Here is a 50,637-nt window from a genome sequence, read left to right on the forward strand (position 1 = left end):
TCCTGCTGGGTTTCTTTTTTAGCCTCTTCACCCCCTTTGCTTTCGCTGTGGTGTAAACAAAATAAAGAAACAAAAAAGACTTTTCCTCTCTCTGTTAAATCCTAGCTCACGTTTGCAGTCCAACACCAGCTCTGGCAGGATACACATTTCAAATCTGACATATTGTAATCATAAAAACAGAAAATAAAATCATTTTTCCTACCTTTTGTTGTCTGTTCATTTTTCAAATGGTTGTCTTTTGATCAGGCTTTCCCTTCTTTCTTCGTGCTAACCATCCATCTTCCATCTCTGTCCTCCCCTTCTGTTTCCCTTTCCTCCCCCAGAGGTCTGGCATCTTTCCTTTTTTTCATTTCCATCCCCCCGCAGCTGCAGCGATGGACCCCCACCATCCACAGATCCACCATCTCTCCTTTTCTCAACTATCCTTTCATCCAGCATCTCTCTTCTGTGTCCCTGTCCCTATTCTCCTTTCCAGTACTGTCCCTTTCCTATGCTCCCTCCATACCCAGCATCTTATCTCTCCCCATATCCAGCTTCTTTCTCTCTTCCTTACCTCTTGTATCCCCTTCCCCAGGTTCAGGCTTTCTCCTACTATCGCTCCTGCCATCCTGCACCCTGGCCATCTACTTTGGAGCAGTATCTGTCCCTCTTGTAACCTTCCCCTTGTAGTCTTGCATTTCTTTCTCCCTCTCTCCCCATTAGTCCAGCACCTCTCCTCTGCTTTCCTCCCCCTCTTTTTGGTTTGGTCTCTCTCTTCCCTTCACTTTACCCCAGGTTTGGCATCTCCCCTCCCCTCTCTTACTCCTTCCTCCTCCCCCTCTACACAGGCCTGCCTCCCTGCCCTGAAGGCCTGCTCCCCACCACAAAGACCTGTTCCCCCCACGAAGGCCTGCTTCCTCCAGGAAGGCACTTTCTTTCTTCCTCCCTGCGCGAAGGCCTGCTCCCTCCACGAAGGTCTACTCCCCCCTGCCACGAAGGCACATTTTCTGCTTTTGCTGCGAAGGCCTGCTCCCCCCACCCTCGCGAACGAACGCTTGCTCCCCCTGCAGCCTGCACCTTCCCCACTCTTACCTCCTTAACGCTAATAGGGCAGTCTGCAAGCTTGCTGATAAGATAAGAATTGCCGCTGCTGGGTCAGACTAGTGGTCCATCATGCCCAGCAGTCGGCTCACACGGCGGCCCTCCGGTCAAAGACCAGCAACCTATCTGACCATTTAACCCTACTCTCTGTTTTCTACGTATCTTTTAAGCAGATCTTAATCCATAATAGAACATTACCTCCTATCCCATAACTTTTTTTAAATTTCCTCAGAAGTCTTAGAAACATGATGACAGATAATGGCCCATGCAGTCTGCCCATCCGCAGTAACCATTATCTCTTTCTCTCTTTGAGAGATTCTCACGTGCCTATCCCAGGCCCTTTTGAATTCAGACACAGTCTCTGTCTCCACCATCTCTTTCAAGAGACTATGGAGACAGTAAGGCAATAATGCACCTATAAGGCCCAAGGCAGCTAGTTAACCCCATCCTAAGGCCCAGGCTCCCGTAATAAGGCAGCAGCACGGCTATAGAGCCCAGTACTGACTGGTGGTAACTCTCTGCAGTCTCAGCACGTCTTCAGGGCTGACTGCTCCCCGCCTGTGCTGCAGCTCCTCAGTCCGTGGCGGTGGCGGGTTCCCGGAGGCCTGTGGCCTCCAGCTCCTGGCCAGAGAGTCGGCAGTACTGGGAGACGAGCAGCATATCCTCCAGGCCTGAACCTGCCTTCCGGGTCTTCTTTCAGCAGGGGTAGCTTTCCAGGGCTTGGGCTCAGCAGAGAGGATGCTCTCCCGCTATAACACTGTGCCCTCTGTTATAGCGATCCCTGCAGCTGCCCGTGGTTCTCAGCGGCACGTTCTCTCTGCCACAATCCTGCTCCTGACGTCAGAGCAGGGGCAGGATCGTAGCAGAAAGGACGTGCCGCTGAGGACCACGGGCAGCTGCAGGGATCGCTATAACACCAGTGAGCCTGCAAGCTGCCCTATTAGCCTATAGGAGGTAAGAGCGGGGAAGCTGGGGGAGGCAAGAGTGGCCAAGCTGGGGGAGGCCTTTCTAATCTAATACAATAAAACGCTAAGCGCGCATACGCACTCATACCCCGTGCTTCCCTGATCCCTGATCTGTCGTGCTGTGCAAGCAAGAGTGCGCATGTGCGCTTACTATGTCGTCGGCTGCCATGAGGAGGGCTTCGAGGGAGCCGTGTGTGAGCGGAGGGCAGACGCCGGCCCAGGACGGTCTGCAGAGAGACGACTTGCTCCAGCTCGCGCCACCTTCAAAATTAAAAATAAGCGGCCCCATACCGCCTCCCTGCTCGCGCAGACCTCCATCAACGAAAAACGGCACTACCATTTGAAGTTTATTTTTAAAAGTTTAAAGTCGCTGCGGTGGCTCCTCTCATGAGCCGCACCTGCGTCGGAGAAGGCTTTGGACGCAGGCAGCGATCGTGAGAGGAGCCGCCGTGGCAACTTCAAACTTAAAAATAAACTTCAAATGGTAGTGCCGTTTTTCCATTTCCGGCTGTGCCCTCTCTTATTAACTCAGCGCTCCGTGCAGGCTCCTCTCTCGCGGTCTTGCCGGCTCAGGCTCCCTTGCATGCAGGCGGAGGTCGAGAGAGGCTCTCTGGCTTTCTGGCTCTCAATCCACCACCCTGGTCCAGCGTCCCACCCGGTCCTACCTTTAAAATTTATCTTCGGCAGCGGCAGTCAGGCCGGAAAAAGGAAGTCACATCAGGAGGGGTGCGGGGTGTGGGATGCAGCACAGGGAACTTTACCAATGGGTGCAACTGGGTGGGCCTTGAGGCGGCTGTCGGCGGAGGGAACCTCTGATCAGGGGCAGAGCAAGGTAAGTGTATCATAGGGATAAGAAGGAGGAGGGGGGAAGAAAAAGGAAGGGAGGCCTACTGCTGAACAGGGGGAGCAGGAAAGAGGTGCTGCTGAACAGGGAGAAGGGCTGCTGCTGGATAAGGAGAGCAGTGAAGGGGTGGTGGACACAGGGGAGGTAAAAGGAAAGGAGACTGGACAGGGGAAGCAGAGAAGGGGTGGTGGTGGACAGCCAAGGAAAAAGAAAGACAAAAATACAGAAAGCGACTAAGGAGAGAGAGAGAAAGAAAGAAAGACAGACACACATATATTCTAGCACCCATTAATGTAACGGGCTATAAGACTAGTTTATCTATAATTTTTTGGTCACTTTGAGAGGTGGAATTCAATCTATGTTGGTAACTTATCTGAGCGATAAGAATAGCCTTACTGGGTCAGACCAATGGTCCATCAAGTCCAGTAGCCCATTCTCACGGTGGCCAATCCAGATCACTAGTACCTGGCCAAAACCCAAGGAGTAGCACCTATCTTCCTAATTACCAATCCAGGGCAAGCAGTGGCTTCCCCAGGTCTTTCTCAATAACAGACTATGAAAAACATTTCCTCCTATTGGTTTTAAAAGTATTTCCCTGTAACTTCATCGAGTGTCCCCTAGTCTTTGTCATTTTTGACAGAGTGAAAAATCGATCCACTTGTGCCCGTTCTACTCCACTCAGGATTTTGTAGACTTCAATCCTATCTCCCCTCACCCGTCTCTTTTCCAAGCAGTTTGTACTATATTTGCAATGACTAAATAAATCATATAAAAAAGGAATGGCACCATGTCCTTTGTCATACTGTACATGGTTTGCCACATTTTTAAAAATGAAATTAATGTACTCAATCAAAGAGTTTATTTTCAAGGTCATTTATTATTTAGGAGTGTGTTGGTATTTAAGCTATGATTTTACATTAAAGTTTCTAAAGCCAAAAAACAAAAAAATATCTGAAAAAAACAACAACCCCAGAACATTTCATATCAAATAAAGACTTTTGCACTGCATTGAACATTGGCTTTCTCAGATATCCTTTCTGCCATTGGTGGACATAAAACTTTCTATCATACTCACTGCATTAATGTAGTTTCTTCCTTCTGCATTCCTAAGTGTAAGATTAAGAGATCCTTTCGACTGAACCTTTTCCCACATTCCACACATAGAAAAGGCGTTTCTCCTGTGTGAATTCCTTCCTCCCAAAAGCTTTATTACATTCAGTACATGGACACGGTCTCTCTCCAGGATGGGTTTTATGATGTTTCAAGAGCTCGCATTTCGCAATAAAACCTTTTCCACACTCTGTGCACTGAAATGGTTTCTCGCCTGGGTGTATTCTTAAGGTATCTTTACGATAGAAGCATTTCCCACATTCAGTGCATGGAAAAGGCATCCAAGGTCTTTCTGGGTTAATGGACCCAGCCGCTGTTGGAGAATTCCTACTTGACTGCATTGGGAAGACCTAGAAGAACTTTCTGTTGTGTGAGATTTCAGGGGTCGTATCAGGGAATCCTTTCAGGTGAAATATTTCTTACACTTAGTACTTGGAAGAAGGGCCGCTTCTGTGTGTGTTTTCCGATGGCGTCCTAGATGCCTCTTCCACATTCTGAGCACAAAAGGGGTTCTTTGATGCGGCAGTAAATCAGATTGCTTTTGAACACTTCTCCCACCGACATCACACACAAGAGATTTCTTCCCTTCCTCCTTTATCTGGTGGTGTCGATCGGTCATTATTATTTTCAGGGGATAGCTCTGTGCTCGGGTATCTCCGGTGGCATTTAAAAGTATTCTGGAAGGGGGTCTCTGGTGCTTGGGGGATGTTTGTGAACTCCCCATCTTTCATGGAGTGAATCCCCTACAGGGTCTTTCGGCTTCTTCTCCTAGTTTCTCCTCTCAGTCCTTTGGGAAATATCGACCTGGCTTGAGTACGGTTTCCATTTCAAAAGCTGTTCTTCCCTCTTCTCCTTTTTCAGTCTCATCTCATTAGCTGCTGGATATAAAAAGAAATATGAACCATGTATTAGTGACCAAGAATCAAACTGTCAGAAGAAGGTGAAAGCCTGTCTCTTTTCCTAAGCCTCTAATGGCTTTGGCAACTGACCAGCCAGTCACACTCCATCGAGACAACCTAGATGCGCATAGAACTTACCCCAAATTTACTTACCCACTTTATTTCGCCCAGTGCCTTTGTCTCAACCATCATATCTGTCCCTGTGTCCCATCTGCTGCCCTTTAAGATACTGCATTGCGGAGTAAGAACTGACTGAAAACAGAGATTCATACAAGCCTTGAAGCAGGGACTTATTTGCCTCAAGTCGCGAGTTGTGTAGAAGGAATCCTCGACATTTCTCTCTCTCTCTCTCTCTCTCTTGGCTCTGCTTCACTGGGCTGTGGAGGGCGGTCCACCCCGATTGCCGTCTTGGTAGGGGTGGGGCATCCGGCCTCCTCTCTCCCCGTGCCTAGGAGTGACATCAGAGGGCGAGCCCACGCAGGTTGGAGGTTGCTGTTACTAAGGTACGGGGAACGGAAAGCAACACGCGCTCGGTAATACCGAGGTGGGGGACTGAGAAGGGGGCGCCACGAACCCTCACTACACCTCTGGGCCCCATGTTGATCCTGAGGGCTCTATCGGGTGCCGGCCGTGTTCCCCCTCCCCACTAACGTGGTGTCTCAGCCTCTGACTGGCAGCCTGAAGACAGAAGCTTTTGGATTATGTCCACGTGCTTGCCCAAGGCAGATTCCCCAGCTGAAGCAGGCTTAGCAGCAGCACAAATATGAGTAAGCTCCGTTGAAGTCCGGGAGACATTGGGGAGGGCAGAGGTCCTTTAAGTGCAGTTTTAGAGGTTTCTGGGGCCAGGATTTGGAGGAGGCTATAGTCAGAAGGATGTTGGGCTGTATCGAGAGAGGCATATCAAGCAGAAGAAAGGAGTGTTAATGTTGTTGACGAGGTCCCGACTTTTGGAGGTTGTATCTTGTATGGACATCAAAAGATTTGAGGCGGTTCAGAGGAGTGTGACAAAAACGATATGGGGTTTGTGCCAAAAGATGTACGACCTCAATATAGTTCCCCTAGACTGGATATGACGGACGTTTAAATATTTAAAAGGTATTGTAATCTTTTCCAAAATGAGGAGGCAGCAGAACTAGAGGTCACGAGCAGAGGTTGCAGGGTGGGGTGTCTTAGGAGCAATGCTGGGAAATACTTTTTCCACAGACATGGGGATTCCTGGATTTCCCCCCCCAAAAAACTCACAACAACTCACTTCCAAAAGGGACGAATACCAAAAATCAAAAAATGGAAGTGACACTACTTGTTTTAAAGCCAAGGTGAGTCAAAACGGCAACTCAAGCCTATCTCTTTAAGTGCTCAGTCGAAATGATGGAGCATCTGAAGTAATCACCTCAAATCACGGTGTGTACAAATTCATCATCCAAAAGATCACTGTGTAAATTCAAAACGTGAAAACTTATCTGAGAAGAGCAGGGTAGGGCTCAGAAACACGTTCTGTGGTTCTAACGCAGCAGATTTCACCCCTGAGCCCAGGCGAAACACGTTAGAACCCAGAACGTGTTTCTGAGCCCTACCCAGCTCTTCTCAGATAAGTTTTCACGTTTTGAATTTACACAGTGATTTCTTTGATGATGAATTTGTGCACCGTGTCTCACATCCAATGATTTGAGGTGATTACTTCAGATGCTCCATCATTTCGACTGAGCACTTAAAGAGATAGGCTTGAGTTGCCGTTTTGACTCACCTTGGCTTTAAAACAAGTAGTGTCACTTCCATTTTCTGTGTTTTGACAAAAAAATGGTGACAGAATTCAAGAACGCAGGGGATAAACCCAGAAGATGGAATCTGACGAAGCAACACATAAATGACCTCCTAGCTGGAGTGAGCTTTGACAGCAGCTTCAGATACTTTTACAGACTGGACAGTGGCGTACTAAGGGTGAAAGGCGCCCGGGGAAGTGGTGCCCCCTCCACGGCCATCTTCTCCCCCCCTGGAATGCACATCCCCCTTCCCCATACCATTTTTACTTCTCCTGTGCGAGCACCATGTCCACGTTGGTGTCGACTCACCCTTTGACGTCACTTCCTAGAAACCGGTCCCGGAAGCGATGTCAGAGCGCACCCACGCTGACGCGGGCAGCAAACATAAGGTATGGGGAAAGCAAGAGAGGGGCCAGAGAGGAGGAGGGGGCCGTGCCCAAGGCGGACCGCTTCTCCCGCTCCCCTCTGGGGAGTGTGGTGCAGTGGTTAAAGCTACAGCCTCAGCTCCCTGAGGTTGTGGGTTCAAACCCACACTGCTCCTTATGACCCTGGGCAAGTCACTTAATCCCCCCATTGCCCAAGGTACATTAGATAGCTTGTGAGCCCACTGGGGCAAATGGAAATATACCTAAGTACATGAATGTAAATTATTTAGGCTATAAAAACTGTAATAAAATAAATGAATAAATGGCAAAAAAAAAAACCCAGATCAGGCTGAACACTGCCGTGGGCTTCAACCACAAATCCAGTAACTGGGAAGTAGGAGCAATCTGAGCAGACAGGAAAAGGTCAGCTAGACCAGTGTTTTTCAACCGCTGTTCCGCGGCACACTAGTGTGCCGCGAGATGTTGCCTGGTGTGCCGTACGGTCAGGGCCGCCATCAGGGCAGTACCACCAGTCTAGGGAGAGGGGCGGTCCGCCCCACGTGGACAGGAGAGAGCTGGACGGGGGACCCGCGGAGTTCAATACATCTCGAGCCGCGAGGCTCGTCTTCTGTTCCTGCCTGCCCTGCAGCTAACATATAGCTGATCGCAAGCGTTCCTCGATGTCAACGCTGACGTCGGAGGGAGGGCTTAAGCAAAGCCTGCCCTCTGACGTCAGCGCTGACGTCGGAGAATACTTCCGTTTGGCTATTTGTGCGCGGCAGGGCAGGCAGGAAGCAGAAGACAAGCCTCGCGGCTTGAGCTTCGTTTTGCTGAGAAAGTTGCAAAGAACACACGGAACACAAAAGGGGGGAGGGAGTGCGTTTTGGACACAAGGCATGAACTTGGGAGAGAGGAAGGGAGGGAAAGAGATGCTGAGGTGGGGGAGGGAATGGGTTTTTGGACACAGAAGGTATGGACTTGGGAGAGAGGAAGGGAGGGAAAGAGATGCTGAGGTGGGGGAGGGAATGCGTTTTTGGACACAGAAGAAATGGACTTGGGAGAGAGGAAGGGAGGGAGAGAGGAAGGGAGGGAAAGAGATGCTGAGGTGGAGGAGGGAATGCGTTTTTGGACACAGAAGAAATGGACTTGGGAGAGAGGAAGGGAGGGAAAGAGATGCTGAGGTGGGGGAGGGAGTGCGTTTTTGGACACAGAAGAAATGGACTTGGGAGAGAGGAAGGGAGGGAAAGAGATGCTGAGGTGGGGGAGGGAATGAGTGTTTGGACACAGAAGGCATGGACTTTGGAGAGAGGAAGGGAGGGAAAGAGATGGTTGTGTACACGGGGAATAGAAGAAAGGAGAATTTTTGGTCATAGGGAGGGAGTGAGGTACAGATAGTGGCATACCAGGGTGGGGGTGGGGGGTGGTCTGTTGTCCCTAGGCCGGCAAACTGCGGCTCTTTAGCCACTTGAGTGCCACCGCCGCCAACGGTGTTGTTGGCGGTGGCAGCATTATAAAATACTTTCTTTGTGTTTATTTGATTCCTATTCAAGAGAATTACTTTATATATAGTCAATATAGGCACAGAGTTAAATTTTTTAACATTTTCTAATGGTGGTGTGCCTCGTGATTTTTTTCATGAAACAAGTGTGCCTTTGCCCAAAAAAGGTTGAAAAACACTGAGCTAGACAGTTCTTTACAGGCTCAGAGAGGCAAGCAGCGACTGAGGCAGTGATGGGATTCTTATTCCCCCCCCCCCCCACACACACACATTTCTGCTTCTAAGAGTGGAAAGAGCTTCCGAGACTGGGTAATCGAGACCCGGAAACCTGCAACAAGCACAATCCCAGCTGCAGAAACCCTGAGAGAACAGCTTCAAAGACTGGCCAAAAATTCAGAGGCAAAATCCTGTCTGCAGCAGCAGAGTCTTAACTATGATCCACCCCTGCAAGGATTATTTCCCAGCACTAGAATCACTGAAATATGTACAAACCTTAGGATATGAGTGCAAATAAAACCCCACAGTCTGCTAAAAATGTAATCCTTACCTAGAGACCTCAGGAGCTCATAATTCTCCTTCATCACCTCCCGGTGAAGCTCCTTCTGCCTTTCATCTAAATACGCCCACTCCTCTTGGGAGAAAGAGACAGAGATGCCCTCCAACTTCACCCGCATCTGAAACACAAACCAGAAACACACACAATGTTTTACATCAGATAATCAACCTATGCTCCTGGAGACAGTATCCTAAATTCAGAAGGAGAATGAGGAAGAAGAGCTTTGAGAATAGATTGAGCAATGCCAGGAAGCAGAAAGTGAGATTGTCCTAAAGCAGGAGGAGAATGAGGAAGAAGAGCCTGGGGAGTGGAGGGAGCAATGCCAGGAAGCAGAAAGTGAGATTGTCCTAAAGCAGGAGGAGAATGAGGAAGAAGAGCCTGGGGAGTGGAGGGAGCAATGCCAGGAGGCAGAAAGTGAGATTGTCCTAAAGCAGGAGGAGAATGAGGAAGAAGAGCCTGGGGAGTGGATGGAGCAGTGCAAGGAAGCTTAAAGTGAGAGGGTCCTAAAGCAGGAGGAGAATGAGGAAGAAGAGCCTTGGGGAGTGGAGGGAGCAGTGCCAGGAAGCAGAAAGTGAGATTGTCCTAAAGCAGGAGGAGGAGAAAGAAGAGCCTGGGGAGTGGAGGAAGGAGAAAGTGAGATTGTCCTAAAGCAGGAGGAGAATGAGGAAGAAGAGCCTGGGGAGTGGAGGGAGCAGTGCCAGGAAGCAGAAAGTGAGATTGTCCTAAAGTAGGAGGAGAATGAGGAAGAAGAGCCTGGGGAGTGGAGGGAGCAGTGCCAGGAAGCAGAAAGTGAGACTGTCCTAAAGCAGGAGGAGAATGAGGAAGAAGAGCCTGGGGAGTGGAGGGAGCAGTGGCAGGCTCAGTTTCTCTTTTACCTGCTGAGCCATCCCCCAGCTCTTCTCCACAGCACCAGCTTCAGCCTTTCCTTTCTCCCACTTTGCTGCAATCCCTGAGGGTAGATTTTGGTGCTGGAGAGCAGAGAGGAGGAGTACAGGACAATCAAGCCATTATGACATCACTGATATGGTTGGTTCTTATTGGTGGAATGAGGCTTTATGACATCACAATCTCAGCTCTGCTTCCCAAAGACTGAAACTTCACACTACTACTATGAATTATTTCTATAGTGCTACCAGACTTAACGCAGTCACAAAGAAGACAGTCCCTGCTCCAAAGAGCTTACAATCTAAACAGACAAACAGGATGTCTTGATGCAGTTAAGGGGAATGGGCTGGACTGGAGGTCTGATGAGTAGGGTTATGGATTGAAAGCTATATCAAAATGGTGGGTTTTCAGTCTGCTTTTAAACAAGGGAAGGAGCTTGACGGACAAACGGGCAATTTATTCCAGGCATAGGGGGCAGCTAGATGAAAGGAACGAAGTCTGGAATTGGCAGTGGAGGAGAAGGGCAACGCTAAGAGCGACTTATCTGAGAAAAGGCGTTCTCTGGGAGGTATATAAGGAGAAAGAAGCGAGGAGAGATATTGAGGGGTAGCAGAATGAACCCACTTGTAGGTCAGCAATAAGATCTTGAACTGTATGCGGTGACAGTGACTTAAGGAGAGGGGTGACATGAGCGTAGCGAGGTTGGTAGAAGATGAGTCTCGCAGCAGAGTTTTGCACAGATTACAAGGGGGAGAGGCGACACTAAGGGATACGAGTTAGGAGTAGATTGCAGTAATCTAAGCATGAGGTTACGAGAGCTTGGACAAGGGTCTGGGTAGTGTGCTCAGAGAGGAAGGGGCCAATTGTGGTGATATTGAGGAGATGGAAGCGACAGCAGATTGTTGGATATACGTAAAAAATGAGAGGTCAGAATCGAAGATGACTCCAAGGTTGTGAGCAGAGGAAAATGGAGCAATGACAGTATGGAGAAAGGAGGAGGAGGAGGAGCAGCTCAGTCTTGGATATATTTCGTTTCAGATGACGGCAGCAATGTCAGCCAAACAAGCCGAGACTTTTTCTTGGACTTTAGGTGAAATTTCAGGTGTAGAGAGGTAGAGCTGGGAGTCATAATAATAATAACAGTTTATATACCACAGGACCATGAAGTTCTATGCGGTTTACAATGCTTAGAAATGTTACAGATTGAATGAGCAAAGTACAGATTTAGCGACAGGTGGTTCTTGCGCTCGGTTGTTAAGGACTAAGATTGAATAGGTTGGTCTCCTAAGTATTTCAGGAACAGATGTGTTTTCAGGCGTTTCCTGAATTCTCCATAGGTAGTAGGCACAAGCAGTTCAAGGTCTTTACCCCATAATGCTGCTTGATGTGCGAGAAGATGTTGGTGATGACTTTTAAATTTACAACCTCTAACCGGTGGAGAAACGAAGTTCAGGTGTGAGCTTCGCTTGTGTCTGTTGGTTGAGAAAGAGAAAAGGTCTGTTATGTATTTAGGGGCTAAGCCATAGAGTGCCTTGAAGCAAAAACAACCAAACTTGAATTTCACACGTGCCTCCATCGGTAGCCAGTGTAAAAGTCGATAGGAAGGTGTCACATGATCAAACATCTTCAGTCCACAGAGTAGTCTAACCGCTGTATTTTGAACTAGTTGCAATCGTCGCATGTACTTCTGGGGGAGTGCCAAGTAGGCGATGTTACAATAATCGAGTTGACTGAGAATAAGGGATTGTACTAGAATTCAAAATGATGAAGCATCGAAGTAAGCTCTGATGGACCGAAGTTTCCAGAGGGTGTGAAAGATTTTTCTGATCTGTGTCTGTTCTTAGGCATAAGGGCTTTGTTTGAAACTCTAAAACCAAATATGTTGATCAGTTTCTGTCCTTGAGAGCCGCAGACAAACTTAGGAACAAGGTTACATAGAAACATGAGGGCAGATAAAGGCCAAATGGTGCACCCCAGGGTTCTGTCTTAGGACCTCTTCTCTTCTCTAGGTGCCCTGATCTCCTCCCATGGCTTTCAGTATCACCTCTATGCTGATGACTCCCAGTTCTACCTCTCTACACCTGAAATTTCACCTAAAGTCCAAGAAAAAGTCTCGGCTTGTTTGGCTGTCTTTGCTGCCGTCATCTGAAACAAAATATATCCAAGACTGAGCTGCTCCTCTTTCCTCCTAAACCCTCTGCTCCTCCTCCTCCTCCTTTCTCCATACTGTCATTGTTCCAGTTTCCTCTGCTCACAACCTTGGAGTCATCTTCGATTCTGACCTCTCATTTAAAAAAAAAAAAAATTGTAAAGAACCAGCAACATCAATAACCAACTATAGACCTGTAGCATCTATTCCATTTATGGTAAAAATCATGGAAGGACTGGTACACACCCAACTAATGGAATACCTTGACCAATTCTCCCTCCTGCACGAAACTCAATCTGGTTTTAGGCCTCTATTTAGCACTGAAACGGTAATTGCGGCCATTCTGGACAATTTGCGCTACTTGTACAGTAAGGGCCTCAATGCCCTAATCATGCAATTTGACATGAGTTCCGCCTTCGACTTGATGGACCATGGAAAACTGTTACAATGCCTAGACGCAATCGGAATCAGAGTAGAAGTACTGAACTGGTTTCGAGGTTTCCTTATATCACGCACATACCAAGTCCGTTTCAATCACGATCTCTCAGATACATGGAGCAATCCATCTGGCGTGCCACAAGGATCACCGCTATCCCCTTTGCTCTTCAATGTTTACATGTCCTCATTGGGTGCACAACTATCCCGGCTGGGGATAAAACTATTTAGTTACGCTGACGACTTCATGATAATCATCCCATTCACCAACTCTGTCTCAGAAGTCACCCCCAAAGCAACAGAAGTATTAAATCGGATGGAGCAATGGATGACCGAATTTAGACTAAAACTAAACTCAGAGAAAACAAAATTTTTCATAGCAGCGCCATACCCACTTGACACTAAAGCACCAATGTGTATCAACAGCCTTAGTTATCCAATTCAACCCACTATGAAGATATTGGGTGTAACACTGGACCAAAACCTGACCATGAAAGACCAGGTAGACAAGGAAACATGCTTAGGCCAATCCTATAACATCACATTGGGAAGAATAACCGGAATCACATTTACCGGATGCTAGGGTCCACCTTGGGGATTAGCACCCAAGAAAAGGATCTGGGTGTCATCATAGACAATACGATGAAATCTTCCGCCCAATGTGTGGCAGCGGCCAAAAAAGCAAACAGGATGATAGGAATTATTAAAAAAGGGATGGTTAATAAAACTAAGAATGTCATAATGCCCCTGTATTGCTCCATGGTGTGACCTCATCTGGAGTATTGCGTTCAGTTCTGGTCTCCTAATCTCAAGATATAGTGACGCTAGAAAAGGTTCAAAGAAGAGCGACCAAGATGGTAAAGGGGATGGAATTCCTCTCGTATGAGGAAAGACTAAAACGGTTAGGACTCTTCAACTTGGAAAAGAGACGGATGAGGAGAGATATGATTGAAGTCTACAGAATCCTGAGTGGAGTAGAACGGGTGCAAGTGGATCGATTCTTCACACCGTCAAAAATGACAAAGACTAGGGGACACTCGATGAAGTTACAGGGAAATACTTTTAAAACCAATAGGAGGAAATATTTGTTCACTCAGAGAATAGTAAAGCTCTGGAACGCATTGCCAGAAGTTGTGGTAAGAGTGGATAGCGTAGCTGGTTTTAAGAAAGGTTTGGACAGTTTCCTGGAGGAAAAGTTAAAGTCTGTTATTGAGAAAGACACGGGGCAAGCCACTGCTTGTTCTGTCTGACCCAGTAAGGCTTTTATTATGTTCTTTCGATATATTAAGGGGAAACAACCCGTGAAGGAAGCGGTTGGGCCGTTGGATGACCATGAAATGAAGGGAGTGCTAAAGGAGGACAAAGCAATCGCCGACCAACTAAACACATTTTTTGTGTCTGTATTTACTGAAGAGGATATACACAGCATACACTGGAAATGAAGACGGGGTTGACGGTCAGTCTAGAAGAGGTATGCAGGTAGATTGATAAGCTTAAGAGCGATAAATCCCTGGGACCGGATGGCATCCATCCGAGGGTCATCAAGGAACTGAAAAGGACTATAGCTGAACTGCTTCAACTAATAGCCAATCTGTCGATCAAATCGGGAAAGATTCCGGAAGACTGGAAGGTGGCAAATGTTACACCGATCTTCAAAAAAGGTTCGAGGGGAGATTCGGGAAACTACAGAGCGATGAGTCTGACCTCAGTATCGGGAAAGATGGTAGAGGCACTGATAAAGGACCGCATCATTGATCACCTTGACGGACACGGCCCCAGCACTGAACCTTGAGGGACTCCGCTACTTACCTTTCCTTTCTCCAAGCGACTTTCATTAACCACCACCCTCTGGCTTCTGTCTGTCAACCAGTTTCTAATCCAGTTCTCCACTTTGGGTCCTAACTTCAGCCCTTCAAGTTTGTTCAACAGCCTCCTATGTGGAACTGTATCAAAGGCTTTGCTGAAATCCAAGTAAATTACATCTAGCATATGTCCTCGATCCAGCTCTCTGGTCACCCAATCAAAAAATTCAATCAGGTTCGTTTGGCACGATTTACCTTTTGTAAAGCCATGTTGCCTCGGATCCTGTAACCCATTAGATTCAAGGAAGTACACTATCCTTTCTTTCAGCAACACTTCCATTATTTTTCCAACAACTGAAGTGAGGCTCACCGGCCTGTAGTTTCCTGCTTCATCCCTGTGACCACTTTTATGAATAGGGACCACATCCGCTCTCCTCCAATCCTCAGGAATCACTCCCGTCTCCAGAGATTTGTTGAACAAGTCTTTAATAGGACTCGCCAGAACCTCTCTGAGCTCCCTTAGTATCCTGGGATGGATCCCGTCTGGTCCCATCGCTTTGTCCACCTTCAGTTTTTCAAGTTGCTCATAAACACCCTCCTCCGTGAACGGCACAGAATCTACTCCATTTTCTCGTGTAACTTTGCCAGACAATCTCGATCCTTCTCCAGGTTTTTCTTCCATTAACACAGAACAGAAGTATTTGTTTAACACGTTTGCTTTTTCCTCATCACTCTCCACATATCGGTTCCCAGCATCTTTTAGTTTAGCAATTCCATATTTCATCTTCCTCCTTTCACTGACATATCTGAAAAAATTTTTGTCTCCTTTTTTTACATTTTTAGCCATTTGCTCTTTCGCCGGATGTATCTCTCTCTTGGCTTCTTTCAGTTTCACCCGGTAGTCCTTTCTGCACTCCTCTTCTTGGGTTTGTTTATATTTGACGAACGCCAACTCTTTCGCCTTTATTTTCTCTGCCACTAGTTTAGAGAACCATATTGGTTTCCTTTTTGTCTTGAAAGGAAACTCTGCAATGAGAGGGCATAGGATGAAGTTAAGAGGTGATAGGTTCCGGAGTAATCTGAGGAAATAAACTTTTATAGAAAGGGTGGTAGATGCATGGAACAGTCTCCAGGAAGAGGTGGTGGAGACAGAGACTGTGTCTGAATTCAAGAAGGCCTGGGATAGGAACATGGGATTTCTCGGAGAGAGAAAGAGATAATGGTTACTGCGGTTGGGCCATTTGGCCTTTATCTGCCGTCATATTTCTATTAGGCACGTGGGATCTCTCGGAGAGAGAAAGAGATAATGGTTACTGCGGATGGGCAGCCTAGATGGGCCATTTGGCCTTTATGTGCCGTCATGTTTCTGTTTCTATAAATGAATGTCAAGAAATGTCATGTAGGAAGATATTTATTTATCGGTTCTCCTTCAGCCTGTCACTTAAAAATTAGCAAAAGCCTTTTGTTACATAGAGCATTTTGGACCCCAGTTAGATTACAAAAGTTGGATAGCTCTAAGTCTAATAGATGCTGGCATTGTAATCTGGAAGCAGGGACTTTGGATCATTTATTATACTTTTGTCCCTGTATCATGGCCTTTTGGAAATCAATTTGGTCACAAATTAATTCCTTATTAGAAAACCATGTAACTCTATCATATGATACAATCCTATTTGGGAATGAGAATAAAAAGTCAAATTTCATCAAATAATAATAAACTTTTATTAATAATGACAGGAGTTGCCATTCAACATAGCACCAGAAATTGGAAAAATTACACAAGACTTAATTACACTTTCTGGTGGAATTCGTTATGCCATATATACAAAAGGGGAATTATAATAACTTTAAGAAGATTTGGGGGCCATTGACAACTTATTGTAATGATTAGACGCCATTGAAAGTATAATTATAATTAGGGGAGGGGGGTGGTATATACCTATAAAATAGATTTAATCAATATCTATGAATATTGCACATGTATGTTAATTCTTGATTATAATATCTGTGAAAAGGGTGGTTGGGGAGGGAGATAATTTATATATTTAAGATGCTAATAGAAAGAATTTCAAGTGATGTGCATGATTCAATTGATGTAATATTCTGTACTTGATGGAAGATGAAAAATGAATAAAGAATTGGAAAAAAAAATTAGCAAAAGCCACTGCTCTAGATAGTCCAGTAAAAAAGGTATCACCTGATTTTGCATAAGAAAATATAAATAAAAAAAGATGTGAAAAGAAAGCAAGGAACAAATGTGAAGCAACATCCAGCCAGATGTGACAGCAGCTGCTTGTGTCTAGGATAAAAAAGCAAGATGTTGCTTCCTCTCTCAGGCCTCCATGACTGCAAAGTGCTAGGAAGTGACTCAATGATATAAAATAACAGCAAAGGGAGACTCCACCCCTTCCACTGATTGGTCACCAGACTCTGCTGGGAGGGGACAGGAAGACAAGATCCCGCCCTTCTAACACCCATTGGCTCAGTCTCTTCCTACTGGCTAAAGCTGCTCCCAGGGAGGAAGACAAAGCACAGCTCATTGGCATGGAAGAAAGAAGGAAGATGGCTGCTAAGGAGGTAGGAGAGAGACAGGCAGGTGGGCAAGCAGAAGAAGAAAGGAGACTGGCACTGCTCTCTCCATTCCCCAGGCTGTCCTTCCTCATTCTCCTCCTGATTTAGGACAATCTCACTTTCTTTTTCCCGGCACTGCTCCCTCCGCTCCCCAAGCTCTTCTTCCTCATTCTCCTGCTTTAGGATAATCTCACTTTCTGCTCCCTAGCACAGCTCCCTCCACTCCCCAGGCTCTTCTTCCTCATTCTCCTCCTGCTTTAGGATAATCTCACTTTCTGCTTCCTGGCACTGCTCCCTCCACTCCCCAGGCTCTTCTTCCTCATTCTCCTCCTGCTTTAGGACAATCTCACTTTCTGCTTCCTGGCACTGCTCCATCCACTCTCCAGGCTCTTCTTCCTCATTCTCCTCCTGCTTTAGGACAATCTCACTTTCTGCTTCCTGGCACTGCTCCATCCACTCTCCAGGCTCTTCTTCCTCATTCTCTTCCTGCTTTAGGACAATCTCACTTTCTGCTTCCTGACACTGCTCCATCCACTCCCCAGGCTCTTCTTCCTCATTCTCCTCCTGCTTTAGGACAATCTCACTTTCTGCTTCCTGGCACTGCTCCCTCCACTCCCCAGGCTCTTCTTCCTCATTCTCCTCCTGCTTTAGGACAATCTCACTTTCTGCTTCCTGGCACTGCTCCCTCCACTCCCCAGGCTCTTCTTCCTCATTCTCCTCCTGTTTTAGGGCAATCTCACTTTCTGCTTCCTGGCACTGCTCCCTCCACTCCCCAGGCTCTTCTTCCTCATTCTCCTCCTCCTTTAGCACAATCTCACTTTCTGCTTCCTGGCACTGCTCCCTCCACTCCCTAGGCTCTTCTTCCTCATTCTCCTCCTGCTTTAGGATAATCGCACTTTCTGCTCCCTAGCACTGCTCCCTCCACTCCCCAGGCTCTTCTTCCTCATTCTCCTGCATTACGACAATCTCACTTTCTGCTCCCTAGCACTGCTCCCTCCACTCCCCAGGCTCTTCTTCCTCATTCTCCTCCTGCTTTAGGATAATCTCACTTTCTGCTTCCTGGCACTGCTCCCTCCACTCCCTAGGCTCTTCTTCCTCATTCTTCTCCTGCTTTAGGATAATCTCACTTTCTGCTCCCTAGCACTGCTCCCTCCACTCCCCAGGCTCTTCTTCCTCATTCTCCTGCATTACGACAATCTCACTTTCTGCTCCCTAGCACTGCTCCCTCCACTCCCCAGGCTCTTCTTCCTCATTCTCCTCCTGCTTTAGGACAATCTCACTTTCTGCTCCCTAGCACTGCTCCCTCCACTCCCCAGGCTCTTCTTCCTCATTCTCCTGCATTACGACAATCTCACTTTCTGCTCCCTAGCACTGCTCCCTCCACTCCCCAGGCTCTTCTTCCTCATTCTCCTCCTGCTTTAGGACAATCTCACTTTCTGCTTCCTGGCTCTTCTTCCTCATTCTCCTCCTGTTTTAGGACAGTCTCACTTTCTGCTTCCTGGCTTTGCTCCCTCCACTCCCCAGGCTCTTCTTCCTCATTCTCCTCCTGCTTTAGGACAGACTCACTTTCTGCTTCCTGGCACTGCTCCCTCCATTCCCCAGGCTCTTCTTCCTCATTCTCCTCCTGCTTTAGGACTATCTCACTTTCTGCTTCCTGGGACTGCTCCCTCCACTCCCCAGGCTCTTCTTCCTCATTCTCCTCCTGCTTTAGGACAATCTCACTTTCTGCTTCCTGGCACTGCTCCATCCACTCCCCAGGCTCTTCTTCCTCATTCTCCTCCTGCTTTAGGACAATCTCACATTCTGCTTCCTCCTCTCCCCAGGCTCTTATTCATTCTCCACCTGCTTTAGGACAGTCTCACTTTCTGCTTCCTGGCACTGCTCCCTCCATTCCCCAGGCTCTTCTTCCTCATTCTCCTCCTGCTTTAGGACAATCTCACTTTCTGCTTCCTGGCACTGCTCCCTCTACTCCCCAGGCTCTTCTTCCTCATTCTCCTCCTGCTTTAGGACAATCTCACTTTCTGCTTCCTGGCACTGCTCCTTCCACTCCCAGACTCTTCTTCCTCATTCTCCTCCTGCTTTAGGACAATCTCACTTTCTGCTTCCTGGCACTGCTCCCTCCGCTCCCCAAGCTCTTCTTCCTCATTCTCCTCCTGCTTTAGGACAATCTCGCTTTCTCCTTCCTGGCACTGCTCCCTCTATTCCCCAGGCTCTTCTTCCTCATTCTCCTCCTGCTTTAGGATAATCTCACTTTCTGCTTCCTGGCACTGCTCCATCCACTCCCCAGGCTCTTCTTCCTCATTCTCCTCCTGCTTTAGGACAATCTCACTTTCTGCTTCCTGGCACTGCTCCCTCTATTCCCCAGGCTCTTCTTCCTCATTCTCCTCCTGCTTTAGGATAATCTCACTTTCTGCTTCCTGGCACTGCTCCATCCACTCCCCAAGCTTTTCTTCCTCATTCTCCTCCTGCTTTAGGACGCTCTTGCTTTCTGCTTCCTGGCACTGCTCCCTCCACTCCCCATGCTCTTCTTCCTCATTCTCCTCCTGCTTTAGGACAATCTCACTTTCTGCTTCCTGGCACAGCTCCATCCACTCTTCAGGCTCTTTGTCCTCATTCTCCTCCCAGCTGCTTTCTCTGCTTTAGTATCCTCTTATTTTGTAATTCCTGTATTCTGAACATCTTCTCATGTCCCTGAGTGAGTTTCTTGTTTGTATTTCAGATGCGGGTGACGTTTGAAGACATCACTGTCTCCTTCTCCCAAGAGGAGTGGATGTATTTAGATGAAGGTCAGAAGGAGCTTTACCGGGAAGTGATGATGGAGAATTATGAGATCCTGATGTCTCTAGGTAAAGATTGCCTTATCCGCATTTTTTGAAGACACTGAAGGTCATATGTGACTATTCCCCTAACTCCAGTTCCTGAATTGTCCTGTGTCTAGTTTAGAATCTGAGGTTGTATCTGTGAGTCTTTCTGCTTGAGACCTGCCTCTGCCTGTCAGTCTGTGCCTTTATCCCATATCTGTGATGAGATCAGGAATCTCTGAACAGATTTCCTGGTATTTCCCTTTTACACATAGGTTTGTGAGTGACTGACAGTGAGTGAGACTCAGAACAGGAAGCTGGAGTGATTTCTATAGCAGATATAGGGTAGATTCACAAAGCAAACCTATCGTGTACCGATCGGTTTGTGACCCCCTTGCGACCAGATTTCCCTTGGGCCCCATTCACTAACCTCTCCTGCGATCTGCTTCGAATCCGTGCATGCAGATGAGGAGAAACGCATGAAAGGTAGGCAGGGATGCGATTCACAACACAAAATTCTCAATCTGACTGGGCTGATCAACTGAAAAAGTGACTGCTGGGGACCAGTCGAAAACGTCTTTCCGTCTCTGGAAACCCTGCTTTCTGCCCTGCTCGCCGCCCTCTCCTGCCTGCTTGCCGCATCGCCGCCCTGGTTCTTCTGCCCTGACTTCCCCGAAAATCTCCTGCCTGCCCGTTGCATCACCACCCTGGTTCTCCTGCCCTGACTTCCCTGAATCTCTCCTGCCCTTCCCCTGCAGTAAAAGCTCCAGTGTTCATGGAATTCCTATGACTGTCGGTGCTTTAACCGCCATGGCTTGCAATAAAAACACCCTAACACTTCATTAAAGGAGGGTTAAATTAAACTTCAGATTGAAACAGCAGCAGAAATGTGGGTGGGGTGCAGAGTCAATCTGACAAAAGAGGCTGCAAACTGGAGGTAGGAAAGTCAGCCACCAAAGTACCCTACTCAAAGACACTGAGCAGTAGCAGATGACGGCAGATAAAGACCTGAGTGGTCCATAAAGAAGAATTTCCTTACTAGACTCAAGAGCAATGGAAGGAAATTCTTCTTTACGGAGAGGGTGGTGGATGCCTAGAATACGCTCCCGAGAGAGGTGGTGGAGAGGAAAATGGGATGAACACAGAGGATCTAGAATCAGAAAATAATAGTAAATATTGAACTAAGGCCAGTACTGGGCAGACTTGCACGGTCTGTGTCTGTATATGGCCATTTGAGGGAGGATGGGCTGGAGCGAGCTTTGATGAGGACTTCAGTAATTGGAACCCAAGCACAGTACCAGGTAGAGCTTTGCATTTTTGCCCAGAACTTGCTAAGAAGAAAATATATATATATATATATATTTTTTTTTTTTTTTATTCTTTATTCATTTTTCCAACTTACATCTAGAACACAATATTACATCATTTAAACCTTGTAAACATTACTTGTATTTCTTCTAACATCATCTTAAAAACATAAAATTATGCCCTCCCCACCCACCCTTTCCACAAATATTTTAATCAAAAAATATAAAAATATTATATTCTTATCTATTGATCAAACCCTTAATATAACTTTATACCCTCTCCCCTCCCCCTATGTACTTTCAGTAGATAATGGCGTCTAATCATTGCAATAATTTGTCAATGGCCCCTCAAATCTTTTTAAAATTATTATAGTTCCCTTTTTGTATGGCCATTGTTCTTTCCATTTTATAAATATGACATAGCGAATTCCACCAAAAAGTATAGTTAAGCCTTTTATAATTTTTCCAATTACTGGTGATATGTTGTATGGCAACTCCTGTCATAATCAATAAAAGTTTATTGTTACTTGATGAAATTTGACTTTTTGCTCTCATTGACATCCCAAACAGAATTGTATCATATGATAAAGCTACATGGTTTTCTAGTAAGCAATGATCCAGATTACAATGCCAGCATCTATTAGACTTAGAGCTATCCAACTTTTGTAATCTAACTGGGGTCCAAAAAGCTCTATGTAACAAAAAGAACCAAGTTTGTCTCATAGATGCAGACACTGTACATCTCATTCTCCAAGACCAAATTCGTGGCCATTGAGATGCAGAAATTTGATGCTTAATCTCAATGCACCAAATGTCTCTAAGACAAGTCTTTGGTTTTTTATTCATATATCCATATATCAATTTATACCACTGTGTGGCTTGATGTCCCAAGAAATCCGCCTGAAAGCATAAGAACTCCAGACTATACTGATTATTGAGAGTTTTCCATTCAGGGAACCCCTCCTTCAGTTGCAACCATTTAAAGCTTTGTGATTTATTAAGACCAAATTTATGTTGAAACTGTGAAAAGTCAAGCAGTTTACCATTTGAAATAACATCATCTAAAGTCCGTATACCTGCAATAATCCAATGCTTCCATACGATTTTAAATCCGCCAATTTGAATCTTGGAGTTTAGCCATAAAGACTGATTTGTTGATTTGTGTATTGGGTTAGGTGTTAAATTACTGACATAACGTAATGTTTTCCATGTATTCATTAATATTCTGTTCTCTTTATATTTCCTAGGCATCTTGATACTGAGAACATGAGATAAATGTAAAGGAAACATGAGTCGCCATTCCAAATTCAACCAGTCTGGGGTATTTTCCATGAGCTCTAGGAGTACCCAAGAAGAAAAAAATTTAAATTGAATCAGGTTGGGCAGACTGGATGGACCATTCGGGTCTTTATCCGCCGTCATCTACTATGTTACTAGGGTCCATCCAGTCTGCCCAACCATACATCCTCTATAAATTATTTAGTTTAAATGGTCCTTTTTCTTAGATATTTCTGGGCGAGAAACCCAGAACCCTCCCTAGTAGTGTGCTTAGGTTGCGTCTACTGGAGTCTCCATCAAAGCTCACTCCTTCCCATCTTACCCATCCCAGCCATTGAAACCCTCCCCAGCCCGTCCTCGACTGAATGTTCATTTTCCTAACATTGCTCTCGAGTCTACTACTCCTCATCTTGATTGTTTGGATTAGAATAATATACAACACTTCAACACATATTCATTCGTACTCAGTTGCCTACTCTAGAAATTTAAAGAGCTCAACTAGAGGGAAGGAAAAGCCTCAGGTTTTCAACGGGAGTTATATAGAGAAATTCTCAAACTCCCTAGCTCAGTCACTGGCATAAAAACCTACCCTCTGGTGCTCAAAAAGCTTGAAACAATTACACAACATATTCCTAAAACAATATAAATATTCAGTTATTCAAATAATTGCCTTATGATCATATCAAAAGAGTCAACTTTTTTTCCATTTTTCTACCCATGTAGAAGTTTCAAAACATTCCTTTGGCCATTAGACATCCCGGAAAGTCAGGACAGCAGTGAAAGCAGGGGAGCTTCAGGCTGGCATTAGATAAAGTCTGATTCCTGATTACTAAAAAATGTTTAATGTCTCTGTTCATATTCAGCAGATCATGAGGTGACAGATGAAGTGAGAGAGAGCAGAGAAGAACATTGTTTAAAATGGAAACCGCACCCAAGAAATGTTGGTGTTTCTCAAGGGACGGAGTGGAAGGAGAGACATCCTGTAGGAGTCACCCAGTGTGAGAGGGAGCTCAGAAACATCTCTGAGCAGTTGAGACTCCTGAGAGAGGAGACACCCTTCCAAAATAGCAATGACCTCCATCACAGAGAGGGGAAATCACTTGGAGCAGAGAGGACTGACCCCTCGGAAGAGCTTTCGAAGTCTGTCAAATGCACTGAATGTGGAAGAAGTTTCTTTTGCATGGATTCACTAACAGCACACCGAAAAATGCACACACCAGCAGCGGCAACATCTGGAGGCATTGCCCAAGAACGATCTTCGATGTCTTTTCCACGTGCTGAATGTGGTAAACCATTCAATAATAATCTTCCCCTGAGAACACATCTGAAAATCCACACAGGTGACAGATTGTTTCAATGCACTGAATGTGGGAAAGGCTTTCACTGGAAATCAAAACTAGTGCAACATTTTAGAATCCACACAAGAGAAAAACGCTTTCCATGTACTGAATGTGGGAAATGTTTTGCTCTTGAGCACTCCCTGACAACTCACCAGAAAATGCACACAGGTGTCAAGCCATTTCAATGCACTGAATGTGGAAAAGGCTTTCTTTGGAAATCAAGCCTGGTGGAACACTGCAGAATCCACACCGGAGAACGCTTTCCATGTGTTGAATGTGGAAAACATTTCAGTCAGAAGCAAACCTTGAGAACTCACCAGAAAATCCACACGGGCGAGAAGCCATTTCATTGCACTGAATGTGGAAAGGGCTTTCTTTGGAAATCAAACCTAGTGAAACATTGTAGAATCCACACCGGGGAGAAACGCTTTCAATGCGAAGAATGTGAGAAATGTTTTCTTTGGAAATCACAACTAGTGAGCCATCAGGCGATCCACATGAGGCAGAATCCCTTTACATGTACTGAATGTGGGAAATGTTTTAGCGGGAAATATTCCCTGACAACTCACCAGAAGATCCACACAGGCGAGATATCATTTCAATGTACTGAATGCGGGAAAAGTTTCAGTCAGAAGTATTACCTGAAATCTCACCAGAGAATCCACACAGGTGAGATGCCATTTCAATGTACTGAATGTGGAAAGCATTTTGTTTTGAAATCTCAACTAGTGACACATCAAAGGAATCACCAAAGAGAGAAAACTAACCCCTTTGGAGACATTGGCCTGTGAGGGAAACCCTTTCAGTGTAATGAGTGTGGGAAATGGTTCTCTTTGAAATCGGACCTAAGCAACCATCTTGAAATCCACACTGGAGAGAAACCCTTTAAGTTTACTGAATGTGGGAAACAGGTTGTTCATGCACTCTGATAAAATTTTATCTAAAATCAGTGCTAGAAAAGTATCGCACACCCATTTCATTGTTCACAGTGGAAGAAAAGATTTCCCGACAAGACAAACTTGAGCCACCATCTCCCGATCCACACAGGGAAAAAACCCTTTAAATGTCCTTTATGTACAAAGTGTTTCCATTCAAAATATAATCTAAGAAGCCATGTAAAATCCATACTAGGGAGAAATCAGAGTAATAATAAAAGCCCTACCCGTAAATTTATCCTATTGAAGAGAATACTCTGCATTCGCTAGCTTAGGAGTGAGGTTAACTACTGTTGCAGTTGTTTTGGAGATATTTCCGAGAGGAACCATATAAATGTTCTGTACTTGATAAAAGATTCACTCAAAACTATAGCTACAGAAATCATGACATAATCCACAGGAGATAAAAAGCTAACGGTGAAAGAGAAACCTACCCGAACTGCATGAATCATAGAGGTGTCGGTTCCAAGTGATTAAGAATCATGCAGAGAGAGAAAGGGAAAAAGAAGATCCTTCAGTACCAAGAAATGAAGTCTGAACCAAAGAAAATGTGGCCGAAACGTACTGAAATATTTCCCGTTGTTTTGGGCGCTACCGGCTTGACCATAAAGATTTTCCAAGCAGCCCCGGATAGGTTGCCTTTGCATGCTATATCTTACGAACCCATAGGAGAACAGTCCGTGGCATGGTGCAGTTTCTATGGCGAAAGGCGGCAGTAAATTTGAGAGACCATCGCCCTCCACAGATCCTGGCATAGAAGTGAGGTTCAATACTGTCCTAGTAGGTGCAGAACTAACCCATGTAGGGAAATTGCCCCCCCCGGGAAATTATATGTGACAGTGGACATTTATAGAATGCATGTGATAATCTTTATTAGAAAGAAACACTTTAGGGTTATGGTTTTAGTCTTAATCCTAGACCTGGCAAAGATCCATAAGCTCCCACATCTGCTGTTTGTGGACGACTGCAAGCATGGATGTAGTTGAGGGGTGTCATTGCCTCTTTCCCCCCCCCCCCCACCTCAAATGAGCTGTCCTTTAACCTGATATAGATAACACAGATAAAGTGAAAATCAAATATCGACATGAATAACACTTTCACAGAGACAATGCCTATAAAGGAACAAAGCCGGCAATAAACCCAAACAGGAGGAAAAAGTCTCAGAAGAAGACCCTCCCACCACCACAAACGTGGCTTAAGATGTTCAGGCAGAAACCTCATAGGTATGAAAAGCTCTGTGCAGTCAAAGTAGAATAAATATCCCTTAAATATTGATGTATGAGAGAGATTTCTTTATCACAAAGCCCACTATTTTTAATAGATAGATCGATAGATGGTAGGGTTTAAGGCTAAAAGACCTCAAGTGTTCACAGCTATCTGGATTTTGAAATAATCCTACCAAGACAACCTATTGTGAAGGCAATTAAGACCAAAGATAGTTCACAATAAGTTGTCTAGGCGGTTCACAGCAGAAAAATCAAATGACAATCGCTACACCTTTTGCTGCCTCAGGCTGTAGCCAAGCCGATCATAGACTTTCAAATGGGACCCATGAAATGTGGCTTTGTTCCTTTATATTGCATTGTCTAGGTGACAGTGGTATTCATTAACTTGGGTTACTATCCCACTTTCCTGGCCGGCAGTCCCCCGAGCGGTGCGGCATCAATCTGTGTCCTTCTAGCTCCACAGCCTCAGCATTGCTCCTGGCTCCATGCTCCCCTTGCAATGGAGTCTTCTGGTCTTCAGCCGGCAGCCCAAGCAATGAAAGCCCGCTGCCGTCATCGTGCCCCAGAAGCAAGTGACAGATTTACCTAGAAGCTAAATGAGTTACAGCTTAGGGCCTCACAAAAGTTCAGAAGTTGGGAGTGGGGACTTTGACAATTTGAGGTGGCTTTTTATCCAACTTATTTAAATGTACCTTTAAAATGACTTCATATGTAATAAATTTAGCATCAATTTTCTGTTTTCAGGCTTATTGCAAACAAGTTCATTATTACTTATATTAATAAAAGTGTTCCAAATTACTAATTTTGTGAGCCATTATTTACATTATGGATTTCTATTCCACCATTACCTCGCGATTCAAGGCGGATTACAGAAGATGTCTGGTCATTTTCAGGGAAAATAAGAGTAGAGTAGGTTGTTTCTGGGGGTTGGGGAGTTAGTGGAGGGAGGGAAGAGAACTTGTGGTGTTAGGTCTTTTTCCAGGGATTTCTTAAATAGTATAGTCTTTGTTTTTTTTCTGAATGTTTTGTAGTCTGGGGTCGCTATCAGTAGATTGGAGATTTGGTTGTCAAGTTTTGCTGCTTAGGAGGCCAGGAGGCCATCATATAGTTTTTTCCTTTTACGTTCTTTGAATGGAGGGTGGTTTGGATGAGGCGGTTGTTCAGGTAGGATGGGCTGTCTCCGTTTATAGTTTTAAATAGTAGCCAATAGAATTTAAATAGTATTCTTGCTGGAATTGGAAGCCAGTGTGAGTTGAGGTATGCTTCTGTAATGTGGTTGTGTTTCCTCAATGAGTAGACGAGTCTCAGAGCTGGGTTTGTAATTGTTAGTCATTGTTGCAGGGCAGGGGAGATAGAGGATGTTGCAATAGTCTAGTAGACCTAGGATTAGGGATTGTACTATGAGCTAGAATTGTGTTCTCTTCAAGAATTTCCGAACTTGTCTTAGGTTTCTCATGACTGTGAACGATTTCTGTATAGTTTTATTGATTTGTGGTTGCATGGTGCAGCATCTTATTATTGTCATTCCTAGTAGTTTTAGGGTGGGTTGTATGGGGTAGTTAATTGCGTTGATTTCTATGTTGGTTATGGTTGGGATTTTGTTGTTTTCAAGAAGGATGAATTTTGTTTTGTCTGGGTTCAATTTCAGTTTGTGGTCTTTGATTCAAGTGTTCGATGTAGTGTTGCTGTCATGGAGGGCTGTGGTTGATCGAAAGGTATGAGAATTGTAATGTCATCTGCATAACTATAGGACATGATGCCTTGTTTATCCAGGTGGGTGCCGAGGGAGGCAGTGTAGAGGTTGAAGAGAGTAGGGGACAGAGGGGATCCTTGGGGTACGCCGCAGGGGTTGGCCCAAGGATCTGATTTTTCTTTATCCAATTTTACTCTGTAGGTTCTGGATTTCAGGAATCCTTCAAACCATGAGTATACTTTATCTGTGATACCTATTGTGTCCAAAATTTGAAGTAGGATGGTATGGTCCACCAGGTCGAATGCTCCGGTCAGGTCCAGTTGTATGAGCATCATTTTTTTTCCTGTGCTGAGGTGTTGTCTTGCTGTGTCCATGAGGGATCCTAGTAGTGTCTCTGTGCTGAAGTTGGATCTGAAGCCAGATTGCGTGGGGTGAAGTATGTTGTGGTCTAGATAATTGGTGAGGAGTTTAGCTACTAGCCCTTCTATTATTTTGACATAGAGCGGTATAAAGGCAATGAGTCTGGTTGGACCTTTTGGGTCTTTTAGGATCGGGGTGATCGCTGAGTTCAGTATGTCTCAATGTATGCCAAATTTTTAAAAAATTCATTTACCTATTGTTTCTAGGGTATACAATATGTTGCCTCCAAGTCTAAATCTGGCACTTCCGGAAGCCACTTCCTGTTGCCATGTAGGCGGGAAGTTGTAGAGAGAAGTGCTTCTGAGGTAGGCCGATGCCTTCACTGCTCAAGCTGCTGACAGCCTGGAAGATTAGAAGACTCCAGCGCAGGATTAGCGGGGAGCGATACCGAGCCCATGCTGCACCTGTGGATTGGGGGGAGGGGGTAAGGGGGAGCGAGAGCTTGGATGGGGAAGAGAGGGAGAGAGAGAGATTCTGGAATGGGAGAGTGGGGAAACAATAGGATGTGTGTGTGGGGGGGAGATACTGGATCCATGGAGCGAGATAGCGAGAGATGTAGTACCAAGGGGAGGGAGAAACATGGCTTCCAGTTCATTGGAGGGTTCAATTTAAGTGTGCCGGTGGTGTATTTCAAATTTCATACAGGATTTTTTTTTTTCCCATTGCCAACAACCCCATTCCTCTAGAGGAATACACAAGTTTAAATGAGTATTCCCTTCTATTAGGGGTATTCAAACCTTGGGTAGGCTTTCTTACTCTATGGCATTTGCCTTGGTAAAAATCTGGAATGATCTTCCTTCAGAAATTAGACTTCTTCCGTCCTTGACATTTTTTAGGAAAACTTTGAAGACGTATCTTTTCCAGAAATTTTTAATAGATAAATAAAGGAGTGTAACTTTGTCTTTCTAATTAACTGTGTGAACCGGATCGAGTCCCTAGTGGGAATGATGAAGGTATATAAGACGAAGGTCAGGACTGGATTGGATGGGGACTCGGAAGGCAGATACTGAACATGGGGTGAATAGGGACTGAGGGACTTTGACAAATGCTTTTTGAAAATCCAGGTGCACGATATCGACGGCTTATCACAAGTTTATTCATCCCTGCAACGAAATGTAGCAGATTGGTGAGGCAAGCTTTCCCTTGACTGAATCTCTGTTGGTGTGACGTGGCTCTGCCTCTCTACCTCCGTAGTCATGTGGTCAGTGGCATCCTCCCAGAAACGAGAAAACTGGGTAACAAAATTAGACTTCACCCAAATAATTATCAAACCACGTGAAACAGAGCTTGATTTAAGGCAAGTTCTCACAATTCAGAGCCAAAGTCCAGTGCAGTGCAATGAAAATTTATTGCCCCCCAATCTTTAAAAATCAGAAAACGAAATGTTGCATTTGAACGGGTCTCCCATAATAGTATACAGAACCACATATGAGACCAATTCCCTACGAATCTAAGGTGCTAAGAAAGAAATGTTTCTTGAATCAACACTCTCCATTACAAGTCTCAGTTTTCTTTTTAACTTTCAGTGATTTTTATTGAAAAATTTATATACCACATAGAACTAGGCAGTTTCCATATCACATACATCAAATCTTATTTCCCTGTGATTTCCACATATAATGTAGACATGTCTGGACAGCATCATAAATATCCCCCCAAAATAAAATATCAATATATCAAGTCAAAACAAAATTCACTAATTTAAAAAAAAACAAAACCAAAAGATGTCAGATCAAATGATTGATTCCAAAGCAGATAGCCAAACCAATTCAAATTTGCATGCAAAGAAATTCTAATTGAAGCAATTCAGAAATACAAACAACCTTTAAATCATACATTACTATCAGTGAAATCTAAAGAGGATATTATCAGATGGAATAAGCTTAGCATAACAGTAACAAGTTGGCATCATCAGTTTATACAGAAACTAGTGTTTAAGCCCGTTACATTAATGGGTGCTAGAATATATGTGTGTCTGTCTTTCTTTCTGTCTCTCTCCCTGCCGCTGTCTCTTTCTTCCTTTCTTTCTGTCTCTCCCTCCCACTGTCAGTCTGTCTTTCTGTCTGTCTCTCCCTGGCCCCCTGTCTGTCTTTCTGTTTCTCTCCCTGCCCGCTGTCTTTCGTTCTTGTGTGCTGCCTGCCTGTCTTTCTGTCTCTCTCCATAGCCCCCTGCTTGCCTTTCTTTGTCTTTTTCCATGGCCCCCTTCTGTCTCCCCCCCCAAAGCAAACCAAGATTGCTCCCTGTCCCCTAGCACACCCCTCCCCCCAAAGCAAAGTAAGTTCATTCCCTGGCCCCCTTTCCCTATCCCCCCACTTTCCTGTGCAGCAGCAGCATTTCCTTCCCACCCTTCCCTATGCAGTAGCAGCATTTCCCTCCCCTCCACTTCCCTGTGCAGCAGAAGCATTTCCCTCCCCCACCCCACTTCCCTGTGCATCAGAATTCCCTCCCCCTCCACTTCCCTGTGCAAAAGCATTTCTGTTTGTTTCTGGCTGGCTCCCTTACAGTCACTTGCCAAAGATATTTTTGAGTTTAAAGCTGCCGCGGCAGCTCCTCTCATGATCCGCGCCTGCGTCGTAAGCCTTCTTTCTGACATGATATCAGAGAGGCTTCCGACGCAGGTGCGGTGGCGGCTTTGAACTTAAAAATAATTTCGGCAAGGGACTGTAAGGGAGCCGGCCAGACCGCCAGCCGCGCTGTGTTAGACCGAGTGAGGGGGGAGTCGCCTCTGTGTCCCTGCTTAAAGTGCCTCCGCATGCACAGAAGAAACCACCGCTGACTCCTTCTACTGCGCATGCGAAGCCACGGAGCTACAGAGCACGGATCACGCAGGTAGGAGTGTGCATGCATGCTTAGGGTTTTATTATTAGTGATTAACACCATAACACCCTCCCACACACACACACAAGTTCCATGATCCATCAACAGGAATTTGTGAGCCAAAAGGTCAAATAAACAGAGCATAACATATCACAGTGGTAAATTCACTAGCAGGGGTAAGAGTTCCAGTACTTCCCACCCATCCATCCCCTTTTCGCAGCGACACACAAAAAAAAAACAAGCGAAAACATCACGAACACTCTCCCTGGGGTCACGACAGCCAGACCCCCTCCTCAAGCCCAAGAATCAAAAGGAGTTAAGAATAAGGCTTCAAGCCTGATGTGGCAGAGGATGTCCGTAAGCTCTCCAGATTTGTCAGAACGTTCCAGTAACAGAAGGGCCTGAAGGCGATTACGCCAAGCCCAAAACAAGGGAAGGTCGGAAGTGGTCCGAGTCCGTAAGATAGCTTTTTAGCCCAACTTTCCATACCAAAAGCTTATTAAAGCGGGTATCAAGTCGGAAAGCCTCATTTGTCCAGAAGAAAACCTGCCAGTGAAAAAGCGATAGTTTGACCTGACAGGGTCTCTAAAGGCGGAATAGAAATCATTAATGTACTCGTTTCCAGTATGCCCTGACTGCCAGACAGCCCCAGAAAGCATGAAAAAAAAGAGTTCACTCCCAGCCTGCACTTTATGCAACAAGGTGAATCAACAGTCTTTCACAAGTAAAAAAGTGCTATGCAGCCATAAGAACATAAGAATTGTCGCTGCTGGCTCAGACCAGTGGTCCATCGTGCCCAGGAGTCCGCTCACGCAGCGGCCCTTAGGTCAAAGACCAGTGCCCTGAGTCCAGCCTCACCGGCGTACGTTCCAGTTAAGCAGGAATTCGTCTAACTTTGCCTTGAATCCCTGGAGGGTGTTTTCCCCTATAACAACCTCTGGAAGAGCGTTCCAGTTTTCTACCACTCTCTGGGTGAAGAAGAACTTCCTTACTTGGGTGTGCTGGTAGACGCATCACTGAAGCCATCTGCTCAGTGCGCAGCAGCCTCGAAAAAAGCCAACAGGATGCTGGGCATCATAAAGAGGGGCATAACAACCAGGACGCGGGAAGTCATCATGCCATTGTATAGAGCTATGGTGCGTCCACATCTGGAATACTGCGTTCAATATTGGTCGCCGTACCTCAAGAAGGACATGGCAGTACTTGAGAGAGTCCAAAGGAGAGCAACGAAACTGGTAAGAGGGCTGGAACACTGCCCATACGCTGAGAGGTTGGATAGGCTGGGGCTCTTCTCTCTGGAAAAAAGGAGGCTCAGGGGAGATATGATAGAGACCTTAAAGATCATGAGGGGCATAGAGAGGGTGGATAAGGACAGATTCTTCAGGCTGAAGGGGACAACAGGTACGAGGGGGCATTCGGAGAAACTGAAGGGAGATAGGTTCAAAACAAATGCAAGGAAGTTTTTTTTCACCCAAAGGGTCGTGGACACTTGGAATGCGCTACCGGAGGAAGTGATCAGGCAGAGTACGGTACAGGGATTCAAACAGGGATTGGACGGATTCCTGAGGGATAAAGGGATCGTGGGATACTGAGAGAGGTGCTGGGATGTAACACAGATATAGAAAGCTAACCAGGTAATAAGTATAGAAACCCAACCAGGTAGTGCATGTGCAAGACCGGAGGGTTAGGACTTCGATGGGAAGATAAAACTCAAATGGGAAACCAAGGTGGCAAGGGGGCCCCTTCTGGTGTCTCAGACAGGCCGTGACCTGTTCGGGCCGCCGCGGGAGCGGACTGCTGGGCAAGATGGACCTGTGGTCTGACCCAGCGGAGGCACTGCTTATGTTCTTATGTTCTTACGTTTGTATGGAATCTATCCCCTTTTAACTTTTGAGAATGCCTTCTCGTTCTCTCTACCTTGGAGAGGGTGAACAACTTGTCTTTATCTACTAAATCTATTCCCTTCATTATCTTGAATGTTTCAATCATGTCCCCTCTCAGTCTCCTCTTTTCAAAGGAGATGAGGCCCAGTTTCTCTAATCTCATTGTACGGCAACTCCTCCAACCCCGTAACCATTTTAGTCGCCCTTCTCTGGATTCTTTCCAGTAATACCGAGTCCTTCTTTATGTATGGTGAACAGTGCTGGATGCAGTATTCCAGGTGAAAGATTTTTTACACTCACTGCAGGGAATAGGCCTTTCACCAGTGTGAGTTCTCTGATGATTTATTAAGTAAGACATGGGGGAAGCCACTGCTTGCCCTGGATCGGTAGCATGGAATGTTGCTTCTCCTTGGGTTTTGGCCAGGTACTAGGGACCTGGATTGGCCACCGTGAGAACGAGCTACTGGGCTTGATGGACCATTTGTCTGACCCAGTAAACATTTTCTAAATTCAGTGCATTGAAAGGGTTTCTCTGGTATCTTATTAGAGAGCTTTTCCAAATGAAACACTTCACACATTCACTACACTGGAATGTTTTTCTTGGGTTAGTGCCCCTGTGTCGATTTTCTGGTGTTGCTGTAGGCAATTCTTACGCATTAACCTTTTACTACATTCAGTACATGGGAAAGGTCTTTATCCTGTATGATATCTTGTGTGATGTGATACGTGACATTTTTGACTAAAGCTTTTTCCAAAAGTGTCGCACACAAAGGCCATCTTTCTTTGCTCATCTTCCTGATGGATGTCAGAACTCGATTCCTCACTGTTGTTTTGGAAGGGTCTCTTTGTTCTAAGATGCCTGTTGTGGAGTTTCATGTGGTCATTGTTCGTATTTTGGGATAGTTGCTTTGCTCTTGGGTATCTCTGGTGCTCAAGGCTCTTTGTAGGCCCTTCCTCTCTTCTCTCACATTCAATGACTCCACTTGGTGAGTCTCTTGTAGGTTCTCTCTGCTTCTTCTCAGATTCCAAATGACGTCTTCTGGTTCTCTAGAATTACATCAACCTGTCCTGGGAGTAGTCTCCCCTTTAAAGAATGTTGTTTTGTGTTCTCTTTCTCCTTTTCCTGGCTGAACTCATCACCTGCTGTGTACAAAGAGTGAAACCGTAAAAGGTACAAGCAAGATAGGCCATACGATAATAACAGAAAAAAAAGATCTTTATCATTGAAGTGTAATATTACATATTTGTCAGTGAAGCGCAGATGCCTCTGAGCCTGCCAAGGTCCTCAAGGCTTTACCCTTGATTATCTTGATCTAATATTTGCAGCCTATTTGGTTTATTGGGATGGCTTTGCACCGTCTAGGCAGCCAGGATTCAGGGTTTCAGTCTGAAGTCTAGGGCAGCCCTGGTTCAAAGTGAGCACCCGAGGGTGTGCCGGCAGCTTTCCGAGAGGTTATTTTAAAATCTTTGCGGGTATTGAAGCCCTCTCAGTGCTCTGTCAGGAGCAGCGCCAAGCCTCAAATTATATTTGAGAGTTATTTATTTAAAGTTCTTTAGCTATATATGAATGGTGAAACTAACCCCGCCCTTTTACAGGTCCGCGATAGCGTTTTTTAGTGGCCAGTGTGCTGAATGCTCGGCGCTACTCCTGGCGCTTATAGGAACAATATGAGTGTCGGGAGCAGGGCAGAGCTTTCAGTGCACCGACCTGCGCTAAAACTTAACTGCACCAATTCCTTCTTACACAATTTGAGAGACTCTACTTTTGGAGAAATGGAAGACTGAAGCGCAGCGCACAGATACAAGAGGTGATGCCAAAAAAGGATGTGATCGATGCCTTCTGCACAGTGGTGAAGTGCGGGGGGCGGACCCCACCCAGGGGCTGTCTTGGTGGGGGCGCCAAAGCCTCTCTGCCTACGGTTCCCATACTTTCAGAAAGGAAAGCCCAGACACCTGACTCCGCCCTCTTCTGCTCCAGCCACACCCACTTCTACCCCCAGCCCTGCCCCCACGGATCCTCATCTCTTCTTGCCCGACCTCCGGACTGTGTCTGGGGACCTCATGCATGTTCAGATTCAGAGGCCCTTCATAAGCAGCCAGAGCTGGTCAGAGCTATGCAAAACCCAGGCAAAGTGCCGGGTTGTGGGAAGTCTATCCGTGCACCTGGACTGTCTTCTAAAAAGAGGACATTTTATTTATTTAATTTCTTTGTTTAGATTTCTTTCCAATTCTCCCGGGAGCTCAGAACGGGTTACAATCGAGAATCACAATAAAGTTACAGGACAATAAAATTATAGGCATTCAAAGGGGAGACAGGTGAAAAGACAGAGGGAGAAGGGGAAGGGGAGGGGGAGCATGGGAAGGGAGGAGGGAAGAAGCAGGCAGAGGTGGGGGAGCAGTAGGAGAGCGAGGAGGAGATTGTCCAATAGCACTGTTCAATTAGAGAGAAGGGTCCGGGTTTTCCCAGACATCTCATAACCCTGTCTCTGCCCCCTCCCCATGCCATTCTTGCACCCTCCCTTCCCCCACCCTCTTTAAATCTTCACCGTAGTGAGAAACTTCTCCGGGCTTCTGCGTGCGCCAGCCTGACTCCCCTCTGAAATCCGTTCCTAGTCGTGTGGGGTGAGGGGGAAGAAGCCAACAACAGCACGAGCGAGAGGCCAAGCTTCTGAAGATTTAAAGAGGTTTTGGGGGGACGGGGAAGGAGCATGGGGGGGGGGGGGGAAAGGAGAGTGCAGAGGGCGCCACCACTTCTACACAACTCAGGAGTGAATATGAATGCTTCAAAACTCAGGCCTTTTGCACTAGAATGGATGTGGTCAATGTTACCCCTAAAAACCCATAGTGTATGTGCAAAACCAACCCAATTGGAGACATTCCCCACAGCTGAGCATCCCATAAAACACAAGAGGGAAAGAATCAAGAGTCACGGCTTGATTTCATTTTCTTGACATGGAAAAATCTTTCTACAGACTGAACTCCCACCTCCAGTATCTACTGCCGGAAATGGAAAGGAAGAAGGGAACAAAGCAATGGTTTCTGCTGTGTTGTGCCCTCTCCCCTAACCCTTTGTAAACTGGCAGCACTGGAATAAATAGGAGGGAAAGGGCTGAAGCAGCTGGCTGAGATCAGGGGTGAGATTCAATGTAGAGACTGGGGAACAAGCAAAGCGTCAACCCTGGAGCACATTTGTGTTAAATGCAATATTTGTAAGACTTCAATTTCTAGAGGTTCACAAAATAAGGAGGGGGGCGGGGGTAAAGAGAGAAGATAGAGAAGGTAAAGAAATGCCAGGAAGCAGAAAGTGAGATTGTCCTAAAGCTGGAGGAGAATGAGGAAGAAGAGTCTGGGGAGTGGATGGAGCAGTGCCAGGAAGCAGAAAGTGAGATTGTCCTAAAGCAGGAGGAGAATGAGGAAGAAGAGCCTGGGGAGTGGAGGGAGCATTGCCTGGGGAGTAGAGGGGGCAGTGCCAGGAAGCAGAAAGTGAGATTGTCCTAAAGCAGGAGGAGAATGAGGAAGAAGAGCCTGGGGAGTGGAGGGAGCAGTGCCAGGAAGCAGAAATGAGATTGTCCTAAAGTAGGAGGAGAATGAGGAAGAAGAGCCTGGGGAGTGGAGGGAGCATTGCCTGGGGAGTAGAGGGGGCAGTGCCAGGAAGCAGAAAGTGAGATTGTCCTAAAGCAGGAGGAAAATGAGGAAGAAGAGCCTGGGGAGTGGATGGAGCAGTGTCAGGAAGCAGAAAGTGAGATTGTCCTAAAGCAGGAGGAGAATGCGGAAGAAGAGCCTGGGGAGTGGATGGAGCAGTGCCAGGAAGCAGAAAGTGAGATTGTCCTAAAGCAGGAGGAGAATGGGGAAGAAGAGCCTGGGGAGTGGATGGAGCAGTGCCAGGAAGCAGAAAGTGAGATTGTCCTAAAGCAGGAGGAGAATGGGGAAGAAGAGCCTGGGGAGTGGATGGAGCAGTGCCAGGAAGCAGAAAGTGAGATAGTCCTAAAGCAGGAGGAGAATGAGGAAGAAGAGCCTGTGGAATTGAGGGACCAGTGCCAGGAAGCAGAAAGTGAGATTGCCCTAAAGCAGGAGGAGAATGAGGAAGAAGAGCCTGGGGAGTGGATGGAGCAGTGCCAGGAAGAAGATAGTGAGATAGTCCTAAAGCAGGAGGAGAATGAGGAAGAAGAGCCTGTGGAATTGAGGGACCAGTGCAGGAAGCAGAAAGTGAGATTGCCCTAAAGCAGGAGGAGAATGAGGAAGAAGAGCCTGTGGAATTGAGGGACCAGTGCTAGGAAGCAGAAAGTGAGATTGCCCTAAAGCAGGAGGAAAATGAGGAAGAAGAGTCTGTGGAGTGGAGGGAGCTGTGTCAGGAGATTGTCCTAAAGCAGGAGGAGAATGAAGAAGAAGAGCCTGGGGAGTGGAGGGAGCAGTGCCAGGAAGTAGAAATTGAGATTGTCCTAAAGCAGGAGGAGAATGAAGATTAAGAGCCTGGGGAATGGAGGGAGCAGTGCCAGGAAGCAGAAAGTGAGATTGTCCTAAAGTAGAGGGAGAATGAGGAAGAAGAGCCTGGGGAGTGGATGGAGCAGTGCCAGGAAGCAGAAAGTGAGATAGTCCTAAAGCAGGAGGAGAATGAGGAAGAAGAGCCTGTGGAATTGAGGGACCAGTGCCAGGAAGCAGAAAGTGAGATTGCCCTAAAGCAGGAGGAGAATGAGGAAGAAGAGTCTCTGGAGTGGAGGGAGCTGTGCCAGGAGATTGTCCTAAAGAAGGAGGAGAATGAGGAAGAAGTGTCTGGGGAGTGGATGGACAGTGCCAGGAAGCAGAAAGTGAGATTGTCCTAAAGCAGGAGGAAAATGAGGAAGTAGAGCCTAGGGAGTGGAGGGAGCAGTGCCAGGAAGCAGAAAGTGAGATTGTCCTAAATCAGGAGGAGAATGAGGAAGAAGAGCCTAGGGAGTGGAGGGAGCAGTGCCAGGAAGCAGAAATTGAGATTGTCCTAAAGCAGGAGGAGAATGAGGAAGAAGAGCCTGGGGAATGGAGGGAGCAGTGCCAGGAAGCAGAAAGTGAGCTTGTCCTAAAGCAGGAGGAGAATGAGGAAGAAGAGCCTGGTAAATGGAGGGAGCAGTACCAGGAAGCAGAAAGTGAGCTTGTCCTAAAGCAGGAGGAGAATGAGGAAGAAGAGCCTGTGGAATGGAGGGAGCAGTGCCAGGAAGCAGAAAGTGAGATTGTCCTAAAGCAGGAGGAGAATGAGGAAGAAGAGCCTGGGGAGTGGATGGAGCAGTGTCAGGAAGCAGAAAGTGAGATTGTCCTAAATCAGGAGGAGAATGAGGAAGAAGAGCCTGGGGAGTGGATGGAGCAGTGTCAGGAAGCAGAAAGTGAGATTGTCCTAAATCAGGAGGAGAATGAGGAAGAAGAGCCTGGAGGGTGGAGGGAGCAGTGCCAGGAAGCAGAAAGTGAGATTGTCCTAAAGCAGGAGGAGAATGAGGAAGAAGAGCCTGGAGGGTGGAGGGAGCAGTGCCAGGAAGCAGAAAGTGTGATTGTCCTAAAGCAGGAGGAGAATGAGGAAGAAGAGCCTGGGGAGTGGAGGAAGGAGAAAGTGAGATTATCCTAAAGCAGGATGAAAATGAGGAAGAAGAGCTTGGGGAGTGGATGGAGCAGTGCCAGGAAGCAGAAAGTGAGATTGTCCTAAAGCAGGAGGAGAATGGGGAAGAAGAGCCTGGGGAGTGGATGGAGCAGTGCCAGGAAGCAGAAAGTGAGATAGTCCTAAAGCAGGAGGAGAATGAGGAAGAAGAGCCTGTGGAATTGAGGGACCAGTGCCAGGAAGCAGAAAGTGAGATTGCCCTAAAGCAGGAGGAGAATGAGGAAGAAGAGCCTGTGGAATGGAGGGAGCAGTGCCAGGAAGCAGAAAGTGAGATTGCCCTAAAGCAGGAGGAGAATGAGGAAGAATAGTCTGTGGAGTGGAGGGAGCTGTGCCAGGAGATTGTCCTAAAGCAGGAGGAGAATGAGGAAGAAGAGCCTAGGGAGTGGAGGGAGCAGTGCCAGGAACCAGAAATTGAGATTGTCCTAAAGCAGGAGGAGAATGAGGAAGAAGAGCCTGGGGAATGGAGGGAGCAGTGCCAGGAAACAGAAAGTGAGATTGTCCTAAAGCAGGAGGAGAATGAGGAAAAAGAGCCTGGGGAATGGAGGGAGCAGTACCTGGAAGCAGAAAGTGAGATTGTCCTAAAGCAGGAGGAGAATGAGGAAGAAGAGCCTGTGGAATGGAGGGAGCAGTGCCAGGAAACAGAAAGTGAGATTGTCCTAAAGCAGGAGGAGAATGAGGAAGAAGAGCCTGGGGAGTGGAGGGAGCACTGCCAGGAAGCAGAAAGTGAGATAGTCCTAAAGCAGGAGGAGAATGAGGAAGAAGAGCCTGGGGAATGGAGGGAGCAGTGCCAGGAAGCAGAGAGTGAGATTGTCCTAAAGCAGGAGGAAAATGAGGAAGAAGAGCCTGGGGAGTGGAGGGAGCACTGCCAGGAAGCAGAAAGTGAGATAGTCCTAAAGCAGGAGGAGTATGAGGAAGAAGAGCCTGGGGAATGGAGGGGGCAGTGCCAGGAAGCAGAGAGTGAGATTGTCCTAAAGCAGGAGGAGAATGAGGAAGAAGAGGCTGGGGAGTGGAGGGAGCAGTGCCAGGGTCCTTTCTTCTTCTGCATCTCCATTAACCATCGTCCTGCCCTTCTCCGCAGCTCCAGCCCTGCCTCCCTTCGTCCCCGGGGGCCGGTTTGGGCTTTTTTGGGTCAGTGTCAGTCCTCAGCTTCTTCCATGATGAGTTGACCTGACACCGGATGATGAGGTGGATGTTTTGGGAATGGTGACTAAAAGCAAGTCAGAGAGACTACCAGCGAGTCACTGCGGACTGCAACCATCTTCTGCAGGAGCTGATCCTACCCACAAGGCTGCAGGATGGAAGCATGCATTAGCCAGTAAAGCCAAGTTAACCAGTTGCAGCTGGAGATTGTAGGACAGCCCTGGTTTTCAATTTAGATCTCAAAGCAATGTTGCCAGTCCCATAATGCACCTTGATGGGACAATCAGAAATCCAGGACTCTGAAAAACTCTAGCCTGGACCTGGGTAATTTGGCATCTCTGCATTAGGTGCTGCAGCGCTTTCAGGAATACTGAAGGGGAGTCTGATGTTGATTTATAAATATAAATCCAACTGCCCATGTTGCACTCAGAGAGCTGTAGTCTTATCTAGGAGGGAGTGTGTGACTGTCACAATGCATTCTGGGAGCTGTAGTCTTTTCTAGGATAGTGTGGGAGTGTCACTGTGCAGTGTGGGAGCTGATGTACTTCCTAGGAGGGATTGCTATGTGTGTCACAATGCACTCTGGGAGATGTAGTCTTTTCTAGGATGGTGTGGTGGTGTCACAGTGCACTATGGGAGCTATGTGAGTGTGTCGCAATGCACTCTGGGAGCTGTAGTCTTTTCTAGGATAGTGTGGCTGTGTCACAGTGCACTGTGGGAGCTGATGTAGTTCCTAGGAGGGATTACTATGTGTGTCACAATGCACTCTGGGAGATGTAGTCTTTTCTAGGTTGGTGTGGTGGTGTCACAGTGCACTATGGGAGCTATGTGAGTGTGTCGCAATGCACTCTGGGAGATGTAATCTTTTCTAGGATGGTGTGGCGGAGTCACAGTGCACTATGTGAGCTGAGGTACTTCCTAGGAGAGATTACTATGTGAGTGTGTAGCAATGCACTCTGGGAGATGTAGTCTTTTCTAGGATAGTGTGGCTGTGTCACAGTGCACTGTGGGAGCTGATGTACTTCCTAGGAGGGATTGCTATGTGTGTCACAATGCACTCTGGGAGATGTAGTCTTTTCTAGGATGGTGTGGTGGTGTCACAGTGCACTATGGGAGCTATGTGAGTGTGTCACAATGCACTCTGGGAGCTGTAGTCTTTTCTAGGATAGTGTGGCTGTGTCACAGTGCACTGTGGGAGCTGATGTAGTTCCTAGGAGGGATTACTATGTGTGTCACAATGCACTCTGGGAGATGTAGTCTTTTCTAGGTTGGTGTGGTGGTGTCACAGTGCACTATGGGAGCTATGTGAGTGTGTCGCAATGCACTCTGGGAGATGTAATCTTTTCTAGGATGGTGTGGCGGAGTCACAGTGCACTATGTGAGCTGAGGTACTTCCTAGGAGAGATTACTATGTGAGTGTGTAGCAATGCACTCTGGGAGATGTAGTCTTTTCTAGGATAGTGTGGCTGTGTCACAGTGCACTGTGGGAGCTGATGTACTTCCTAGGAGGGATTGCTATGTGTGTCACAATGCACTCTGGGAGATGTAGTCTTTTCTAGGATGGTGTGGTGGTGTCACAGTGCACTATGGGAGCTATGTGAGTGTGTCGCAATGCACTCTGGGAGCTGTAGTCTTTTCTAGGATAGTGTGGCTGTGTCACAGTGCACTGTGGGAGCTGATGTAGTTCCTAGGAGGGATTACTATGTGTGTCACAATGCATTCTGGGAGATGTAGTCTTTTCTAGGTTGGTGTGGTGGTGTCACAGTGCACTATGGGAGCTATGTGAGTGTGTCGCAATGCACTCTGGGAGATGTAATCTTTTCTAGGATGGTGTGGCGGAGTCACAGTGCACTATGTGAGCTGAGGTACTTCCTAGGAGAGATTACTATGTGAGTGTGTAGCAATGCACTCTGGGAGATGTAGTCTTTTCTAGGATGGTGTGGCAGTGTCACAGAGCACTGTGGGAGCTGAGGTACTTCCTAGGAGGGATTACTATGTGAGTGTGTAGCAATGCACTGTGGGAGATGTAGCTCTTCCTAAGAGGGATCAGTGTGTGGGAGTGTGTAGTGCTGTCTGGGAGCTGTAGTCCTTCCTAGGAGGCATTTTCTTGTGGGCATGTCTCAGTGAACCCTGGGATCTGTAGTTCTTCCTTGGAGGAAGTACTGCACTGTGTTATTGTGGACCCCCTGGTGGTGGAGTGGTGCAATTAGTTTTAAATAGAAATATAAATTGATGAAAGTGGGACGGTATCTAGCAGGGTTCTCAAATAACTGCTCGCAACCAAAATATTCAACAGGGAAAAGAATTGTAAAATGTATTTAACAGAAAGAGAAGAAGAGGGTTGGGTTGGCTTTTCAAATGGTACCAATTGGGGTAAATGAGAAACGGAGATGTCAGGTCCAGTGGCATAGCGAGGGTGAGTGGCAACCCTCCTGCTGCTTCCCGACTCCCCTTCCCCTGTACCCTTTTCATTTTCCAATCAATATACACTTAGGACATCATATATGGAGGAGTGTGTGGCGCAGTGGTTGGATCTACAGCCTCAGCACCCTGGGGTTGTGGGTTCAAATCCCGCACTGCTCCTTGTGACCCTGGGCAAGTCACTTAATCCTCCATAGCCCCAGGTACGTTAGATAGATTGTGAGCCCACCGGGACAGAGAGGGAAAATGCTTGAGTACCTGATTGTAAAAACCGCTTAGATAACCTTGATAGGTGGTATATAAAATCCTAATAAACTTAACTTGAACTTGATCTATAAAAAGCTTCCACAATACCAAAGTTGTCACTCTTACCATAAAAACAGAAGACGCTAACGCCTATAATGAATTAATTTGTCAAGTCTATTGTTACCATAAATCTATTTTTAGATTTTATAAATATGCTGATTTTATTATTATTCCAAATATTTGATTAAACGCTTATCCAACGCATTGTACAAAGTATTTAGACAAACGTCAGCATAGTAGACATACATGGATTAAATTATTGGACAAACACGGACTAAACAGACAAACTCAGGCCATAAAAAAACTTAGAAAACCTGGACCATCAGCCCCTCAATGTCCAATCTTTCCAAGTCTAGTCTTTAAAAGTCTCTCTCGTGCTACGTGTGATGATCATAAAATCGTGTCCCTTTGAAATAATATCCAGCCAGCCAACGCAATCTTGCGTTTGGCCATATAGGCGTCCTCAGGAGCTGAAGCCGCTTCAGGTTTTCATACACCATGGAGCTGTCATCCTATGTATTTATCATAAAGCAAGTGCAACGCAGGCTCAGAAATCTCACCTCCTGACGAAAAGGAAACATGTAAATCAGTCTCTCAATGTCCAAAGCACATGTATGTTTCTTTCCTTTTGCTAATTTTGCATAATCACCACTGAAGTTAAACGAAAATCCAGACCTATGGCCCTGACCCAGGCCTGTCCCTCCCCCCTCAACCTGGCCGCCTGTCAGGAGGCCATCTGCACATGCACTGGGGTGATGCGGTGTCACCTCACTCGCGCACGTGACTTCACCGCGCTGTCCCGACATTGCTGCTAGCGGGAAGTTTTTCGAAGCCCGGACAAAATGCCGGGTTTGGAAAAGCCGTCCGGGGGAATCCGGACGTCTAGTAACCCTAGTTCAAGATCAGAGATTCTAAATTGGATACTTCAGTTTTATCTAAGTTAGGACTACAATAAGGAAGTTGTTCCAAATTCTGCATATCTTGGAATACAATTCTATCCGTTAACAGTGAAACATCCAGTTGGTCTGGTGATATCCAGTGGGATTTGACCCTGACCTCAGACCAATCTTCCCCCTTAGGTTCACAAGTTTAATTTTTTTTCAAAATCAACTCTAACTTGAAAAGCATCATACAGCGAATAAGCCTCTTCCGAGGATGTCATCTGATGGCTACACAAATGTACGTCTCCCTCTGCGTTGAAATCTCATGTTCAGATGTGTTTCTCAAGGAATTGATCCCTGTCGGCCTCTGCCACGTCAAGTTCCCCACCGGTAAAAAAAGGACCTTAAGAACCAGATCCATCTCTGCTACTTGAAGGGCTGTATCTACAAGAGATTCCTTGATGGATCATTATCATTCCAAGCAGGCAAATGGAATAAGGGCTAGATTCACAAAGCAAACCGATCGTGTACCGATTTCCCTCAGGCCCCATTCACTAACTCCTGCGATCGGTGCATACAAATGAGAAAAGTAGGCAGGGACAACACACTGCGCTGGCTGATCAACTCCAGAAGCGGCTGCTGGGGACCAGTCACAGACCTTTTCCCATTCTCCAGCACCGCCTTGCTCTCTGCTGCCCCAATCTCGCTGTTTCAGGGGCTGGGGATGCAACTTTTAAAATTCCTCTCGCCGCCCAGACTGATCTCTGCTGCCTTCCCTGTAGTGTGAGCCCGCAGGGTTGCACGCCGCAGTGCAGCCCCACTTTAAACCCATGGGCTCGCACTGCAGGGAAGGAGAGTCTGGGTGGCAAAAGCAGGGCTTGAGGAGTGCAGGAGAGTCGGCACGCGTGACGATGGATGAGAACGATTCCAATGGGATTTGAGGGGGGAGTTGTAATTGGGAGATGCCATTTTGTAAGTTTAAGAACAGCAATTGGAACATATGTAAAGATGTCCTTGAGGAGATTTCTCATAGCACAGGTTGAGGTTCAGTGGCGATTCCAATCTCCCAGCTCTGAAATAAAAACAACTATGCTGGGCCCGGAGGTCTAGCGCATGCACTGGGATCGCTATTGAGCGATCCAGGTAGGCAGATGGGGGCATTCCTCCGATCGCTCTCATCTGCATATTGAGGTTTCGAGAATTCATCAGACCTGCCCAGATCAGGCCCGAATTGGGCCCGATCAGGCAGATTTGTGAATCTAGCCCCAAATATTTAACCAACTTCATTTCAAATTCACCCTCCTACCAAACCTTCAGGAAGCCAATTAAAACCTATCTCTTTGATAAATTTCTCTGACTCCTTTCCTGTCTTGTATTTTTGAAATGCTTCCAGATAAATTTTTGACGAATCTTGACGTGCTAATGTAATTTGAAAGTCTTTTTTGTAACATCGCTGCCTGTATACAGTCTCTTCCTCTGTAAACTGCTCTGCACTGCTTGTGGTATTACGGGATACAAAAATAAAGTTATTAGTATTATTATGCCGAAATCTCAGATGTTTCTGGACTCCTGATGACAACTAATGAACAATCGGTGTTCCTACCTCTCGTTCAGGGTCCACGAACCCTTCTTTAGAACCTTTCTCATCCCTTTGATATTTCTTGATTTTTTTATTACGTAGTTCTTGACATAACTGATCGGCAAACTCCTGTTTAGGGCACCCCAAAAAATGAAAGCTAAACCGCAAAATAGAGCTTAGCTCCAAGTTTCAAGTTTATTTAAGTCTTGATATATTGCTTTTATAGGCAAAGCGGTTTCCAATTAATGCAAAGTTTTAAAAAGATTTTTCAAAAATAAAATAAAGGGAACAAATTGACAATTACCATACAGACACAACATGATACAGATGGGCAAATGGGGAGGATACATTGCATAGAATAAAAGAAAGGGGAGGAAAAAAAAAGAAAAGGTCAAAAGGGAATCTTTGATGTGAGGCCTATTGGCTGAGTTTTTTTGAACCAAAAATTAAGTCTAGATCTCAAAAGCATCTCTAAAAAGAAATGTTTTAAGATTAGATTTAAAGTTATTGAAATTCTTTTCTTGTCTCAGGGTAAGAGGTAAAGTATTCCACATAGAAGAAACATAGAACATAGAAAGATGACGGCAGAAAAGGGCCACAGCCCATCAAGTCTGCCCACTCTTCTGACCCACCCCATTAGGTCTGAGTGCTAATGACCTAGTACCTTAACTCGACCCTCGTAGGGACCCCACGTGGATGTCCCATTTATTCTTAAAGTCGAGAACGCTGGTGGCCTTGACCACCTGCACTGGAAGTTTGTTCCAGTGATCTACCACCCTTTCCGTGAAGAAATACTTCCTGGTGTCACCATTAAATTTCCCTCCTCTGAGTTTGAATGGGTGCCCCCTTGTGATCGAGGGTCCCTTGAGAAAGAATATGTCGTTTTCCACCTCGACACGACCTGTGACGTACTTAAATGTCTCAATCATGTCACCCCTTTCCCTGCGCTCCTCTAGAGTGTAGAGCTGCAATTTGCCCAGTCTTTCTTCGTATGAGAGACCCTTGAGTCCGGAGACCATCCTAGTGGCCATCCGCTGGACCGACTCAGCTCGAAGCACATCTTTATGGTAATGTGGCCTCCAGAATTGCACACAGTATTCCAGGTGAGGTCCCACCATGGTTCTGTAAAGTGGCATTATGACTTCAGGTTTGCGGCTGACGAAGCTTCAATATTCTTATCCATTCTTTAGTAATTTCAACTTTAGATTACTGTAATTCACTTTATCAGGGCATAGGAGACTACAGGTCATCCAGAACACTGCAGTAAAAATCCTTTTTAACGCTAAAAAATCTGACCATGTAACACCGTTTCTCAGGAAAGCTCACTGGCTGCCCATTTCACATAGGATTACTTTTAAAGTTCAATCGAATCACATTCCATCCTTTATAGATAGGATGTTAATCCCACACGACCCACATAGGACGTTGGAGCGGTTCCAGAAAAGATCATCAAACAATTGGCGGACTGAGGAGACCGCTAAAAGATGTTGGGAGGAGCGTAGCATCCTATGTGGGTCGTGTGAGATTAACATCCTATCTATAAAGGATGGAATGTGATTCGATTGAACTTTAAAAGTAATCCTATGTGAAATGGGCAGCCAGTGAGCTTTCCTGAGAAACGGTGTTACATGGTCAGATTTTTTAGCGTTAAAAAGGATTTTTACTGCAGTCTTCTGGATGACCTGTAGTCTCCTATTCTTCTTTTGAGTGATGCCCTGATAAAGTGAATTCCAGTAATCTAAAGTTGAAATTACTAAAGAATGGATAAGAATATTGATTGGATTTGGGTTAAGTAGTGATTTTTTTGAGAGATCTGATCATTTTTAGTTTGAAGAAACATTTTTGTACCACAGAGCTGATTTGAGATTTGAAAGATAGCGTGTTGTCCAGGGTCATTCAGAGAATTTTGATATTTGGTACAAATTCGATTGGGGTTGAAGAAATGCATGTCGGGGAGACAAGAATCTTATATTGTTCCTGGGAATCCACGCCCGATTTTAGGCACAAAATCTGGTATAAATCCTCGCACCTACATTAGGCCTGGATCTGCCTTATTCTATAACATGGCCCACAAATGTCCCTCACCCATCCATACCCCTTCCGTGGCCAGTGGCGTAGCAAGGTGCCACTCTCCACCATGCCATCCGCTCCTTCTCTGCCCTCTCCTGCCCCATTCGCCCCTTCCCGAGCAGCAACCCCGACATGCTGCTCACACCAGGGTTGGCTCTTCCTTTGACATCACATCCTAGGCACGGGCACAGGAAGTGACATCAGAGCTGGTGTGAGCAGCAGACTAGGATTGCCGCTCGCGCCGGGAACTTTAAAGATAAGGGACACGATAGTGGGGGGCAGAGAGGACGACACCTGTCAGCGCTGGGGTGGACTGCCCCCATGGCCCCTCTAACTACACCGCTGCCTGTGGCCACACCCCTTTTTCAGAACCACAAGTAACTGCAAAACTGCATGGTCCAATTATTGTTGGCACCCAGTTCTTATCAATGAACTGCTCATTGGTCAATTAAGTTGCATGCGTCTTAATCAGGGGTGCCAGACTTATGCCAGCTGAACCCATGTAAAAGTGATATATTTCAGTTTTCCAAGGAATCATCGACTTTATTTCAATCTTTGTTCTGCTGCAACATGTCTAGGAGTCTTGAACCCTAGGGGTTATCTTCGTGAAACTGCGCGTTGTCTGCAGAAAGATGTTTCGGCTCGGCCTCCTTTCCCAGTGGGCTGACCCTTCTCAGTTTTCTCCTTTTGCAAGTGAGTTGAGAGAGTGTTTTTTTTCTGATTTACTCTGACTGTGTTTTGTTATTTGGGGATTTTAAATTCACACCCAGAGGCTTTCATTCCCCAAGAGTTTCCCGCTAAGCTGCCAGGGAGAAGGTGCAGAGTCTCGGTGCAGATGTCTGCAGCTAGCGGGGTAACCGTTTGGTCCATGTTTAGCCAGCCTGCTTTGCTATTTGTGGAGCTCAGGGTCTGTTCCCCATAGATGCCAGCTCACTACCTGATTTATCAGGAACTTGAGCACAGGCTGTTTGGCACCGAGATGTACAATTCTGGAGACAGTACCTTCAAAAAGATATAAAAAGGATGGAGTCGGTCCAGAGGAAGGCTACTAAAATGATGTGTGGCTTTCATGATAATGCGTAAGGGGACAGACTTAAAGATCTCAATCTGTATACTTTGGAGGAAAGGCGGGAGAGGGGAGATATGACAGAGATGTTTAAATACCTACGTAATGTAAATGTGCATGAGTCAAGTCTCTCATTTGAAAGGAAACTCCGCAATGAGAGGGCATAGGATGAAGTTAAGAGGTGATAGGCTCCGAAGTAATCTAAGGAAATACTTTTATATAGAAAGGGTGGTAGATGTGTGAAACAGTCTCCCAGAAGAATTGGTGGAAACAGAGACTGAGTCTGAATTCAAGAGGGCCTGGGAAAGGCACGTGGGATTGCTCGGAGAAAGAAAGAGATAATGGTTACTGCGGATGGGCAGACTGGATGGGCCATTTGGCCTTTATCTGCCATCATGATTCTATGTTTTGGCAGGCGGGACTTGAGAAGACTGGCAGTTGGATTCTTCAAGGTACAGATAGCATGGTTCTCATGCTTTAGAGCAGTGTATCATAAACTGTGTGCCTCCTGAGAATGAGGTGTGCTGCGAGACGCTTGGAAGGAGAGGTGCCAGATGATTGCCTCACAGCGAGAGGCACGTCCTGTAGGCGATCATCCAGCGCCTCTCCTCTCTAAGTGTCTTCCCTGCTGGAACCCCCCCCCCCCCCAATGGCAGCTCAGGGCCCGTCTGGAGGGCCTTTGTGCATGCACCGATGTCAACGTGATCTCACCCATGCGTGTGATGTCATCGCATTGAAGTCGGTGCACCTCTGGATGCCTTGAGTGGAAAAAGATTCTCTAACCTCTCATCCTGATGTGGCCAGATTTTTGCAATGTGGACTCAGGTTGTGATTTCCATTGAGACCACCTTTTCCATCTTAGAATTTTAACATTGTTTCGCAGGGACTCAGCGAGGCTCTATACGAGCCTCTGCAGGAGGCCTCGAACCTAAAATTCAAGACAGTGTTCCTAGTGGCGATTACCTCTGTGAGGAGAGTCTCGGAGCTGGAGACACTATCATCCAGAGAGGCGTCCTTCAAAGTTGCCAAAGGTAGTTTTGGTCTTCTACGTCAATCATGAAGTCCGGTCGCCCGTGTTTTGTTCCACAAGGTTGAAGAAGCAGGACAAAGTATTGAAGTTACTGGACATGAGGAGAGTTCTTCTTCACCCAGAGAGTGGTAGAAAACTGGAACGCTCTTCCAGAGGCTGTTATAGGGGAAAACACCCTCCAGGGATTCAAGACAAAATTAGACAAGTTCCTGCTAAACCGGAACTTACGCAGGTAAGGGTAGACTCAGTTAGGGCACTGGTCTTTGACCTAAGGGTCGCTGCAGAAGCGGAGTTCTGGGCACGATGGACCACTGGTCTGACCCAGCAGCTGCAATTCTTATGTTCTTATGACCAATGACTTTCCGAGTCTTGGATCATCTTTTTGTACTGACCAGTCAATCAAAGTGAGGTAGGAAAGGGTCTTAGGCTTCTATCCGTCGATGGATTAAAATTGTTCTCTTCAGCGTACATTGGCTGTGGAAAACAGCCGCTGATCTCTTTGAAGGTACATTCCACCAGAGGTGTGGCTTTCGTCTTGGGCCGATGCTCGGGCAGTTTTGCCCGAGGAGATTTGTAAACCAGCTACGTGGTCTACTCTAGAAACATAGAAAGATGACGGCAGATAAGGGCCATATAGCCCATCAAGTCTGCCCACACTATTTACCCACCCTCTTAAGTCTTCTGACCCCTTAAGTATAATTGTAATTATACTGTCACTCTACTGACCCGCTCATTCAGTTCCTAGTGACCCTATCCCTTGGCATGACCTCGTAGGGATCCCACATGGGTATCCCATTTGTTCTTGAAGTCTGGGATGCTGCGTGCCTCGACCACCTGCACTGGAAGCTTGTTCCAATGCTCGATCACTCTCTCCGTGAAGAAGTACTTCCTTGCATCTCCACGAAACTTCCCTCCCCTGAGTTTGAGCGGATGTCCTCTTGTGGTCGAGGGTCCCCTGAGAAGAAAGATATCATCTTCCACCTCGACCCGTCCCGTGATGTACTTAAATGTCTCAATCGTGTCTCCCCTCTCCCTATGCTCTTCAAGAGTGTAGAGCTGCAATTACCTCAGTCTTTCCTCGTACGGGAGACCCTTTAGCCCCGAGACCATCCTCTACATATCTGAACAAAGTTTTACCGCACGATGGCTTCCCAAACCGCTTACTGATCTGCACAAGCCACAGCAGGTGGAGATTGCAACCCAGAAGATCCAGAGAATTGTCACTGGCGACGAGACATGGGTGCATCACTGCGACCCGGAGAGCAAAAGACAAAGCATCGGGAGCAACTGAAAAATGTCTTCTCTGCGAGAATGCAGAAGCTGGTTGAACGATACAACAAATGCGTTGTATGGAAAAGGGGTATGTTTAATTGCTCACAGTTACTTCTATTAAAGCCGTTAAATGGTTCATAGTCAGTCCCGTGCGAGACACCAGCGCGCCAACAATCGAGCGCTGACAATTTGGTGCAAGAAAGAAGCGCGCCGTGGGAAAACTTAGTTTTAAAGAGCTCCGAACCAGGGTGTGAGTGGGGAACCTCCCCACTTTACTGTATAGTGTTCGCACTGCTGTTGGGGAGGGTTTGGGGGGTTGGAACCCACCATTATAGAGAAAACGGAACTTTTTCTGATTTTTTTCGGGAAAAGTTCCATTTTTTCTATAATGTGGGGGGTTGCACCGCAAACACCCTCTCCAACGGCAGCGCGAACACTATGCATTAAAGTGGGGGTTCACCCCCACACCCCCTGTTGGAGCTCTTTAAAACTAAGTTTTCCCGTGGCGCGCTTCTTTCTTGTGCCGAATTGTCGGCGTGCTGGTGTCTGACGCGTGATTATCCTGTCATCCCGTTAAATATATTTTGCTTATTACTTGTATTTTGATGAGTGGGTTGTTCATTTATTTCAAAAATC

General features: G+C 46.3%; 2 protein-coding genes across 5 annotated transcripts; one reads left to right on the top strand and one right to left on the bottom strand.

Annotated features, from left to right (window-relative positions):
• Positions 1-3,757: 3,757 nt before the first annotated feature.
• Positions 3,758-16,759, bottom strand: LOC117354745 (zinc finger protein 37A-like). Of its 2 annotated transcripts, none has more exons than XM_033932696.1 (3): positions 16,546-16,759; positions 9,069-9,195; positions 3,758-4,874 (listed from the first exon to the last, which is right to left on the bottom strand). In XM_033932696.1, the coding sequence occupies exons 1-3, from the start codon at positions 16,615-16,617 to the stop codon at positions 4,768-4,770; spliced, it is 306 nt and encodes a 101-aa protein (XP_033788587.1). In that variant the 5' UTR covers positions 16,618-16,759; the 3' UTR covers positions 3,758-4,767. The 2 variants fall into 2 exon arrangements, with proteins under 2 accessions (XP_033788587.1, XP_033788586.1); XM_033932695.1 differs by having other exon boundaries at positions 3,758-4,877; positions 16,546-16,754.
• Positions 16,744-26,480, top strand: LOC117354744 (gastrula zinc finger protein XlCGF26.1-like). Of its 3 annotated transcripts, none has more exons than XM_033932693.1 (3): positions 16,744-16,944; positions 19,639-19,765; positions 23,169-26,480. In XM_033932693.1, the coding sequence occupies exons 2-3, from the start codon at positions 19,639-19,641 to the stop codon at positions 24,434-24,436; spliced, it is 1,395 nt and encodes a 464-aa protein (XP_033788584.1). In that variant the 5' UTR covers positions 16,744-16,944; the 3' UTR covers positions 24,437-26,480. The 3 variants fall into 3 exon arrangements, with proteins under 3 accessions (XP_033788584.1, XP_033788582.1, XP_033788583.1); XM_033932691.1 differs by having other exon boundaries at positions 16,744-16,925; XM_033932692.1 differs by having other exon boundaries at positions 16,744-16,925; positions 23,172-26,480.
• The last annotated feature ends 24,157 nt before the right edge of the window (positions 26,481-50,637 follow it).

Source organism: Geotrypetes seraphini, chromosome 2 (assembly GCF_902459505.1).
Source record: "Geotrypetes seraphini chromosome 2, aGeoSer1.1, whole genome shotgun sequence".
Taxonomy (NCBI): Eukaryota; Metazoa; Chordata; class Amphibia; order Gymnophiona; family Dermophiidae; genus Geotrypetes; species Geotrypetes seraphini.

What these genes read in the sequence shown, in the direction of transcription:
- LOC117354745 (XM_033932695.1), bottom strand. Translation starts at nt 16,617, where the DNA reads ATGTTGCTTCACATTTGTTCCTTGCTTTCTTTTCACATCTTTTTTTAT. An exon ending in ATTTTCTTATGCAAAATCAG is followed by an intron (nt 9,196 to 16,545) that starts GTGATACCTTTT and finishes TTTGTGTTTCAG; the next exon opens with ATGCGGGTGAAGTTGGAGGG. An exon ending in TGAGCTCCTGAGGTCTCTAG is followed by an intron (nt 4,878 to 9,068) that starts GTAAGGATTACA and finishes TTTTATATCCAG; the next exon opens with CAGCTAATGAGATGAGACTG.
- LOC117354744 (XM_033932691.1), top strand. Translation starts at nt 16,893, where the DNA reads ATGGAAGAAAGAAGGAAGATGGCTGCTAAGGAG. An exon ending in GGAAGATGGCTGCTAAGGAG is followed by an intron (nt 16,926 to 19,638) that starts GTAGGAGAGAGA and finishes TTTGTATTTCAG; the next exon opens with ATGCGGGTGACGTTTGAAGA. An exon ending in TGAGATCCTGATGTCTCTAG is followed by an intron (nt 19,766 to 23,168) that starts GTAAAGATTGCC and finishes GTTCATATTCAG; the next exon opens with CAGATCATGAGGTGACAGAT.